The sequence below is a fragment of the Sarcophilus harrisii genome, chromosome 2, assembly GCF_902635505.1.
Source record: "Sarcophilus harrisii chromosome 2, mSarHar1.11, whole genome shotgun sequence".
NCBI lineage: Eukaryota > Metazoa > Chordata > Mammalia > Dasyuromorphia > Dasyuridae > Sarcophilus > Sarcophilus harrisii.
This window is the reverse complement of record NC_045427.1, coordinates 180021958-180094046: the sequence shown is the minus strand read 5'-3', so window position 1 is coordinate 180094046 and position 72089 is coordinate 180021958. Positions and strand designations below refer to the sequence as shown.

Genomic DNA, 72089 nt, shown 5'->3' with positions numbered 1-72089 from the left:
TTCCTATTTAAACAAAATATTCTTCAAAATAAAGTATTAAGTTCTATTGTTTTTCAAATTCAGAAGAACTGCAAGTTCTATCATTGCCTTTTAAAGCTCTGGGTCAAAGCACTAACAAATGAACAAAAGAACTAACAAATAGCTCTAGCCAAGATCTAAATCTATGTTTATATCTCTCACCCACAAGTATAGTTTCATTATAGACCTCACCATTGTTATAATGATACTATTTCCATTATCTGAATTCTGAAATTTCTCTTTGAACATAAACTTCTATCCTTCCTTTCTCTCTATCACTCTCTTTTCTCTGACTCTGTTTATGTCTTTCTTTCCCTCTCCCTTTTCCTCCTTGCATAAGCAGTATGCTTGAAGGACAGAAAGTCTATTTCAAAATCAGGTAGATATGATATCAGCCCTTATCTATGACTCATACTGGCCAGATAATTTAGCCTCCGCTGCCCTATACAATTCTATATAAATATAAGTTTCAAAGAAGGTACTAATCTGCATTGGAAGAAGGAGTTTTCTCATCTGGGAATTTCCTAGGCTAATGAATCATAGGTCCAATCCCTATCTATATATGTATTTATAAGACATATATAGATATATGAATATATTTTTACATAAACTTCTCTCTCTCTCTACACACACACACACACACATGCACGCGCGCACACACACACACACACACACACATAAATAAAATAATCTTTAAAATAGTGCTTTTAATGTGTTAGGCACCATGCTAAGAACTTTACAATGATTATTAGTGCCTCAGAACAACTTTGTAAAATAGGTTCTATTATTTCTCCCATTTTACAGATGAAGTAACTGAAGCAAACAGACACTCTCCTAGGGTCACATAGCTAGTAAATGTCTGAGACTAGATTTGAATCCAGATCTTTCTAATTTCATGCCCAACACTCTATCTGCTATTGCCCTTGCAATGTCAATTATCAAATGAGATAATATTTGTAAAGCATTTAACAGAGTGCCTTGCATATAATAGATGCTTAATAAATGCTCTTTGCCCTTCCCAATTCTGCGAGTTAGAGAGAGAATAATTTGGAAAGTGAATGGGATTTGGAGTCAGAATATTTGGGTTCAAAACCATCTCTGATATGTTAGGGGAGTTACTGAACCTCTATCAGCTTCAATTTGATGATGTGTAAAATGAGGTGTTTACTAGGAGGACTTCTAAAGTCTTTTCCAGCCATAAATCTATTATCAGATTTTCCTATAAATATTCACAAATGTGTTTATTTGAGGGAACTTTTAAAACTGATTCCTAAAGAAAATAAAGAACACCATAAACTGTCTTCGTTAAAAGAAACAACATCATTGGATATGCATTTTAAGAAATGCTTGTTTTATACCATCAATTAATAAAATAAATTCTTTTTAAAAGATATGACCAATGGTGAAGTTATTTTATATGATGATACTTATTTTGTTACAAAGCAGGATTTTACTGATTGGGAGAAGAATCATAGAGCAGGAGTGGGAGAGGGGTAGTAGAACAATAGTGATAAAATAAGAAAAAACTGAAAAATAAATTAAACAAAATGTAAATAAAACAGTTAAAACTTCAAAGAATGCAGAAAAAATGTTTAGAAGGAGACATAGATAAGCAGGCCAATGTTGAGTTTATAATATTAAAATTAATATCGACTCAAAATAGCAGTCTATGCTTAATAAAATACATATTTTCTTATATAATACTATTTTTCTTTTTTGTTTTTTAATGTTCATGTTTGCTGATGCTTGTCAAGCTTGTAATAAAAAAATGTAACTAATAAGTACATTATGCTTACTACGCCTTACAAAACTAATTTTTCCTACTGGTTTCTTCTCAAAATAGCTCTGCTCCATTCATTCATTCATTTATTCACTTATTTATTCCTATAGTATAAAAATAAATAGGTTAAAGAATGTTTACTTAAAGCAAACCAGGTTTAAGTCTTCCCAGATCAAGTACGACTGGATTGCTTCAACTTCTAAACAGGTTGATGAATTCTTCCCTTAGTTATGTAGGGAACTGAAGAAATCTGGGGACAATTCATCTTCCTCTTTAAAAAATAAACATACTGTGTTTAAATTATATCTATGTTCTACATAATATTGTTGAAGGGATCTCACCATTAATGATGCAGACAGTGATCCAGTGGGATTTACTGGCCTTGGATTTCAAGGGGTAAGTGGTTACTTATCTGCATTTTTCCTTTATATGCCCTTGTGCTACACCACATATTCTTTCTCATTCTTTCATATAACAAACTGCTTTCTTAAGTTAAAAATTTGATGCTTTGTTTTTACACTTGTGTTTAATTAGACAAATTTTATTTAATCAATTGTCTGTAACCTCTAGAGTTCAACAGTCAGTGTCTAAGTGTACCTGAAAAATACCCTTTCTTCTCAAATATTATGCTTCTCTTCCCTCCTCCATTATAACCATAAGAAATTATAGAATCATAACATTTTATAACTGGAATTTATAATGATAATCTAATGCAACCCACTCATTGGGTAAATGGTAAAACTGAGCCCTAAAGTAGAGAAAATAACTAGTGTAGAATCATCAGAACTCTCCATTTAGATCTATAGTTCTCAAAAATTTTGGCTTGTGGTCAAAAATTCCATTCTTTCCTATATGAAGTTGAGTTATGTTGAAAGTAAAAACTGGAAATCCTATATGAAAATGGGGAAACTGGTATGTGTTGGGGGGGAGACAGGAGGAAGGGGGAGGGAGAGTTTCTCTTTAATAAAGAACAGCCATTTGTGCCCTCAAGGTGTGACAATTTGAAGCTAGTGTGTTTGTGAAATAGGCATTAGGTAATATAATAGATAGAGCATTGAACTTGGAGTCAGGAAGATCTGAGTACTATTCTGGCCTCAGAAACTTACTATAAGACTCTAGACATGTCACTTGACCACTATTAGCATCACTTTCCTCATCTGTAAAAATGTGAATAAAATGGCACCTACCTCCTAAGGTTGTTTAGAGGATAAGTTAAATGATACATAATATTTACATATTATATATATATTGTTGTTAGCTATTATTTATTTGTGAATACTATTTGTGAATATTTACTATGTACATTGATTAAGTAAATTTTATATTAAAATTATTTATAATTTTCTTTAACTGTAATAACATGACATTAAAAATGTTGAGGCACACCCAGTAAACCTTATGTCTCATCAATGTCACAGCATAATTTTTGAGAACCACTAGCTTGAGTGGTATGACAGAACAGTAAATCAGACAACAAATATTTATTACTTTTACTAAATTCAAGGCACTGTGTTTACTGTACTTAATGAAAGAAGAAGTAAGAACAACCAAACTTTTCATTGTGAAGGCAATCATCTGAATAGTATCCTTAGTTCTGGCATTCAAAGCTCTTTATGTAATAATTTGTCTTCAGTTAACTTTAGGATTATATCATAATACTTCTCTTCAAACATTTTCCTTTCTAAATAAATTGGAGTATTTGACTATGTTTCACCTCTTCACCCTTCCAAGACCCCTATTTTTGTTCTATTCTTTCCCCTTTGTCTTTGTTCATTCCATCCCTTCTGCCTAATATGAATTCTCATCACTAAAAATATTTATCTATTGAGTTGTTTTATATCTTATTTTTCTATAATATTACAAATTAACATTATCTATGTTGCATTGTATTCTTGTTTATTTTGTTGAATATTTCCCAATTATGTTTTAATCTAGTTCCAGTCCCACTTGGGAGTTTTGAAGCCTCAAGTAGCCTGTGAACTATGAACTTGACCTTTCTGGTCTACAGGTTAGTAAATTGAATACAGAAGAATCAATATTCTAAAATTCCCCCTCCATTGTAAAAACTCTTCCTTGCATGTCTCTTTTATATTAGAACCACTCCCCATTCTTCTTCTCCCTTTTCTCTTCTCTCAGCATACCCCTTTTTCTTACCGCTTCATTTTCTTAAGATCATCTCAACATAATGAATTCATATCCATGCCCTCTGTTTATGTAGACTCCTTCTAACTGCCTTAATAATAGTAAAGTTCTTAGGAGTTATATGTATTATCTTCCCATATAAGAATGCAAATACTTTAACTTTATTTGAGTCCATTTGATTTTTCCTTCATATTTACTTTTTTATGCTTCTTTTGAATCTTATGTTCTGTTTTCCCCTCACCTATTATATATATGTCTGTGTGTATATATTGTGTGTGTGTATGTATATATATATATATATATATACATATATATACTTTTCAGTATTTTTGTGACTTTTTTTACCTAATTATTAATTCTCTTTTCATAATTTTCTTGCATCATTTGCATTTCCCCCCCAGTTTTTCCTCTACCATAAACTCTTATGTCTTTAACTCTTTCAGAAATTCTGGTTGTGCTTGTGTTCAATTAGCATTTTTCTTTGAAATTTTGCTTGTGGCTGTTTTCATATTTTGCTGTCTTCGAATTTTTGTTTTGGTCTTTCTACCACCACAATTGCATTTTATGGTTAACTTCTCTTGTTTTTATTGTTTATTCATTTTTCCTAGCTTTTTTCTTGATTTTGGCCTTTATGTTAAAGTTGGGCTCTGCTTATCTGGAACTGGGGAGATACTATCCTAAGTTTCAAGTTTGTGTGTGTGTGTGTGTGTGTGTGTGTGTGTGTGCAGTTGTTTTCAGAGTTATTTCTGGGGGTCTACAGTTTTTGGTACTTCCAAAGTGGTATGATTTAAGGACAAGTGTGGTCACTGCTGTCCTTGTCTGTGCTCTTGTCTTTACCCAGAAAAGGCCCTTGATCCCCCTGGCTCTGGTACTGTGACCAAGTCTCCCATTCCCCTGTATGCCTTGCAATTGCAACCACAATCCATGATTGCTTGTGACTGACCACAAGTCCTCCTCTTTGACCTGAAATTGCAATCTGGAACTTCATAAGGGTTATAGAGTTATTGATTAGTAACCAAAGTTTCCTCTAATTTCATTCTGAACAGTAATTCGATCCTTCTTCCTTAGTATTTTTGGATTGAGAGCTCCTGAAACTGTTGCTTCCACTGTCACAGAGGCTTCCAAGACCCACTGTTTTTTCTGATCCAACATTGAAGTTATAAACCCTAATTTTCAATATGGGCTCTCAAATAGGATTGCGCTGTTATCCCTGGGGTAACTTGTTCTGTTGATCAAGAGATCATCTCTTTTTGTTGGCTCTGCCGCTCCAAAGTTTCATTTAAGGTATTATTTTAAAATTGTTTAAAAGGGAATGCTAGAAGAATTTGGCTAGGTTATTGCCTTTACTCCATCATCTTGGTTCTGTTTTATTAAGTGCACTTTTTCCAAATATTTAATTTGATCTCTATAGCCACCTTGTGAGGTAGTTGCTTAGTTTCCTTCAGATTAGGTGTCACCTCTTTCAAGAAGCCTATCCAGATTGCCCCTAATTTCTGATAACTCTCAGATAGCTACAAAGTTACTTTGTAACCACTTTGTTTCTATTTTGTATTTACTTACTTTGTATTTTCTTTCCCAATAGAAAAAAAGATCCTGGAGAATAAAAATTGTTTCTTTTTCATTTTTGTTTCCTCAGACCTTAACAAAGTACCTGGCACATAATAGGTATTAAAGGTTTGTCAACTTAATCAAGATAAAAGTTATGTTAAGTAAAAAGTGAAGTCAGAAGAAAAGCACACACCCCACTAGAATGAAAAGATTTTTGAACATATCAAAAAACTAAATGGATCTGGATGAACTTTTTTTTGAGACTTTTATTGTAGTTATTCATTTGCAACAATCATGTCCCACTTTTGTGACCCCATTTCGAATTTTCTTGACAAAGATACTGGAGTAGTTGTCATTTACTTCTCCAGCTCATTTTAGAGATGAAAAAACTCATCTGAACAGGGCAAAAAGGGCAAAATGAAGCAAAAACAGTGAAGTGACTTGTCTTGGATCATATAGGTAGTAAATATCAGAGGCTAGATTTGACTAGAAGATGAGTTTTCCCAGCTCTAGTCTGGTGCTCTATCCACTGTATCACCTATTCACCTGGGCTGGAAGTGCAGAGGCCTATCCCGAGCTGACAGAATAGTATTTGGCATGGAAATTTTAACGTTTTTTTTTTTTTTCTGACCTGAATTGATTGATCTTTTCTTAGACTATCTGATAATCTACAGATCCCATGGACTCACTACATTCCTGCCAATCAATCACAAAGTGGACTCAAAATTCCTGAGTTCAAACAGTCCACTAGCCTCAGACTCCAAGGTAGCAGGCATTATTGGAGTGTACCACCATATCTAGTCCCTGCACTATTTTTTTAAAGTTTATAGGTATGCTAATCAAATCAAGAGTCAAAAGGCATTTATTTAGCACCTACTATGTACCAAGAATGATAAATCCTGGGTATACAAAGTTAAAAACAACAAAGTCCTTGCCATAAAGGAGTTTGCTGCTATAAAGGGAAACAATATGTATATAAGTCAAAACAAAATATTAGGATCATTTTAGATGAACAGTTGAGTGGATAAGGAAAGATGTTTTGTAGAAGGTGGTTTTTCAGATGAGTTTTGAAGATGGCTAGGGATTCTAAGATTTGGAAATGGGAAGGGAATTCATTCCAGGCATAGGAGATAGTCTATGCAAAGGCATATAGATAGGAAATAGAATATTGTATCTAAAGGAGAGCAACTAAACCAATTTTGTTGGCCTGTAATGTACACAGAGGGGAAGTAAAGCAAATTGTGGATCTATTCAGAGAAACTTTAAATCAAACCAGTGGTCAATTCAGATATGTAGAAATCTAGAAATATCAGGAATTCTTATCATGGCTCTGGAAAAAAACAAAGAATGATGAATAGTTTCAATGAAAGTCATGGTTGGCATGACTTAGACATGTCTCTTAGACATATTCTCCTGACATGAATATAGATGCGATGTGAGACCAAGCAGGATTATGGAGTAGAACATAAAGTAGGTCTTTAGTCCATATTCCTTTGACATTAAATTGATTGAAAGAATTCCATGAAGACAACATTCAAACCACATGTGCTTAATTTCTTAAATCTTCAAAGAATTGCTACTCTGAAAACATGTCTCTAGTTTATGCTAAGCACACTTTACTTCATCCTGTAAGGACAGCTAATTATATCCAATAATTATATGTAGACAGAGTGGTTTTTATTCATTTTCCCCCAAACTACAAGGGCAATGAGTGCTTTCCTCATTTATGATTAATCATAAATTAAATCACTTTCATTTCAACTTCTTAGTGTGTGAAATGTGGCAATATGAATGCATACAGTGTTATATAAGTTATTTTCTCAGACAACACGTGCAATGACAGTGCCTCGATATTTGAGAAGGGAAAACCAATGGCAGAAATGTATCATAGGACTAGAAACATAAAGTTTATTATACTATAGTAGAAAGAATTACATCTGGGAATCAGAAGATATGGGTTTTAATTAGCAGAGTGCTAGAGCCAACTCATACTGGCTCCTGAGAGCTGGGTTTTTCAATTTTCAGTGTGAACAATTTCAGCATGTCAATTTTCAAAATTGATAAATTTTACAATTTGAGGTTTGATTTATTTTTTTCTTTTTTGTTTGAATTCTGGTTTTAGGAAAGTGATAAAGAAAATGTTAAAAATATAGATTAAATTTTTCAGAAAACTGTTAAAATCCTTTTTTATTCTAAGTTCTGGCACTAGGTCATAGTGTCATATTAATAGTTAACAATGGATAACATTTATATAGCACATTAAGACTTGCAAAGCATTTTCAATATAGTATTTCATATGATGTCTACCATAACCTTAGTTGACTACCATTATTATTATCCCTATATTGCAGATAAAGAAATTGAGTCAGAAAAATTTAAGTTTCTCAGCTAAGATTCCACAGCTAGCACATGTCTGATGCAAGATTCAAATTTAGACCTTCCAGATTCCAAGTTCAATATTCCATTTTGCTACATATATTGTTGTTGATTATTTTTCAGTTGTGTCACATTCTATGACCCTATTTGGAATTTTCTTGGAAAAATAGTGGAATGATTTACTATTTCCTTCTCTAGCTCATTTTATTGGTGAGAAAATTGATACAAATAGGATTCAATGACTTTCCCAGAGTCACAGAGTCCATTTGATTCTGGATTTAAAGCTGAGTCTTTCTGTCTTTAAGACCAGTGTTTTATTCACTGTGCCCATTACCTAGCTGCCTTAATTTATACCTATTTAATTTTAGGTATGAAGTTTCAATTCTTCAGATGCCTTAGTTGTAAAGTTAAAGCTTTTAAGGAGATAATCCTTAAGAGCTTTGCCACCTCTAAAATTCTATGATTTTATGATCTACTCTCTCAATAAAAATGAAGAATTCTCATCAGATATTTTGTGTTTTGACAAAATGTTAATTTTCTTTCAGCCCAAGGGTAAGAAAATATAACCTTTTAAAAAACAATTTAATTTCTTTTTTTAAATTGTTGTATTAAGCATATGGTGCTTGAATTTAAAAAGTAATTATTAAAACGTAATCATTTTTTTTTAAATAGCTTTTTATTTACAAGTTATAGGCATGGATAATTTTACAGCATTGACAATTGCCAAACTTTTTCTTTCAATTTTCCTCTTCCTTCCTCCCAACCTCTCCCCTAAATGGCAGGATGACCAGTAGATGTTAAATATATTAAAGTATAAATTAAATACACAATAAGTATACATGACCAAACCATTATTTTGCTGTACAAAAAGAAACGGACTCTGAAATATTGTACAATTAGCCTGTGAAGGAAATCCAAAATGCAGGCAGGTAAAAATATAGGGATTGGGAATTCAATGTAATGGTTCTTAGTTATCTCCCAGAGTTCTTTTGCTGGGTGTAGCTGGTTTAGTTCATTACAGCTCCATTGGAACTAATTTAGTTCATCTCATTGCTGAAGATGGCCAGGTCCATCAGAATTGATCATCATATGGTATTGTTGTTGAAGTATATAATGATCTCCTGGCCCTGCTCGTTTCACTCAGCATCAGTTCGTGTAAGTCTCTCCAGGCCTTTCTGAAATCATCCTGTTGGTCATTTCTTACCGAACAATAATATTCCATAATATTTATATACCACAATTTATTCAGCCATTCTCCAAATGATGGGCATCTACTCAGTTTCCAGTTTCTGGCCACTACAAAGAGACCTGCCACAAACATTCATGCACATACAGGTCCCTTTCCCTTCTTTATGATCTCTTTGGGATATAAGTCCAGTAGTAACACTGCTGGATCAAAGGGTATGCACAGTTTGATAACTTTCTGAGCATAGTTCCAAATTGCTCTCCAAAATGGTTGGATGTATTCACAATTCCACCAACAATGTATTAGTGTCCCCGTTTTCCCACATTCCCTCCAATATTCCACATTATTTTTCCCTGTCATTCTAGCCAGTCTAACAAGTGTGTAGTGGTATCTCAGAGTTGTCTTAATTTGCATTTCTCTGATTAATAATGACTTGGAGCATCTTTTCATATGGCTAGAAATAGTTTCAATTCCTTCGTCTGAGAATTGTCTGTTCATATCCTTTGACCATTTATCAATTGGTTGGAGAATGGCTTGATTGCTTATAGAGTCAATTCTCTATATATTTTGGAAATGAGTCCTTTATCAGAACCTTTGACTGTAAAAATATTTTCCCAGTTTATTGCTTCCCTAAAAGTAATCATTTAAACTCAGTTCAAATAACTTTTTTTTTTTTTTACCAATTTCTTATTCTGAATTTTTTTTTTATGCCCAGAATGCCTTCTCATACATAGCTTTGAATTTCTGCCTCTAGGAATTCTTTTTTTTCCTTCAAAGCACAGCTCAGTTGTGACATTCTATGTGAGATCATTTTTGATGCCTTTTATTTCAAAAAATTAATGCTTTTATTTTGTGTATATATACACACACATTTGCATATACATATATTTGACATATAATTATACATGTTATATGGAGACAAGATATATACATGAAGACATTTTATATACCTATGTTTATATATATAGGGGTATGTGTACATACATACATACATATACACACACATACATACATATATATGTAAACAAGATATTCAGAGATAGAAATAGAGATATGGATATCTTATTTCTCCTGATAAAATGTAAGTTCCTTAAGGATGGGGACTATTTCTTTTTTGACTTTGTATCCCAGGTACAGTGGTTTGGAATCTAATAGATGCTTAACAAATGCTTTTGATGTGACTTTAAATCTGCTATTTTCTAGCAAGAGAATCTAGGAAATTAAGCATCTCCTCTGGTCTATCTTGATTTTCTATTTGTAGATTGAAGATAATTGTGTTTTAAAATATTAATATTTCTTTAGAGTTTTATTTCTCAACTTTCATTAAAAAGGATCACAAGCCCCAGGATTTTATCCTCTGAGCCACTTAGCTGCCCTGATGAATATAGCTATTTGTGTATTGTCTCCCATGTTGGAATGTGAGCTTCTGGAGAACAGAATTTATATGTTGCTTTTATTTGTATCCTCAACACTTAGGAAATGCCTAGAATATTTGTTGACTAATTGGTCTAGAATTGGCAGTTGATTTTAATTGAGTTGAAAAGTCATTTAGATACCCCTTAACTTTAGTTTTCAAAGTAGTAATCTTACACATTTCAGATTACAGGAATATGTAGTTTATAGCCCATATTCTAAAATTAGGAGAGATCTCTTGAGGTTTGAAAGAGTTTACATTTAAGATAAAAAAGAACAATGCTTTATACAACAGGTAATAAACATATGGAATTTGTGAATTTAGAGAAGTTTGAGGCTAAAATACAGGTACAGAGAAGATTTAAGAAAGTCTTGTATGATAATTGCACTACCCCAATGTTATTTATAATTTTTATAAATATTAACTCATTTTATATTCACTACAATCACGTGAGGTAGGCCCAATAATTTGTCCTTGGTGACAACTAGAAAGCTCAGAAATGAATCTAGATTTCATTTTGTTTTCCTGCTATTTCAAGCAATGAAGCTGTGGTGTAGATTGGTGCATTGAGTAAACTTGTCCAGGTGAATTTATCTGGGCCTTCTGAGAAAGATGTGTATAAAAAGAAGTTCTGAGGACTTTAGCAAAGCATTCGTGAGACTCCAGAGAACATTTTTGTTAACTGTTTTTAACCTTTGTGCAAGTGGCAATTTTTTTTTTAATTCAATGCTATAACTGCTATTTAATCATGTGGAAAATTATTTCTTCCAAGGGCATTGGTATATGACTTAAATAAAGGAATTGTTTATTTGAACCTTCATTTCTGAGTGAACTGGTTAAAAAATGGTAGAGTTGGGTTCTTTGATTTTAAATCTGGCCTCTTTTCATTTTAAATTATATATCTAAAGAGTAATGACTCAAAACAATACAAAACCAAGAATTATAAAATATTGCATTTTTCCAGGTATCTCATTCCAAACTTTTGAAAACCAGGCTTGGAAGTGAAGCCTGATGCTAAATAAAGCCTTATAAGCATTAGTAACATAAAAATTGAAGTAAAATGAGAAAAATACAGTTGAATTTCATGTAAAATATGCTTTATGGGTGGGACATGAAAGGATTCATTTGTATACTTTCTTAAAAAGCTGAAGCCAAGCCTGGTGTTGCATTTTCTTCAGGGGTCATTGCCTGTGGCACTACATAAGGATGCAGATCTGGCCTTGGTATGCTTGGCACTGCCAGTATTGTGGTTGGCTACTACTTGCATTTTTATATTAATGTTTACATTATTCTATAATTATATTTTTATTATTATAGCAATGAAAAAATAAAAGCTCTCTTTAAAAAGAGCTCTTGCTGGGCTACTTTAGCAATTGGACAATAGGTAGAAACCTGGATATAGGAATCCAATTTACTCTAGGCTTGGATCTTTGGTTAAGTTTAATAAGAGTCAACTAAATGTTTCATACAAACCTTATTTTATTAAGATAATGGATGAAATAATACTGCTGAGAAAGCTACTCAGATTTTGGCACAGTCAAAATAATAATAATAAAAGAATAATTGAATTATGTATTAACTTTTCACTTATGGTTTATATCCTTGTCTTTCTCCTGGAGCAGAACCATAACAAATCCCTAGCATGCTTTCTCAGCTCATGGCTCCCATTTATGCCTCAAACCAGAGCATTCACTAGCAACTCTCATGCCTGGGGCAGGCTTCACTAAATGTAACTAGAACAAGACATATAAAATGTTCAATTCGTATGAAAAACACCCTGAAATCAACGTTTTTCAGACTAATATGGAGCAAAGACATAGAAAAGAGAGATGGAATTTGATGTATAAGGAATATCAAGAAGACCAATATGAATGTGCCTGGAGGGGGATAATATGCAATGTAACTGCAAAGACAGGTTGGGGCTATAATGTGAAGGGTTTTAAATGCCAAATAGAGGCATGGATATTTGATTTGGTAATAGAGAAATGTTGATTCAAACACACGTTGCAGTTCATGAAATTTTACATAACTCAGTGAAAGGAAGGTCTCCCAGGGTAGAGATTATCTTCTAAGGAAATTTACAGAAAAATACTAAGAATTTTGTAGAATAAGTTGAGCAGAAATTCTGTATTTCACTAAAAATAATGAATGCACATATTCATGGAATTCAATTAAAAGTCAATGAGAGGATAATGAAATGATAGGTGGGGGCAACTGTAGAGTAATAGAAATGAACATTAGGTCATATTAAAGAAGATAGTTCATGAAACTTATATATATGTTTCTAGCCTCATGCCAAGCACAATTGAAAAACAAAAAATGAAAATACCTTCTATGTTATTTAGAGCTGGCTTGGGACCAGATTAAGGTAGTGAAAGATTGGCAAATAAATATGGATTTTCAGTGGAGAAATCCACTCCTACTTCTAAAGATAACTAAATGGAATTGGCATATCTCATTTGCACTGAACATAATTTTCTAAGCATTCAGAAATCATCATCTTGCTACATTCCCACAGTATAAACACAAATATCTCTCCGAGAAGAAATACCATCTCATGCAAACTTTAGTGGATTTGTGATACACCCTCACTCCAAAAGGCACCCTTTGGCCTGATTTATTTTCACAATTACATGTACGTTATCTATGAAAAGAAAGAACGTGGGAAAGGAATATGGTTTAAAATAAACCTCCGACTGTGGGAATGTAGTAGAGACAGGGTGCAGAAAGGAGGATGGGAAGAATGACTTTAATATCTTTAAAAATCTACTAGCGTACATCAAAATGTGCCATCATATTAGAGATTATTTCTATAGGCAATTAACTATTCAGATTTCAGAAATAAGAGAAACAGATGCCAATCTAAGAGTTAATGAATTTTAAAGCATGAAGAATTAATATCAAATCTATCATTCAGGTAAGGGTATTTTCTTTCCAAATACATCTTTTAGGATTGTTTTTCTTTTTTTTTCTTTCCCATTTTGGTTCAAAATTCTTCTGTTCACAGTTGATGCAATTTATCTATTTTTCCTAAAAATGAAATTGATGATATTTTGTCAGGTAGGGTCATTGGTTATAAATGTGAAAATCATTTCAGAATCAGCTGTTTGTGTATAGCCATGCAGACTATTAGCCAATAAGGCCAAAAATCAGAATTAATAATGAAGTAGACTAAAAGCTAATAAAAAGACTATGGCTAGCATCATAACAACTGTAATCTGATTTAAGGAAAGAACAAAAATAAATATATTGACTCTTGGATATGTAGGGGAGCAGGGGAATCAGGAATGAATATGACTGCTGTGAAACAGTAATCAAAATTAGGAAACTGAAAAAGTACCATAAGTACCTCAGTTAGCAGCCATTGGCTCTTATTGCTACAAATGGATAAGTGGCAGACAAGGATCATGTTTGATTGGAACATTAGCTCATTTGTAAGAATGAAAAATACTAATGGAAGAATTTGAACAATATTTTCTTGAAAGGCCTACATATAGGCCAGCATATATCTCCAGGTATGATAAATCACCCCAATAGGAGTTGCAGATGAAACTGATAAGAAAGTGAGGTAAAAAAAAACATACAAAATATAACAGCTCTCCTGTTTTTCTATGTTGATTTATGCTTAATAGTCATCTTAATGGAATTATTTCAATATATATATATATATTTCTTCATATACAGTATGAAGAAATGGAAATGACATTTGATAAATGAAGTCAAAATGGATGTCTGAAATTAATCTAAATATATGAGAAAGAAAGGAATCTATTTTTAATATATCTCAAAGATATTATTTCAAAGGATGAAAAGATCACATATGGAAGTCCTCTCAAAGATATAGTCTGTAGAGCTGTAGGCACAATATATCAGGTTTAGTCTAAAATAAATTCAAATATAGTTACTATATAATGGAGGAGTTGATATGTTAATAAAATAAAAAATATAAACAATTGTGGCTTTCTAAGTCAACATGTGGCATGCAGAAATTCTGATGCAAAGTTATTAGTCCCCATTTCAATTTGAGTTTGTCATCACTGATATATGGTACTTTCAGGGGGAAAAAAGGCAACCAAGATATTGGCAACCATGATCAACAAACTTTTAAAAAAATTTGATCAGCAAACTTTTTTTCTTTTAAAAAAAAAGATTAGATTGTTTTTGCATGATTTTTATTCCCATTTATTTCAAGAAATTTCCAAATATGCTCATGCATATACTATTTTCCTAGTCAGGTATCATCCTTTTTAATAAAGAAGAAAAAAAGTTTCAGTAATTCTAAAGAATAACTCAAATAAGTCCCAAAGTATACATAATGTTTTATACCCAGAGTCCTCCTAACCTCTTCAAAGAAGGAAGGAAAGTGGATTTATTCATCTTTCCTGAAGACATTCTAAGACATTATAAATACTCAGGGATGTTTGCTTTGTTGTTCTTATGTTCTTTCTATTTGTAGTATCATAATTATAATATTTAGTGTTTTTATGATTCTGCCTTCACTTTGGATATTTTCACCTGCTTCTTTGAATTCTTCATATGAATTCTTCATATTTGTAATTTCTTTTAGTATAATAATTTTCCATTTATCTAATATAATATGATTTATTTAATTATAACCTAATTAACAGGCATCCATTTTATTTCCAATTCTTTTCTACTATAAACATTTTGATATATATATGCATGGATTGCTAGTAAATGATTAACAATTTGTCTCTGTCACACACATATACATTTTAAAACTTAATCTTCATTGCTACCACTTTCATAAGTCTAGGCAATCAACAAAACAATAAATCAAACTTTTATTTATAATGACTGCTTATTTTCTAGGTGTAAATGCAAATACCGTAAAAAAATTTAAATGGTTCTCAATTACAACAGGCTCTAGCATGTCCCTGTTTATAAGGTATTTTTATTTTGTCTTTGAAATCCTGGGGAAAGTACCTAGCAATGGGGCCTCTGCATCAAAGGATATGTGCAATTATGTTACTTTTTTAGCATAATTCTGAACTATTTTCTAGAATTATTGGACTAGTGATGATATTTGTACCAGTTTTCCTGCTGCTCAATCTAACACAGTGACAAAATAAAACATTTTTAGTTACCTGACAATAACAAAAGGTTTCCTTAATGATGACATGGAAAGGATAATTAGCAATGAAACAGAATTGTTTGTGATGTATTTAGCTTCCATATTCTATCATTTGCCAAGGTGACCTCCTGGTCAGAATGAGATGCCACATCTGAGGATTCAATGGTTCTTCCTGTGTTGCCTTTAGTGTTTAGACAAACAGGATTCTGGGTTTACAGTGTAAGTCTTACCCTACAACAATTAAATCTCAAGGACAATCTTACTATTTTAAAGAAAAAAGCCACCTGAGCCTGTGTGAAGTAAATGGTAACTTTTATCTCTAAATCTGTTATCCTATGATACTCAACAGCCATAGTTCTACTCTCCTGAGCAGTATAATGAAGAATCATTCAGTATGTTTTCAAGTCTTTTTTTGATAAGGTAGTCCATTAAGGGGCTACAAAATAGAAGATATGGCTACCATTAAGTTCATGTGATTAAGTAGATTCTGGTTTCTGTAAGGACTGAAAAGGTAAGGTCACTTGATTCTTAAATATTTCTTTACCTTAGTCCATGAGAGAACTGGAAAGTGAGTTAACTGGCAATTCCAATCAGTAAGACTATGTAGTGAAAGTAGCTCCTAATCTTAGCCAACAGCAGCTACCTCACCTCTCCATCCCTCTCCAGTATAATCTCTAGGAGAAGTAGGAGCATTAAGTAGCTTCTCGCCTTCAAGCAAACCAAAGAATGTTAAAATTGAAAAGCCTGAAATAACCCTCCTGTAAGCCTCTCAAACTCAACATATCAAAACACTATCATCTTCCACCTAAATCATCTCCTCTAAACTTCCCAGTTTCTATTGAGGATAGCATAATCCTCTGGGTCATCCAAATTCACAGTGTTTATGACTCTCATCCTTGTCTATCCTTTTCCCTTCCCTCACATGACTACTAAGTACTCTGCTTTACTCTCAACACTCTTTTGATGAACTGCTATAATGGCCTCCCATACTATTTGGTCTTCCTGCTTCTAATCTCTACCTGTAACTCTGTCCCCTACATATATAACTATTGCCTAAATAATCTTTTTAAGGCAAAGATCTTATTATATAATTCCCGTGCTTAATAGACTTGAGTATCTCTCTATGTCTATAGGATAAAACACAGACCCTTTAGTCTGATATTTAAAACCCTCCCCTCCATGGCCCCAAATTTCTAGCACATTCACAAACTATATGTTTTTGACAAACGTTCTTGAATTTGACATTGTCTCCCATTTCTATGCTTTCAAAATGTAAGTGTTTGTAAGACAACCTCTTGCTATGCAGACTAAGCATGGTAAAATTCCCTCAGACAGTTTATGTTTCTCAAAGACATGAAAAAGATGGGTAGTGGTTGACTGAGTAGCTACAATGGATTCATACAATGGAATGTCTAAGGCTTTTTTAGTATTTCAATAAGAGGGGTCACTTGAAAAGAGATACCACATTTTAGGGAAAAGATGTTTTAGACTCCAGATGTCTGTGAGAAAAGAGTTTGTCTACATGTGGACCTGAAGACGAGGATTCCCAAGGTGTACCTGCAGCTGGGTGATGCATTGGATAGAGTGCCTGAAGTCAGAAAGACTGATCTTTCTGAGTTCAAATCTGGCATCAGACACTTATTAAATATGTGATTTTGCTTATATAATTTAACCATTTGTCTTGTTTTCCTCATTTGTAAAAATGAGCTGGAGAAAGAAATGGAAAACCACCCCAGTAATTTTGCCAAAAAACTTGAAATGGGGTCACAAAAAGTCAGATGTAACTGGTAATGAGTGAATAATATCAAAGGTGTCTTAATGATGAACCCTGGGAGAAGACACCTAATTTCATCACCTGCTTGACAAGAGATTTCATGGTTCTTACCTGGATAGTGATCAGAAGTGAATGTTCTCTCTAGAGGAGTCAAGTGAATTATAATTAGGGACCATAAAATAGAAAAGAGCAGATAGGGCTGTGACAAGATAATAATCCTTTCCTCCATACCCTTTTGATAGTGAGATCAAGCACCACTTGCTCTGAAGTATTTGGGCATGTTTCTTTCTCAGGGATGACAGCAAGAGGCAAATTCCAAGAAAAGAACAATGGAAGCTGAGAACAAACAGCATGACTTGTTCAAGCCAGAGCATTTTATTGCTAAATCATTAACCTTTTTATTTCATTCAATCAATGTATTATTATTTACATGAAGATGAGTAATTTTCTGGCATCCTGGGAAGTTGGAATAGAGGAGAAGATCTTGAGATATGGAAGCAAATGTGAAACAAGAAAATTATTAATTTCAAGAGGATTTCATACCCTTAGACTGTTAAGAGCAGGTTCTAGAAGGGGAAAGGGTAGTCCTGTTTCAATAGCCTTAGAAGGAGACAATGGGGCATTTATTCAAACATCTAACATCTGCTAGTCTATACATCCTTAATAGTTCATTTTCCTTTAGGACCAATGTAAAATAGGTTATTCTGTGTCTAGGGCTAAAATCCTTCATATATTTATACTATCCTTTATGCCTGGAATACTCTACCTCTTTATCTCCATTTCTTAAAATTGTTGTTTTCCTTCAAGACAGCTCGATTGCCACCTCCCCATCTTGACTTTTCAGAATTTCTACATTTGATAGCACTCTCTCCTGTCTGTGGAAAGGGGAAAGGGAACAAGCATTTTTGAAACTTACCTACCTACTATGTTACAGGTATTATGCTAATTTTTACAAATTATATCATTTACTTTACTTACAGTGGTGTATATAAAAATGTAAACCTAAAACTATTCTGTATCCCCAAATATGACTTCTACTTAATATTTTTCCTTTCCATACCCCTTACCATTTTAATACCTTGTTGTCACATAAACACATAGACACACACACATACACACACACAAATACACAAACACACTAGCACATAAGTTCTTTGAGGGAAAGGACTGTTATGTTTTTGTCTTTTTTACTTATAGAATAAAGCAAGCATTTCTATAATACCATTTAGCATAATGTCTTATCTATAATACTTAATGAACATGCATTTAAATATATTGAGTTAAAGAATACCTCCCAGAAGGCTGACCACTAGTTGGGCAGTCAGACTATTTATTAAGAAATTACTGAATACCAATATGAAGCACAAGTTTAGAAACATCTCTACCCCAAATATTCACATGGACTATTTGTGCCCTATCTGTACAGCATTCCCACCTCATGTTATTCTGATCAGCCACAGTTGGTCACACTGTGACTTGACTTCAACATAGTTATGCCTTTTTGGTCCTCTTCAAGAACAAAGGACAACAACCAACCAACCAAACTGCATGCCAGGTACTAATGATGGGGATATAAGGAAAGGCAAAAGAAAGATCTTTCTCTTTGGGGAGTACACAAATTGATGGGGAGACAATAAGCAAAAATAAATTAATTATGTATAGGATCAGTAGGAAATAGTCAGCATCAGGAAAGAGCTAGAATTAAAATGGGTTGGGAAAGGATTTTTATAGAAAGTTTTTGGGCCTTAACAAACTTGGGAAAACTGCTTATTGAAGGGGATAGAAATCTATTTGAATGAAACAAACTGATTAGATTACAGATCTTTTGAAATATTCAATTCAATTCAATAATTATTAAAAATCAGTATGTAAAAAGTCCATTTCTAGTCCTTGTTGATATAAAAATTGTTCTTAAAAAGTTTTCATTCCATCAGAATAGACATAGCAGACAGAGAGGTATGTACTGTACAAGGTAAAGTGCTGGATCACTTGTCATTCTTCAGACTCTCTTGTTCATTTGTAATTATCCAAATAAATAATTGCATCAACCAAGAACAACTACCATTCAGGAAGAGAAAAGTGATCAATCAGTCAGTTTTTTGAAAGTTATAAGTGTATGTTAATTATAGGAGCTCAATTGCTTCCACTAAGAGAGGGAAATTTTACATGACTAAAGAAGAAAACAAATATTTCTACAAGCCTGAGTCCTTAAGCAGAAATATAAGCACTGCTCTGGAGAGGATTAAAAAGCTGTTCAGAAGTAGGTGAAAAGAATTCCTTCAAATAACCTGTTTAAATTTTCTGCATTTATTGCAAAGCTGTGAATCAGAATAACATATAATAAGCCACTTACTTATTGGAATGCCTGCCCTAGGTGCTTACACAAATAAAAGGTAAGAAAGGTAATCCACATGCCAGCTGCCTAGCTAATCCTCAATGCAATTCAACATTTATTAAGTAACTAAAATGTGTACATTTAAATTGAGATGCTTTAAATCAAATCTTTGAATAAAAATAAATAAAAATCTGGCTATAAAAATATATATATAGCTTTATTATATAAGTATTCCTTCCTTATTGTGCTCCCCATATAAGCATGTGATTTTTTTTTCAATGGTCAGCTGGTATTTTGTGTCTGACAGCTTTAACACTCTAGGTTGAAACACTGAGAGTAAGTAGAAATGGGTTATGCTTTTTGGAATGCACTAACTAGCACAGACTCCAAAGTCAGTAAGTCTTTGACAGCTCAGAATGGGTCCACATGGTGGTGACTCCAATGCCATGGAATGCCTTTTTCCAAGAAGCAATGAAATGGCTCCTTTTGTGGAAGAAAAACATGGTAAAAACTAAGTTGCCCTAGGAAGGCCTGGAATTTTTTTTTTTGGAGGGGGAGTAATAATGATAATAATAACAGCACATTGTAATATGAATTACTAAGTACTTTATGTGAATTATTTCAGTTTTGATGCTGAGTGAAATGAGCAGGACCAGGAGATCATTATATACTTCAACAACAATACTAGATGATGACCAGTTCTGATGGATCAGGCCATCCTCAGCAACAAGATCAACCAAATCATTTCTAATGGAGCAGTAATGAACTGAACTAGCTATACCCAGAAAAAGAACTCTGGGAGATGACTAAAAACCATTACATTGAATTCCCAATCCCTATATTTATGCACACCTGCATTTTTGATTTCCTTCACAAGCTAATTGTACAATAATTCAGAGTCTGATTCTTTTTGCAGCAAAATAATGTTTTGGTCATGTATACTTATTGTGTATCTAAGTTATATTTTAATATATTTAACATCTACTGGTCATCCTGCCATTTAGGGGAGGGGGTGGGGGGGGTAGGAGGTGAAGGGTTGGAACAAGAGGTTTGGCAATTGTTGATGCTGTGGAGTTGCCCATGTATATATCCTGTAAATAAAAGGCTATTAAATGGAAAAAAAAGAATTATTTCAGTTTTATTCTTACAAAAATTCATTGAAGCAAATTATGCAACTATTACTGTCTTTTTTATATTGTGAACATAGTAATAATAGAAAGTACATTGTGTAGTGAAGAGAGATCTGAGTTCAGATCCTGACTCTAGTCACCTATTATCTATGTGACCATGGGCAAATTATCTAACCTGTCTGAGCCTTCATTTCTTTTTCTTAAAAGTGAGAATAATAATATCTAGAATAAAATTGCAGTAAAGATTAAATTAAATGAATTATATAAAGCATTATTCATTATGCAAGCTATCTTCTCTATTTCCCCCAAATTTTTACAGATGGGGAAACTGAAACTGTGAGAGGGACGTGCAAATGGTCCCACAATTGGCAAATATCCAAATCCAGATTAGAATCCCTGGTCCTTTGATTTGAATTCCACTGTTCAAATACACTATAATTTGAACCTCAGTGATTGTGTAAGTCTTAATGTCACTTTTTCTTCTTGTTGTTTTTATAAATATGCTTAATATATTGAAATAAGTATAGAAAGTAAACTAATACTTTTCCTTTTCAAAATGTTTTATGTATTCTTTTAGTTCTTATATCACAGTCCTTTTTTGCATAGACCACATCCCTGCACCAAAGGAATCATCCACTGTAACAAAGGAAAAGAATTAAGTAAAAATATCTTATATAGACTGTGTCTGACAGTATAAGCAAACTTCTTCCAAACTCCCTCAAGTTTCCAAGAAAAAAAAGTTCACATTTCTTCTCTTCCATTGAGTTCAGATCTATCATTGGCATTATATAGCATTTGGCTTTATTTTAAGTTTTCTTATATTATTTATATTAATTTAATTTATATTATTATAGTCATTGTGCATATTATTCTCCTGGTTTTACTTATTTTGTTCTATATCTATTCATATAAGTTTTCCTACATTTCTTTGAATTCCTCTTATTCATTTCTTACAGTATAATGAAAATCCATTATCTATATATCAAAATTTTTTAGACATTCTTCAGTCTATGAATACCTACTTTGTTTTCAGTTTTTTGTGGAGGCAAAATTAGAATACCATTGCTGTGAATATTTGGGGGCCTATTGGGCATTTCTTTTTTTTCTTAACACACATTGCTTTATGAATCATGTTAGGAGAGAAAAATCAGAAGAAAAGGGGAAAACCATGGGAGAGGGAAAAAATGAATATAGCATATGCTGATTTACATTCACTCTCCATAGTTCTTTTTCTGGATGCAGATGGCATTTTCTATCTAGTCTTTCTATCTAAAGGATTGTCTTGGGTCATTGAGCTACAGAGAAGAACCAAGGTTTTCATAGTTGATCATTGCACATTCTGGCTATTACTGTGAACAATGTAATCATGATTCTGCTTGTTTCACTCAGTATTAGTTCATGTAAATCTTCCCAGGCTTTTCTAAAATCAGCTAGTTCATCATTTTTTAATAAAACAATAATATTCCATTAGCTTCATATATCACAACTTATTCAGTCATTCCACAATTGATGGTCATTTGCTCATTTTCCAACTCTTTGCTATCATAAAAAGATCTGCTAAAAACATTTTTGCATATGTGGGTCCTTTTCCTCCCTCCTTTATGATTTTCTTAGGATACAGACCCAGTAGTAACACTGCTGGATCAAAGAATATGCACAGTTTTACAGTCCTTTGGGCAAAATTCCAAATTTATATTCAGACTAGTTGGATCATTTCACAACTCCATGAACAATGTATTAAGTATCCCAGTTTTCCCATATCCCCTCCAACATTTATCATTATATTTTCCTGTCATACTCACACTCCCATGTGTAGTGATATCTCAGGGTTTTTTAAATTTGTATTTCTCTAACACTAGCAATTTAAATAATTTTAATATGATTGTAGATGGCTTTAATTTTATTATAATTGTTCATATCCTTTGACTATCAATTGGGGAATGACTTGTATTTTATAAATTTGAAATAGTTCTTTATTTTAGAAATGAGACCTTAATCTGAAACACTGATTGTAGAGATGTTTTCCCAGCTTTGTACTTCCCTTTTAATCTTGTTTTTGTGGATTTTGTTTGTGCAAAATCTTTTTAATTTAATGTAATCAGTTTATCATTTTGCCTTTCATAATGTTCTCTACTTCTTCTTTGTTCATAAATTCCCCCTTTCTTCAAAGATCTGATAGGTAAATTATCCCTTGCTCTTCTAATCTGCTTATGATATCACCGTTTATGTGCAAATCATGTACCCATTTTGACCTTATTTTGGTATGGGGTGGGCATTTCTTTATATCTTTAGCATCTTTGGTATATATGTATATTAATAACTTCTGAGTTAAATGGTATGACATTTAATTGAAAATTATCTTCCAGAATGGTTGAAACAATTCTTAACTTCTTCAACAGCATATTGGTGTGCTTATCTTCCTGAAGTCTCTTCAACATTGATTCTTTCTGTCTTTTCTTATTTTTTTTTATAATTTGCCAATTGGTAAAATTTTGGTTGCTTTTATTTTCATTTCTTTGAACTATTTGGAGTGGTCTTTTATATTGTTATTGACAGTTTGAAGTTCTTGTAAGAATTGTTTGCTTATATAATTTAACTATCTACTGAGGAATGGCTCTTTGTCAAATATAATCATGCAAATTCCCTATATATCTTTGCTATTGGACATTTGTAAGACACATATTTTTCCAATTAATAGTTTATTTCCGTATTCTATTATCACTGAATTATTTGAGGAAAATCTTTTTTATTCCATATAAATAAAATTATCTTTTATGATCTTTCCAATCATTTATTTACCAAATAATTCTTTCTTTAGACATAATTATGGAAGATAGCTCTTTTCATCTTTCTCTCTTTTTTAATGATATGATCTTTTACATTTAGATTGTTTATATTACTTAGAACTTATGATGGTATATCATATAAGGTACTTTTCAAAACCTATTTTCTTCCAAAATGTTTTACAGTTTTTCTAACAGTTGATTGTCAAAAATGGAGGCTTCGCTTAATGATTCATTATGCTAATTGTTTTCCTATTCAAGAGATATGATTCTACCTCTTGAAATTACTATTACCACCTCCCCATTTTAAGACTAATATATTCTAACTTTGTAGTTATGTCTTCCCTCATACCACAGAGACTAGGATCATTCATAACATTGTCTAAAGTAGTCCTAGGAAGCATGATCCTTGGGTCTCCTAAAGTCCCCATTTACCTAAATTAAGCCTCCTATGAGGCTTCTATGTCTCCTATCACCACCACCATGAAAATGCTTGTCAATGGTATCACCTTGTTTCTTCTAGCTCAAAAAAAATTTTCCATTCCTAATGAACCCAGTTTACTTTTCTAATTCTTTCTTCTACAGATTTTTACACATACAGAAACTAACTATCTTTTTCTATTCAAATTAAGGTAAGGTGGGAGGAAATATATATATATATATATATATATATATATATATATATATATATATATATATATATATATCTTTCACTCACTTTACTTTCCCATTTACTGATGTCTCCCCTCTTCTTTCCACTCAAAAACCCACTGATTCACTTACAAGGAAATGTCTGTTTTGATCCAAGGAACAATTCCAAAGAAGAATGAGAGAATGAGAGATTAGAGTTGAAAAGAAGGAGGAAGATGGGCATGTTCCCCATAATAACAAAGGCCCATGTTTTCAATATAAACATTATCCTAGATTGCTAGATTACTGCAAACCTGGAATAACATTGCTACTAAAGAACTAAAGATGATCATCATACAGAAGGCCATGGAAAATTGCTTGCTGGGTAAACCCATGCGGAATTTTGAAGATCAGGAATTAAGGATATCATTAAGGAATTTTATGACAGGGAAAAGAGGATACTCTGGTTATGAGGCAAGAGTAAGGGATGCTAGTTAAATGGTAAGAGTGTGACACTATTACTTTTGCAAAACCAGGAGAAAGTGAGGAAAAACTGAGCTGCATTGTATAGATTCCTTGTGTCGAATTTTAAGATGGGTATAAAGAGAACTCTATAGAATAGATATGAATCTATGTCTCAAATTTGCATTTTTGGAGGCAACTCCCAGGTAAATTAAATCATAGATCCATTTGCTTATTTGTAAGATTTTATTTTGTTTGAAAAGTGTGTGTGTGTGTGTGTGTGCGTGTAGTCATTTCTAGTTCTTTTGTAGAAAATTATTCAAAAGTCTCTCTCTTGTTGAAGTTCTATATGTTTTCATTGATGATTGAACTCAATTTTGCCTTTTGGCTTATTATAATTTCCATTTTTTCAGATTTGCATAGATGCCAAAGAATCCTTTGGTTTGTTTGATTGGTTGGTTGAATTTATTTTATGATCAAAGTCTTTACCCTTACTTCTTGTAAAGTGAGTTGTTTTGCACTTGAATTTTAATGTTTAAACACTACATATCTTGGAATTTCAAGTTTTATTGTTATTTGTTTCTTTTTTTCCTCCAACAGGGATCTGAAAGTTCTATTAATCAGTATTTTGCCATTAAAAAAAACAATTTTATGCATTATGATTAACAATCACTTTATTATACTTCCTGGGACCTATACTCTTTAAAGTATCTATGTATGTTCCCTTTTCATTTGCTATGGCTTTCATGAAATGTATAGAAATAGAGTTGTTGGTTATTTATTTTTTCTTCTATTTCCTTTCACTTCACTTTTCAGTTCTAGAGCTGCCATATTTTTTCAGAGATTTACTTCTTTTGACAGACTTTCTCTCATATGGGGTAATGATCCTTCCTACCTTGTTCTTTTGTCTTTTTCTGTGTCAAGAGGTTTGCCTTTATGAATTAATTTATGCTATATTTTTAGAAGTTTCTTTGTACTTTTGAATCATTTTGCAATTTTTTGATGTTGTTCTGTAGTCTCCAGGAAATCTAGAGATTAGCCTCCAATTAATTTGGTGTTTATTTGTTCTCTTTTAACTTTAATACATGTTCTATGTGTTGTGGCCTTAATTAATTTTTTGAATTCTTGCTCATTTTTCCTTCTATTATTGTTAATAATAACTATTGGTTTGTCTTCTTGGGAATTTTCCTTTTATTTCCAATAGTTTTTCTAAAACTTTTCCCTTCTCTTTTTGGTTCCTCTGCTATATACATTTGGTCCACTTTTTCTTAGGCATAGAAATCCCTTTATTTCTCTGGTCAGTTCTTTAGAATCATGTCTTCACTCTCTCACTCTCCAAATGCACTTTCTTTCTAGCATGTACTTAGGAAAGAGCCATGTTTTCCACTTCTTATAAGCTGGTGAAGGGGGAAGAAAGACTGAACAAATCAATATTGTGAGGGGATGGTAAAAGCTGTCAAAGCCAGAGCATTAAACACAAGTCTGTTTGAGCTAGTTGTGACCAGTGCACAAGAACTCTGGGTTTGTTTAGCATTACCTAGTATATTTATAGTTTGCTTTTAAGCTATTTCTTCAGAAGACGTTATATTTTGTAAAGCTGTTTGTTTTGCTGGTTCAGATTTAATTCCTAGAGATTTGTTGTATTTCTTTTTGAGATTTTGATATTTGAGGTAAAAGAGTTTGCTGAAAACTACTCTATTCTCTTTCCCTTATAATGTCAGATAGTACAATTTAGAACCATTAGGCAAATAAGGGAAGAGAATAAGCATTTATAAAACACATATTATATATCTGGCATTGTGCTGTTCACTTTTGCAAATGTTATCTCATTTGACTCTTACAGAGTCATTCCTGTATCATAGTTTACAATGGTGGAAACAGTATTCAGCTACTAAGTGTCTGAGAAACAGATCTGAATTCAGCTCTTCCTAACTCCAGGATCACTGCTCCATCTCCTGTGGCATCAACGACCTCTTATGTACTTCAGAAATCACCATTCTGATATTTTCAACTGAACTTGAATCTTTCCCTCTTCAAATTTTGCTAGAAAATTTTGGATATCTCTTTCACACACAACTACCTTGCATTATTCTTATTTATATATATGATAAAAATTGTGCTATATTTTTCCAACTCTAGTGCTGATGAAAGTAAACTTCTTCAAGGAAAGAATTTTTATTTTTATTTTTCCCATTTCTTTGCAAACAATGGACAATAGTCAGTGTTGTAGAACATATCATATTTAGTCCAAACCTCTTATTTTTCTAGACTGTTTTTTCTTAGAGTACAGGAATCATATCATATCTAAACTTTTTAAGTCCCTCAGCATTTTGCTTAATGCTCTGGACACATGAGATTTTAATGAAATAGTTTTTTTTTTTTTACATATACATTCATATATATGTGAAATTTTTAAAACCTATTTCATGTATATATAAAAAGAAAAACCAAGAGAAGTAATTTGCTTAAGATCATAGAAACAGAGCTAACAATTTATATCCAGTTCTTCTGATTCCAAATCTAGTGCTATTTCTACTGCATCAAAGTGAAATGTGGATTCAATTTCTACTGATAAATTAAGATATTACCAAAATACATTGCAAGTCAATCAATAAATATTTATTAAGTACTTAATGTGTTCATATGCAATTCTACATTGTACTACCCATCTCTTTTTTTGAGGAAAAGATGATTATAAACCTTTATGTTATACAAATAGCTGTCACTATTATTAAATCAAAAGTTACCTCATCTTCTGTTTCATAATTAGTACCTATTTGTGACTGTTCTTATACTTTCTATTCCATCTAAGGTTGCCCTTAATATTTGGAATATGAAGAATATGAAACAACTTCATGATTAGTGTATCTGCATGGCTGTAAGTACAGATTGTTTGGGGGTAATCACAGTCTAGAGAGGAATGTTAGACAACCAGAGATGTTCACTGACTATTCCCTATGTATTTCCATATAAGGCAAAGAAAGCAGATTTGTTTGGCTGAGCCTCAAAGCAAAACTAGTGGAAGAAGAGGTAGGGTAACTGGAAGAAAAACTAGCTGCCCTCCAAGTCCCTTGCAACTCTATATATTATGATTTTTTTTTGAAATACTAATAATTAGGTGTGTCCCAAAAAAGACTGCCTTTAGAGAGAAAATCCCTGTTTCTGGAGGGTATTCAAATGAAGACAGGATATCCTACCTCATATCAAGTAAACAGTTCAGATTATGAAACTCATGAGGGGTAAGACATCTTAGAGACCTAATTATGTGTGTGTGTGTGTTATGAATAAATGAATGAGTAAAGAAATAAAGGGGGAAAGAAGCATTTGTTAGTACTTATAATACACCAGACACTGAACTAGTGTCAAGGTAGATAATAAAATGGACAGATTGGATAACTATATAGAAGGTGAAGTATGGTATACAGCCAGCTAGATATAGCAGACTATATGGATATACTGCTGGATTTATATTTACTCTCTCACCAATCAAGACATCTTAGCCTCAAGGTAGTAGTTTCAAGGTTAAGGGAATTATAGGGTGGTGCTCTTTCTATGGAGAAAGGCAAGATAGCAAACAGTAAGACTGGGGACAAGATGGCTAGGGTAGATAGCTGATTGAAATTACTATTTGTTTGGAAGAAATGCTAAATAAAATACTGAAGTGAAAAAGAATTGTGTGAAATTTGAAAAGACTAAAATCTGAATGCTTAAAACTCAGGCACTTTTCTTTTGCCTCCCAAGTTAGAAAATCTTAGAAGTCAGATAGACATTTTCTGCAAGCAAATTGTGTTCAAGAAAGGACTGTTTGTGATTTTCAATAAAACTTTGCCTCTGTTGATCATTAATTGCCACCATGAGCTTAGCTAAGTAAGCATGACAGCAGTACTGAAACTACTAGAGAGCAGAAAGCATTCAGTTTTAAGGCAGCATTTACTGAGACAACATCCAGAGCTCCAGGAAGACCACATTATCCTCTGGGCCTTAATATGCATATTTAATCGTTTGCAGTATTTCAAAGACCCTTGGAGCTCCACTCTCTTGTAAACAGAAGATTTCAAATGCATGCCTGGATAACCGTTCTTGTTTCAGAGTTTCTCAAAATAACAAGAACTGGATACAAAACAGCAGAGTGCTTGCTCTGACCCTGGCATTCGATGGCATTCCCATCACTGCTTATGATCTGACACAAATATGTTGAGTTTGGCAAGTGTTTTATACTGCCATTTATGGCCTGCCATGATTCTGGCCTACTCATTTTTAGTAGTACAAATTGAAAGGTCACAGTGTTCAAAATGAAATTCTAAGGGGAGGAAAATCCTATTTTTTAGGAATAAGTATTAGTAAGGATCAATAATTAAGATTATTTATCAATTAGTAGTAATCAATAAGCATTCAATCAATACAGAGGCAGGATGAAGTAGTGAATAGAGCATTGGACTTAGGAAGATCTGGTTAAAATTCGGCTATTCAGACTTGCTAGCTGCATGACCATGGACAAATCACTTAATGGGTTTGAGTTTTGAGAAGCTATCTAAGGTTTCCATGCTAAAGATGGATTCTGCCTTGATAGAAGCAATGAATTTAACTAGTAGCTAAACACAGTGACCTCAGTAAGCACAATTTGAGTAAGGCAGCTTATAACAGTTCATTTGGAATCAGATGACTTGTGTTCAAATCTAGTCATTTAACATCTGTGGCACTCTTGACAATACCTCTAAGACTCTCAGTTCCTTAGTCTCTTCAAATAAATAATGAAGGGGATAGTCTTGATCAGCTTTCAGGTCACCTCAAAATTTAAATTAGTGATCTAATAACATCTGTATCGTATGTTTCCATTCAGTTGAGAAAACTTCCTTTTTGGGGGGAGAAAAAGTATTTGCCTACCTAGAAAAATCACCCATCATTCTCAAAAAAGAAATTTTTATTTTATTTTTAAAAAGAAATCATGAAAGTAGTACAAAGATCATTGATCTGTGGGCTTGATTGAAACCCCAGCTTTGATCATTTAATACAAAGATTTCTTTATTTGGATATCTTCCTACATATAAAAGTCTCCCAAAATAGAACATGATTTTCTAGTATTACAGTTAATCTACAAGTTAGAAAGTCCTCAGATGATGATGATGATGATGATGGTAGCATTTATGTAGAACTTTAAGATTTGCAAAACTTTAGAAATGATATATCATTTGGTCCTCACAACCTCCCTCTGAGATAGGTGCTATTAAAAACTCTTTGACAAATGAGGAAACTTAAACTGAAAGAAAATAAATGATTCCTTCACCCATTCTCCAAAATCATTCTATATTTAATTTTGATCTTGTATATCATTTTTAGAGTTGTTGTTCAGTTATTTAAGTCATATTAGACTCTTTATGATCCCATTTGGAGTTTACTTGGCAAAGATACTAGAGTTTGCCATTTTCTTCTCCAGCTCATTTTTATAGATGAGGAAATTGAGGTAAAACAGTATTAGCTGACTTGCTCAAGATCACACTAGTAAGTATCTGAGGCTAGATTTAAACATAGGAAGACAGTCTTTCTGATTTCAGGCCTGATGCTCTATTCACTGTACCATCTAACTGTCCATTTCAGAGTTGTAATTATTATTAACATATATATATATATATATATATATATATATATATGAGAGAGATAGTATTATAAACTTGATAACAATGTCAATAAAACAAATTCAGGAATAATATTATATATACTGCTCTAAACCCCAAATAGTTAAAATTTGCTAAAAAGAAATATGTACATATACATGTATACTATATTTTATTATAATTACTATGTATAATGTCATTAAATATAGTACATGAGAGACTGAACTTATATTTTACATGGATATGTGTTTATATAACACCTATTTTGTTATTAGCATAGGGAGTTCTTGTAGAAATTCCTTCTACTAATATGACAACAATTCATTTATAACAATAAAGGCAGGAAATAATATTGATATAATGAATAATGATATAATAACAAATAAAATACTACTACTAGTAAAAATACCAATAATAATAAAAAGATGATATAGCAACTCATCCATAGCAATAAAAACAGGAAATAGATAAATAATAATTTAAGTCATGAATAAATGAAAAAGAAAAAACTGGACATATTTGTATGAATCTGGATAATCTATTAAACACAACATTCCTAAATAAGTTGTTCTAATATCAACAGGAGGCTTTATACCAGGGAAGTTCTTACACCATTGAAATCAGAGGTCTAGACTAAGAAAATTAATTATAGTATTTATAAACAAAGGAAGAATATGTGATGTGATATTAATAACCACCTCTTTTTTCTCTGTTCCAATTCCGTTTCTATCTGTAGATTTAATTGAAGTGTTGGCTTCATTTTTATTCTTTTAAAATGCCATCAAAGTTCATGTGCCCATTTTGGTCAAAATTGAGCTTTTCACTCTAGTTCATTTGACTATCTCTTTTATTCTTCACATATATGAACAATAGACTTTTAAAAGTTCTGAACTAAGCCTCAGAGGAACCAGCTTATCCCATTTCCACCAATACTGGCCAGATACATAATCTATAACTGACCACGTTTCTCTGAATGTCAGTTTTCCCTCTATGAAATAAAAGTGTTTAAAATTATCTCCAGAGTCACTTTCAGCTCTAGAATTCAAATTTTCTGTGATTTCTAAAATATAAAAAAGATTTGAGCTCTGAATCTATTCTGGAAAACAATTTGGAAGTATGTGAACAAAGTTATTAAACATTCTTTTTGCTCATCAACATTGATCAAAGAAAAAGGACTCATATGTACAATATGTATAGATACTCTTTTTGTATGATCAAAGAACTAATTGTGCATATACTTATGGGGGAAAGGCTACACAGATAATGGCATATGAATGTAGGAGGATACTATTATACGATAAGTAATGATGAAAGGGATAGTTTCAGAGAAACTTGGGAACACTTGTGTGAACTGTTTCAGAGTGAAGCAAGCAGAATAAGGAGAACTATATAATAACCAAAGCAATAAATAATGAAATATTTATTTTAATAGGATGAAATATTCCATTAATTTCCCATAATATTCCCCCTGATACTTTTCTTTGGAACATCAAATAGTTAAGGAGAAACCCAGAGAATGGTGGTATACAAGCAACATCAGGAATCCAGAGACTCCTCTGAAAAAATTAATTTCAAAAGTGTTAAGAACTCAAATCAATGCAATGACTAGCCATGTTTTCACAGGAACTATAATAAACTTGCTATTCACTTCCTGATAAAAGGGGTGATGGAGTCAGAATACAGAATGAGACATTTTTTTAAATTTGACAACTCGAATATGCATATTTGTTATGAAAGTTTGGTTTTTATTTTTATTTCTTTTGTTTGTTTTCATTAATAGAAAGAAATGATTTTTTAAAAAATTAAAACATTTAATTTTAAAAAGAAGCTCAAGAAAATATTTTGTTCTTAGCTTTTATGCACATTATCTTATGAATTTCATTTTGCCTTAGTCCTCCTATACTGTCATTTTTTTCTTTCTATTCCTGATTTACAGATAAGAAGACATCTTTATTATTACACTTATATTTAAAACCAATAGTTATAGTAAAGAAAGATTTTGCATTTTCAAATTAGAGGATCACTCTTGGTTACTCTGGGAGACTGGTGCATTCTATTTTCATGTCCTGTAGATTCTACAAAATCTTGCATCTAATGATAGGAAATGTAGACTATTACAAAATTAATTCTTATTACATTATTCAAACCACCAAACCTTTTTGTTTCAATAATTCTGCAGTCCAGAGAACCTTCTTGCAATGGTTATCTAATAACACAAATACATAGAATTTTAAAACCCATTTCTCAGAAAAAATAATGTCAAATAATGAAGGTGATATAATCTATTATGTCAATCTTGATAAACTCTAATGTGACTCTTAAAAGGTATAAAATTTCTAAAACACTTATTTAAATCTAAAAACTATTCCACTGGTCATTGCTTTATGTGACCAAAGCCAAAGAAAAGCATCTTTTAAAATATTTTTGAGAAACTGTTTTCTTTTCTCTTAAAAAAATCTTTCCAAAACTTAGTTGGAACTTGTGCCCCAAATATAATTTGTTCACAAAATGATTGGCATATGATTACCTCAGTTACATTTGACATATATACCATATTTTGAAAATACAAAAATAAAATCTCTCTCTACTTAGACTACTTATAAATAAGCTTAAAAAACAAACTCTGTAATTGCTATTGAATGTTTGGCAGGCATCCACATTCTGAAAAAATAACAACAAAAATCCTCTCTTTAATTTTTCCCTGGTGCCCACTTCCAACAATTTATGCCTATGGTTTATAAAATGTTCTTGCTTAGAGCCTCTGGATTCCTGATGTTGCTTGTATACCACCATTCTCTGAGTTTCTTCTTAACTATTTGATGTTCCAAAGAAAAGTATCAGGGGGAATATTATGGGAAATTAATGGAATATTTCATCCTATTAAAATCAATATTTCATTATTTATTGTATCTTAACCATGAGGATTGGACTATACTAGAAAGTAAAGTGAATTTGACTTTGTAAATATGAAGCATTATGTGAAAGTGAACTATCATTATGAGCCTACTTTAATCCATGGACATGTGGAAGCCATTCACCATATAGGACCTCACACCTTTCACAAAGATATATGGATCCTTATTCATTCTCTGAGGTCATTTATTCACTCCAACTTGCCTTTACCCTGGCTCCCAATTTCCCAGAAGTTACATTCAAATTATTTCAGGGCTTAGAGGCACATCTGTTTATGAGAATATACTTCCCTAGTCACCACTATAGCTCTTGAGCTCCTATGAGTGTGTTCATTTATACAATCAGGAACTGATAATGATAATACTTTACTTTGCAATTGTTGAAAGAAAAACTCACATCAGAGATAATCACATATTATAGAAAGTGCAGAAATAATAAATACATTCTAATCCAAAAAAATCTAGGTCATGCTGGCTCACTAATGTGTTGGGAAAAGAAGGAAGGCACATATTTATAGGAAACTGAAAGTAAAGGACATGATAAGGGAAAATTCATGTGTTCAAAGTAATTCTTACTTCAAGGCTACATGTTTTGATGCCATTTTTCCCATTCAGGAATATCTTCATCATACACTGTTGCTTCTCTATTAACTGTTTATTTGCTGACCCTTGTCATTCTTCAGTTGGACACATCCTTTTCTATTCTTAAAACAATGACACATTTATAAATTCTTTCAACTTAGAATTGTCCTAAAAAGGATATTGGAAAAATGTCACACTATAAAATTGCCTAGTGATTTCTCTTTTTTCCCTTTTTTTCTTATTTGTTAGTTGTTTTTTTATGAGAACTACAAAACTTATCATCTTGGCTCTCTTTGGATAATACAGAGCACTTCATTCACCATGATGACATATTGTCAAGTCAGTTCATAACAAATATTACAACAGAATAGCTCAGGTTGATTTTTTGACCAAGGAAAAGAAACCTGGGAGGAAGTGAAATAGGGAAAGAGAAGGGTACAGGCATTTATTAAATAATAATATATTCTGGGTAATGTGCTTTACCTATAGGGTCTCATTTGATTCTTAGAACTCTATAAATGCTATATAATTTTAAAATATTATTATTATTATCATTTTAGGGTTGAAGAAATTTAGGGGAATAGAAAGTAAATGACTTGCTCAGGGTTAAACAGCTAGTAAGTGCCTAAGGTCAATAATTCAGATCTTGACTGCAGGCCCATCATTCTATCCAGTTTACCATTTCACTGCCTAGAGAACTCTCCATTCACCAAGAGTTGGCATCATTCAATTATATTTCTGCCCATATATACAATAGAGTAGCTAGAAAACCAATATTTTACTTTCTGCCTTTTTTGCTATCAAGGTGTATGTCTGTGTTTTGGCAAAAGATGAATGAGGAGGGAGGAAGATAGCAAAGAACAACAAACCCTTCAGAAAGGTTTCATCTCTTTTTAAGCCCTGTCACCAAAGAGCTATGAATTGAATTTCTTTTTCAAAGAGCTTTATTTTTTATTCAGTGAAACAGGAACTAGCAGCCAGAATTTTCTTGTTATGATTGTTGCTTTTTAACCCTCTGTTAAACTTTCCTCTCCCTCCAGGTTTTTCAGTCTCTTTATTAAACTCATACTTCCAATGGCTTAAATTAGAAATTCCTGATTTTCACTTTTCATTTATACAATAACAGCTCACTAAATTCCCCCTATAAAATTCTCATTAACCTCTAAACAGTTTTTTTTTTCATTTTTTTTAAAGTCTAAAATAGATACAAGCAAATAAAGGACTATAATGTCTTATAGCACCAACTAGTAAACTCTTCTCAAAATAGGTCTCTAGTATATTTTGTGTCCTTGAAATTGTTACTTTATACTCATATTACTATTTTAAATGAAGTTTTCTACTAGTTTAAAACAAATTATTGTCACATATACCTTAAAGATTACTTGTTTTTGCATTTATATTAATGCTATTTTCTGTCCCAAACTACTCAAGCTTCACCTAAAAACTGTTTACTCATACATTTTAGCACTTTTTATTAAATCAAAGTTGTTTTATTATTTCATGCATCAAAATGTTCTTCAACAAAAGAAGTACCATATTAATCCTTTAACATTTGATCTTTTTTCATATATAAAATTCATTTTATTTTCCCATTCATAATCCAAAACTATTTAGTCTCATTCTAGAACTTTTCTCAACACATGGAACATCCCACTATTCCAGTAACCTTCTCGATTTGGAATATTCCTTTCTAATATGTTTTATCAGGTTGGCCTTTCTTCCTTTCCTAATCCTTTTACTGGCTTTTCAACTTCTAAAACATGTCTTCTATTAGAATATAAGCTTTTGGAAGCCATAACAACAATTATCACACTTTCTGGCAACACTTAATAAATAATTGTTTCCTTTCTTCCTTCATTCCTTCCTACCTTGCATCTTCCCTTCCTTCTTTCTTATCCCAAATTGATTCATTAAAAGAATCATTTTTTTAAAAAATCAACTATATATTATAGTAGAATCATAGAATTAGTTTTAAAATATTTATAAGCTATTTAGTTCAATTCCTTAATTTTACAGATGAGAACATTGAGATTCATAGAACTTGTTCATAGTCATACAGCTAACAAATATCAGAGTTGAAACTTGAACCCAAGTCTTACTGACTCCCAACTCCAGTATTCTATATTCATTTGTTATTTAATGGAATTTTGTCTTTACCTTCAAGCAGAGGAAGGCCTCAACCAATAAAGAAACAACTGAAACATCAAATAACTTTCCAGCTGGTCCTAGCATTTTTGGAGATTGTCCAAAGTACTATTTCTGCTCATGTTATATATCCAGAAATTCAAACATTTGTCTTGTTTGATTTTTCTTCATTTGGGTACAACATAAATATAAAGTCATATTCTCGGTTATAAAAAAAATCAATAGGAAAAGTATGGAATGAGGGACAGATGGCTTGACATAAAAAGATTCCAAAGATTTTGGAGGATGAAAGACTCAATTTTGGTCAATAATATAGCAAAGAAAAATGACATTGTACTACACTAAAATGTCCAGAACAATGATGATATAGGACTGTATCCTCCTTTGGTCAGATCACATCTGCCATATTGTAGTGACTTTTAAGTTACCACTTGCTCACTCATTAGGAAAGTCACTCACAAAGTAATGTAATTCTTGAAAAGATGGAACACTACAAGGAGAGGACTGGAGACCATGGTGCATGATTGTAACAACTGGAGATGCTCAGCACGGGAAAACTATGTCTCAAAGGAGATTTCTGCTCTCCATTCATCTGGCAGGATAAGATACCAGTCATTAAGGTCCTTTCTCAAACTAAACTGCCAAGAATGTCAATTCCATGGATTCCAAATGTATGCTTACCAAAAATATTATTTTATGGAGAACTCACACAAGGCAGGTGCTCACAGTGTGGTAAGAAAAAGTGATACAAGGACACTCTCAAGATCTCTCTTAAGAATTTTAGAAATGATTATATAATACTGGAGACAATAGCATAGGACTACCCAACATGACATGCCCTCATCAGAAAAGGTATTCTATGAGCAAAGCAGAATCGAATTCGTTTAGAAGAAATGCAAGATGTGCAAAGTTAGAGAAACCAACCCACATATTCATAGGAACTATTTGTGTCCAACTTGTGACCGAGTGTTAAGGATCACATATAGGTGAAGGGGCAGGTCAATTCTCCGAGAGCCTCCACAGCTGTTAATCATAAACTTGAAGGAGTTGCAAAGCAGCCTTTACTGACACAGGTGTTCCTTGTAGATTGGGAATGAAAAAAAAAAATGGAGGCAAGAAGGGAAGAGGAGGGAAGTCAGACAACACAACTGCCTCTTAGTCTCCTTGTATCATCATCATCCTCTCACATGAAGAGAGAGATCCATTCTACAGATCTGAGTTAGACCTCCAGCAGCCACTGACAGGTGGCTCCTGTATCATAACAGCAGAGCTTTTATTGATCTGATTCGCCACAGTCAGACACATTGTAACTTGACTTTAACATAGTGATGTCATTTTGGTGGTTCTTTGAGAACAAACAACCACCACCATCTGGTAAACTGTCAATATTAGATTTATCTGTTTGTCCCAGAGGTCAGAAATAGGATCAAAAAGTAGTTATAACGGCATGGCAAATTTAGGTTCAGTGTAAGGAAAAAATATCCCAAGAATTGGTGCTATTCGAAGTACAGGGTGTCCCAAATGGCTCTTTAAACTGCCCTGAGACTTTTGGAACATCTTTTAAGTAAATGGTAGGTAACCATGTGTCAAGGATGTTATAAAGGAATATGATCAGATAGAGACTTGATAAGATGACTTCTGGGAGTTTGGTTTTTCAGCTCTAAGGTTCTGTGAAAATTAGCCTGGGCTCTGTGGAGAAAATCATTATTGTATAACTAAATTCAATTATTTGATTTGTGAGCAGACACAACTTATGTAGGTTGAGGGTTTTTTTTTTCCAGTCTTAATTAAAGAGGGTGATAATGCTGACTTTTCTATATAAGGAAATGTCTTCAAAAATTGCTTTCCATTATACAGTTATTTAATGTACATGAAGAATTTCATCATTACTTCTGGTTCACTTTCCTGGAGACTTACATATTGAAAATATAATATAGAAATAGGAGATAGTAAGTGTTTTAAAATGGCAAAATATTTGGTGATTTTCTTTAAAAACAGCTTTTATTACATAATTATGTTTACATTACCATAAATATCTGTATTTTCAAAATGTTTTTATGCCCAAATATTATTTTTCAGACACTCATAACCATATAATCAAATTCTATAAGTATTATTTAGGTTTCTTCTGTACAATAAAAAGTTCATGTCATCAAATTTAAGATTTATCAATCTAAAGTTAGGAAAAAACCTCAAAGATCCTGAATATCATGTTACAGAAGGGGAAACCGAGATGCAGGAAAAAAGAGTGACCTACCAAAAGTCCAAGACAGCTTTCACATAGCAGAGAAAGGATTCAAACCCAGATCTTTGATGACAAACTCAAAGTTCTTTCTTCTATATCAAACAAGATAATATTTGTAAAGCAGTTAGCATAGTGCCTGGAATATCATAGGTGCCTAATAAGCACTTATTCCTATACACACACACACTCCCAACTGATTTCTTTATTCATTTAAAAAGTCATCAATAGTTAATAACTCCAAAGTGGGGATTCTGAGACACGGGTTTCAGTGGTGGCTTTGCCCAGGACAAGCTCCTTGGGAGTCACTTTCATCTATAAAGTAAGGGGAGCAGATGTTTTTGAATATCCCTGCTAAGTGATAGTTCTAAAAGAAGTAGGAAGACCTTTCTCATTCTCTTTCCTAAATGGAATTTTTTAAATGCAAAAAGCATGGGTTTTGTTTTTAGTTAATGTCTACTTTCTATTTTACATTCTTTCTGCTCTTTTTTCCTTTTCTTTTCCTATGAGGTTTATGTCTAACAGCAGTGTCAAAGTATATAATATAGACACTCTACTTAAAGGATATACCAGAAAATAAAATTATTTACCTGTTACCTTGTTATAAAATAAATTTGATGTTAATTTTAAAAAATACTTTAAAAGCAAAATATATTTATGAGACAGTTTTTTTTTGCCTTTTTTGAGAGGCAATTGGGGTTAAGTGACTTGCCCAGAGTCACACAGTTAATAAGTGATAAATGTTAAGTGTCTGAGGCCATATTGAACTTGGATCCTCCTGATTACAGGATCCAGTGCTCAATCCACTGTGCCACCTGACTGGCCCCTATTTATGGAATTTTGAACTGTTTCTTCAGTGAATATTACTGGAACTTCACCTTTAAAATAAAAACTACCCTTTTGAATACAGCTTCTTCTTAAAGGACCCCATAACAAAGAGAGAAGTTCCAATACAATTGTTTTACTGTGCTTCTGTTTCCAAAAAATTAGAGATTTAAGAATATTCTTCCAAGTGCTTGTCTTTGTTCCATATTGGCCTCTATCACTACATATTAAAGTGACTTCAGAAGGCATTTAATTCATTTCAGCAAGTAATTATTAAGCATCTTATATGTGAAAGGTATTGGTTAACAAACTCAAAAGAGAAACAGTTATCCATTCTATTTGCGGGTACAATAGCATAAGTAAGTAAAAATAAGATGATTTGAAGAAGTCGAGAACACAAGAGTGGAATCAAAAAAAGAATTGACACTAACAATATTCCGCAAACTATTGACCTTATTCAGCCGTTTATGTGTACAACTTATATTTTTGTTCACATATGCATACCACTGCCTACTAGGCATTGTGCTAAGTGATTGTTGTTCATCCCTCATCTTGGCAGAGTACCAGTGACATCAGTGGATGATGTCTTGACTTGCCCATGGATTGAATTTGTCATCAGTCTCACTCTTTCTTCCAGATTCACCCAACTCCGGTGGCAAGACCAAAGGATGACTGGCAACAGCTCAGGATGCTTTAGATGAAATTATTGTCTTCAATGTCTAACCAAGCTTTAAATACTCCACATTATGATATATGCTAAGAATATAAAATAGGTATGGACCACCATCCATGACTAATTATATTGCCTCTTTATAAAATTTAACTTGGCATTTAAATCCTTTAAGAATCTTTCTGTAGCCTCTACTTCCAAGTTTATATATGTCATTTCCCGTCATCAACCTTACTTCCAATAAAATTTGCCTTAGTGCATCCCAAGAAAGAATGGCCATTTTCCTTTAGTCAAATGCTTAGTTTCTTTCAACCTCCTATAGCTTTTTCTTTTCAGCACAGCTATTTTTTCTTTTTTCCTCCTAAACTATTTTGCTGTTTACCTGAAAAGACTTGTATAAACTGATGCAAAGTGTTGTGTTCTGCTTTCTAGAGCCCCCAAGTTGGGGTGACAAAATGTACTGTTGTTTTCTAGAGTCCCCACACTGGGGTGATTAAGATATCTGCTTTCTAGTGGAGAAGTAATGAGGCAGGACTCCCAAGGATGGTGGAAAAATGGAGTCCGTTTATTTCAAGGACTTTCCCCTTTTAATAATGTAACAAAAACAATACTGCTCACGTAGGAACACATAAACAACTTGCTATTGTATGTAGTTTGCCACCTGGTATCACTCTTCTACCTGCTATCATTCTGCCTCAATCTCAACACAGGTTGTCACCACCCCCTGACTTCTCAGGAAGACTAAGAGCCCTTAGGAGAGATGGAGAGCCGAACCAGACATTGTTAGCAGGTTCCCTCTGGGCTGAAGGGTCTTATACCTTACCCAGAGTTCCCCCACTGACTGTGACCCTCAACACAAAGTGAAATGAACATAATGAGGAAAACAATTTATACAGTACCAATGATGTTGTAAAGATAAGTAACTTTTCAATACTTAGGAACTCTCATCAATATAGTGACCAGTCATATCCAAAGGGCTCATGATAAACATGAAGGAATTTTCATTCTGAATTACTAATGATGATATCATAGGTTCAGAACAGGAACAGAAGTACAGAAACACAGATTAATTTAGAATAGCAAATAAATATAATTTAAAAGGCACTGACAATATCTTAGAATTTTATCTGACAATTAACAGTGAGTTCATATTTTTAATGCATTTCTAGTAATGAATGATTGACCTAGGAAAATTTCATCCAGCATAATTCTAAGCTTTTAAGATCTTGGACTAGAAAGGTTTGTTTTTCCTCTATCTGTCAAAAATTTGGCTTGATCTTAGGGCTGTAAGAATGCAACACCCCCAAAAAGGAGGAGTGTGTCTAAGTGCTTTCTTTATATGATACTAACTTCCTAAAGACATTGCCTTGCAAAGTTTTGTAGGCAATTCTCACAGAAAACCCAGATTTAGAGAAAATAGTCATGACTTCTTTATTACTTAGTGAAAACTGGACTAGTGAAGTTTATAGTTAACTTTTTTTAAATTCCTTATTAAGAACTTTAAGGATAGCAAGTAGACATTAAAGAAAATTTACACAAATTTTGAAAATCCCTATAAAGTCTTATCAGTTTTTCCCTTCCTTTTTACCCCCCTTCCAATAAAAAAAGATCTACCATATAGATGTATACACTAAAGCTTTTAGGAGAGTTTACATTATATTAGGAAATGTGATCTTCTCTATAATCATCTCATTGTTTTACTTGCATGATAGATCATGAGGACATTCATAATCCAAATGAACTTTCAAAATAGTTTTAATGCTGAGTGTCCTTATTGCCTTTGGCAGGTAAGATATGAGAGCAATATACCAAGATTGTAATGCTATAAATGAAATGATAATCACCAGTTTCCAAAGGACTATACATTTTTAGCACTTTGAATTAAAGGCTATTCCATTCTTTAGAAGCTTTCATTTGAACAGTATTTGAGAAGTTATGGAAAATAAATATAGAAGAAAGAATTGGAAAAAAATTGGAGATTATCTTGTCCAAACATATCATTAGGTGTAGGAAGATACAGAAGCCTAGAGAGAAGACCTAGTGATCTATCAGTAGCAGAGCTAGTATTTGAACTCAAGTCCTCTGGATGCAGACATAACTATATTCAATCAGGTAGTAAGCCCTTTATCTCCATTTCAAGGATAAAGACAAAAGGACCACTCTATAGTGACTTGTTCAAACTCATACAATGGAATCCCTAGCACTTTTATTCTAATGTTTTTTTTACTGAAGTATAATAAATATTTGTATTTTGGTTGAAATTACATAAATGCACACACATAAGGAGGGAGGAGTGAATAAAGCTTGGGCCCAAGTCACTGAATTGATACCCTGTGGAATTTAGAGGGCATTGACATTTGTTTTAGTCCTTTGGTGAGCTGGAACATGTTCTTCTGTTCTCCTCTGCCTTTTCCTCCCAAAATTATTAAGTGCCTACTCCAAAGGAAGAACTATTCTAAATACTAGAGGTACAATTAAATAAAGACAATCCCTGCTCTCAAAGAATTAACAATCTTAAGGGGGAGATAACACACACAAAAGGGCTGGAAAAGGGGTAGGGGAAGCTAAAGGGTACCTTAAATGGGACAGGTTGTTCTGTGGAGTGGAAGACAGGGAGAAATGTAATGAGCTGAAAGAAGTCCAGTTTCTTCATTCTGTAAAGGAAGGTATAGGAAAAGTTTGATAGTACTCTCTGAAGGCCTCCAATCAGAGTGTAAAGGAGGCTGAAGAAGGTGGTGTTAATCAAGGCTTGAGTTAGCAGCACTGGTAGTGAATTAATAAGGAATCAGCTTGTCCTGGGGGGGCAGCATCTCCCTTAGTAGACTTGCATCAGTGTTCTAGGAAACTTGTCTGTGCTCAACACTCTAATTTTTAATTGGGAGGGCCCATTTTTGACACTAATCTGTGATATTATTGATGCTAATTGCACATGTTGTAAAAATTCCTAGTTATGACTCACTTCTACTTGGCCTTTTACTATTGCAGGGTGGGGAAGTATGTGCTTTTTTAAGTAGCTAGATAGTTTTACTTGCTGCCCCTTCCTACCCCAAGTTTAAACCTAGGCTTTTTAAAACTTTTTTTTATTATTATTTTCCTTCCTCCTCCCACCACTTTCATACATTTCAAAATATTTCTTTTGAAGTCTAAGGAGGTGTGAGTTAGTAGGGAATGAGAAATTTAAGGAAATTAGGAAAGCATTTCAAATGACATGTAGCAGAATGGTTCATTGGTAGAATATATCAGCTCATTAAAAATAATAATAAGAAAAAAATACAAACCCTTCAGCTCAGAGATTTTGAATTAACCCAAACAGATCCTCATGGAGCTTTTTTTTAATTGTCAAGAAATAATAACTTCAGCAGAATCAGCTGAAGTGAATTTAATATTTAGATCTTGGCAAGGCTCAGACACACACAAGCAAAGAGCATCACTGCTTCTGTGACAACTATTTATCTGGGGAATGAGGGGGAAGTACTTTTTATTCATGGTGTTATAAGAGAACCAATTTGTCATTTGTAGAGTAGAAGCCATTGCAGTTTGAATAAGGAGGTCCCAAAGGGGAGGAAACATGGGAATTTTATGTAAACATCCCTGGGTTGAGTAAACAGAGGTGATGATGTTTTATGTCCTAAAAAGACCAGAGGAGAACTTAGGTCTTTGATGTTTTCTGAGGGAAAAGTCTCAAACATGTCAATGCTGCCAATCTGTAATCTAAATTCTCATCTAATTAAGTAGAACCATAATTCAGGAAGTGTTTTCAAGATCCTAATAATATATTTGATTATCAGATGCATATTTATAAATATCCAGGGTCAAAAGTACTTAAAATTACTGTCTAGAAACTTTGCTTGCCTTTCACATTATGTTCACTTGCATTTTTTTATCCTGACTTTGCTTTCATTTACTAGGAGACTATAAAGAAGAAAAGAAAAATGATTTCTTCATTGATTATAGAAGTTCTTTTTTAGTTATTTGAAAAGAATGGTTGACTTGACATTCACAGAGAATATAGTGCCAGGAGGAAGTAGAAATAATTTGTTTTTTGGCATGTACCCCCTTAAGGTAACTGGTTTGCCCTTTTGCCAATTGGCTTATGATTTGAGTTTGCACCTTCATTTGCAGGCATTGTACATTTTAATGAGTAATAACTTTCTCCATCTAAATTTTCCAGGGTATGGAGCCTTTTGTTTCCCTGAGTGTAGATATTTTATAGTTTTCTTTATTTGTCTCTGCTTCTCAGTCAGGGCTTTGATCGACTCACATCTGGAATACTTCAAGTTTAGTGGTCTTGGAGCTGGTGCCATTGGAGGGTCAATCCAAGAGTCTGCTGTCAACATAAAGTAATCCCATTACTTTGGTCCATTGAAAAGTATTCTTATATTTAAGGGTCCCTATTGCTTTCACCTTGTTCTTCCATAAATGTCTAAATATAAGGTCCTTGTGAATATAGATTGTTTCATTCTTTGTATTTGCATCTCTAGGACAATACAGTTTTTAATCTTAAGGTGCTTAATAAATACTTGCTGATTGAGTGATCCCGTGATTGCCTTTTATCTCTGTTTTCACAGAAAAGCTAAAAGTAAAAGGAGGAAACAAACATATTGAGTAAATTTATAATCTTGAAATCATTCTGCACTTAGCAAGTGACAAAATATTAGTACATCTCTGCATTCTATTCTGGACCCTTTTCTACTCTTTCTCTGCACTCTTTGTCTTGGTTATCTTATTAGCATATATACAGTATATTGGCTCAGTGGTTTCTGAACCAATCAAGAGTTTTATCAGTGTTGTGGGCTGCCATCAGGAAAATTCTCCCAAGCTTGGGTTGAAGTATCCAATTATACAATTTCATCTTTTGTCCACATTCTTAAATGAGATGGTGACACTACCTAATTTCTGCAGTGTATATGTGCTAATAGCTGTTGAAGATTGCAGCCCCAACTCGCTTGGTCTTTACAATATAGTCTTCCCTAACCCCTGTCTTATCCTTGTTCAGGCCACTGTGGTTTTCACAATACTGCAGCTTTGCAGTATCCCTAGAGTATTTCATTCAAAATGTTTCTGGCTCCCATCTGTTTCCATGGTCATAGGACTGCAGATTTTTAAACCTCCTGGCCCTTCTTCATCAGAACACAATGGTCTTCCAGATCTCTGGGAACAAAGCTCTATAGGCTTCAGATAGTTCTCTGGTAAAAGTTCTGGTAGGTTTCTGATATGTTTACCTAAAGGTTCACTGGATTCCTTAGCAAGACTTCTCTCAGTGCTGGAAGACTCTTGGATATTTTGTGGGGGAAATTTTGGTTTGGATGAAGAAGATCTCTTTTAATTTCTTCATTATTCTTAAATCTAGAGCCCTTTTGAGATCTTTGTTAGAGTATAGTATAAAGGAAATAAGATTCTGAAATGTTTACTATCTTGGTTATGATGATGCATCTAGTTAATGATAAGGCAGGCTTACATTCATAATGAAGTTTCCTTATGGAAACTTTGTATTTGCATCTCTAGGACAGTACAGTTTCTAATCTTAAGGTGTTTAATAAATGCTTGTTGATTGATCCCATGATTGCCTTTTATCTCTGTTTTTATAGAAAAGCTAAAAGTAAAAGGAAGAAACAAACATATTCAGTAAATTTCTTCAAATTTACTTCTTCAAAATATTTCACTTCATCATCTTAACTGGAAGTTCCCTATCATTTTAAAGATTAAAAATCAGAGACTAATTGGTGCACAGTGGTTTGTCTAAGATCACATAGGTTTTAAATGATAGAGCAGGGCTTCAGAGGCAGATTAGATGACTACCATGCAAAGCTTTTTTTACTATACTATGCTGGTCTCTACCATTTTCTTCAAAAATTTCTATAAATGTAATTATAAAGAGTAATGCAAGAGGAATATATTTTCTATTTACTTACCTAGAGTTTTAATAAGGTAATATTTTATTAACATTTTATAGTATACTGTAAAGTATGTCTTTTTTGCCTCTATATTTTTTTTCTTTGAAAGACATATTAGGCAATTAGCAAAAACCCATTACATTTTCTCTCCCTCCATTTAAATGACTATATTTTATAAAAATTCAATAGAGGTTACTCCAATAAGGAAATCTACATTAATCAATAAACCAATGTTCTCTACTAGGGCTTTTATGCAGCTTGACTATAAAAAAACATAGACATGGACTCATTACTTCCCTTTAAACATTTATTTATATTTCAATATTTCACGGTAGAATTTTTACCATTTTTCAGAACCAATTTATATATATTTTTAGTGGCTTCATGTTTTTTTCTTGAATCATTTTATATTACTCCATTTCTTACATACACCCTTCCAGTAGAGAGACCTATGGCTCTTTTCTAACTCTCCCCTCTAAAGCTTTGCTTCCCCTCTTACTTGTAAGATAATCTTTTTATCTCTACCTCTTAGCATCCTTAGCTTCCTTCAAAGCACAGCTCATGTGCCACTTCCACAAGTAGTTATTTCCTGATCTCCTCTCTGCATCATACCCTCAGTGATCAGTGTTCTCTCCCTCCTAAAATTACTTTGCATTAATTTGCATGGACATAGTATTTACTTTTTAGTATACAGATTGAATTCCCCAGTGCAATGTAACAGATAATTTCATATTTTGTCTTTATATCTCTAATAGCTATAGGACTTTAAACTTGGTAGGTGTTTAATACAGAATTTTGAGTTTAATAGAATTAGACTTCTTTTATGGTCTTCTAATCATACCTTGCTACTACATTTCATTCTGTATAAAGTATAAAGTGCCTTGGACTTTCCATAAGAAAACTTCGTTGTGAATATAAGCCTGCCTTATCATTAACTAGATGTATCATCATAACCAAGATAGTAAACATTTCAGAATCTTATTTCCTTTATCTATAAATGATGGCAAGAATCATACTTATATTATAGATCTTATATGATTATTTGGGGGTGGGGTGTATAATAGGATAAATATTGTGAGAAGGGAAAAATTTTTGTCAACCTGAAATTGCTATAGAAAAAATGAGAAATGATTATTCCTTTCAATAAGTTAATTCTGCTTCCCATCCTCTAAAGTCCTAGAAAGTCTAATAGTTAGTATAATTTGATGGAAGGAGAAATGTCATTGGTTTCCTCCCAGTTTTCTTTCTTCTTTCTCCAACATCTTTTCTACCCTGACTCCCAATGTTCAGATTTCCCTACTTAGGAATACATTTCCTCTCACACTTTTAATGTCTTCCCCCCACCAAGAAGTTGCCCATTATTTTTTTTTAATTTTTGTATTGTTTTGTTTTTGCTGAAGCAACTGGGGTTAAGTGACTTGCCCAGGGTCACACAGCTGGGAAGTGTTAAGTGTCTGAGGTCACATTTGAACTGATTTCAGGGCTGGTGCTCTATCCACTGCTCCACCTAACTACCCCAGCTGCCCATTATTCTTACCCTGTATGAAAATTATCATCCCTTTAGGGTAGCTAATCTCAGTTGTATGTTTGAAGGAAAATAATCTCATTAAACTTATTTAAACTAAAGACATAGATGACTGCTGATTCTGTCTATGTCATAAAGTACAGCTTGGTTTTGGAGAAGGTAGGGAGGAAAGATGACTAGAAACCTTCCTAAATGTAACTTCTATCTTTAGACAATCAACTGTGAGTCCTCTGATTGTACCTTTTTATCTGGAGGACTGCTTCAGATAACCCAGAGGCAATTATATGGAGTTTGCTTTATGACTGAGAAGATCTCTTCTATGAAACTTTCAGCAGCTATCACTAAAGTGGTCTCCAAAGCATGCTAATGACTCTTAAGAGTTCCCAGGAACTTCAGATTTAATCTTGTCCCTAAATTACTACAAAACATATCCTTAGCTTCCTTCTTTATATACACATATCAACAATGTCATAACAATTAATTTCTTTATATTTAAACTTAATGAATTAATTTATTCAGTAGATCACAAATATTTGTTAAGCACTGCTAATAATAACCCAAAGTTCAAACTATTATTCATACTAAGAGGGGATCAATGGCAAGAAGAAGCAGCTAGAGTAGAATGGGGACTGTGTAGGCAAAAATCAATGTAATAGTACAAAGACTCAAAAGGAACCTTGAAGGACAACATGGTCAAAAGCCCTTTGTTGCCTTGTAGCGCCACTTTGGAACAAATTAGAAATACCAATCCTCTCCTGCTAGCAGAGCTTCATTCCAAGCTGTATTGACTTGAAATAGTCAAACCTACTTATATGTGTATGAATGGATGGAAGACACAAATTTTTTAGTTTGGATCTGAAATGAAGAAGAACTCTTTTCCCTGACCACTGAGCAGAAAAATCCCATGATTCGGTGGATCTTTAAAGGAAATTACCTGCTTTTAGTTGTTGGTTAATTTACATTACTCTATTTTTGGAAGGATTGTGATCTTAAGGCCCATCAACTATAGTAGACATGGGCCTTTACTAAGGACTGTTAAAAAATGGTTTTATATAAAGATGATACTAAATAGATTTCTGGGATTCTTTATACAATATTTTGGAAAATACTGAGGACTTCATCTTATGCCAAAAGATTTGTAAGTGCAAGGTTTTTGGAGAAAAGGAAAATATTTTTTAGGGGTGGTAATACTTGAAACAACAATGCTTGAATCTTTCCAGGGATTTTCCAAAGAATTTTCCAGAATTATAAATATAAATAAATAAACTAAAAGTAACCCAATTGATTTGCTGAAGATGACATATATTTAACCAGGGGAAGAAGGCAAGCGGGGTTCAATAGGGTATCACAAAACTACCCTTTTTTTTTTTTTTTTTTTTTTTGCTGAGGCAATTGGGGTTAAGTGACTTGTCCAGGGTCACACAGCAAGGAAGTGTTAAGTGTCTGAGACCAAGTTTGAATTCAGGTCCTCCTGACTTCAGGGCTGGTGCTAAAACTACCCTTTTTGATTCCAATCAATAATGGAGCCAAAGTTAGTCTTTGAGTCCTTTGGGGATGGCAAAGATTTTGACTGCTTCAAGACATGTCTGAGTCAGGGCTGGCGGACTTTTGTGCTTTGAAGTGATTAAACTATCCTTCCAATAGCTGTTAAGCTGAAAAAAACTTGTGACTCAGAGTCATTAAAGAGAGTTATCCAAACTCAGCTGTTCTCTTCACTTCTCATCTGCATGTGAATTCTCTTCAAACCTCTTGCTGGAGGAGTGAGAATGAAACTGGTATCCTTTGAATTTGTGACTGCTTCCATATGGCAGATAGAGAAAGGTAACTCAGGTGAACTTGAGCCTGAGTCCCTATCTTTGGTTACCCAAGTAGGTAACCAAAACACAATCTTAAAATGGATGTATGTAGGTCTGGAGGTAATTGTGTGAGTATAAGGGGTCCTTAGTCCTCAGATAAGGTCCTACCTATAGGTAGTGATAATGGAGCTTACTGATTGCAGGATGTGTTACTATATTGATGAAGATGACCACTGACAACAAATGCAAACTCTGATCTGGCTGGATTATAGACAACAACTTTGAATAGACAATACCAAGTCAAGGTAATATGTAAAAATACCTATTTAGAAGGCCCACAAATTAGTTTATGTTTTGAGGATATTTAAATATCAACTACTTAAGGAGAATGCTCAGTCAAACTGAGACCTGTTAAGACCTTAATTTAAAAATACCAAGGTCTCCCATTTAACTCAGGGCCATCTTTAGTCATCCTGATCTATATCTGGCCACTGGATCCAGATGGCTCTTGAAAGGAAAGTGAGGTAAGTGACCTTGCACACTTCTCCCTCGCTAAAAACCAATTCACTTGTAGGTCCAAGGCATGACCTCCCTAACATCATGGTTCTTTTTAAGAATGAAGGACAAACAATTCCTTAGGAGAGTAGTTATAAATCAAATTACTGAATTCTGTTTTCAATCTTTCTGTCAACACAATGGAGAGGGGAGAAAAATGCAGAACTTTATTATATATTTAAAAGGAATAGTAAGTTATACATAATAGATTTACAATTTCACAAGCAATCATATTTTTATTATCCTATCTTATGAAAATGCTTTATAAATTCATTAATAAAATAATAAAAATACTTTCTAGTGTTTTCTATTTAGTATTTCTTTGGTATTTTAAAAAATAAATTCATGTCCTATGACTAAGTTACATTGTATATTGAGTAAATACCTTTTTACTCCCCACTTTGGGGATTCTAAATATGGGCTAAATGACTAGTCTTAAACAATTTCTTCCCTTAGTCACCAGAGTATGAGACAAAATAAGTCAATGAGAAAAGGGAGCTACTAGAGGCTAACCTCCCCTAGGACTCATCCACATCTGTGAGTTAAAAAGAAAGGCCCCAGAGTAGAGGAAAAAGAGGAGTGAATGCCTCCAATCCTTTGGACTCAGCAGTAGTTAGTCATACATTGGATATTCTAGATTTACTTAATCAGAAACTGAAAACCAAAGTCAAAAGGTTAAGGTCTTACAAAGACTCAAGCAGCAAAAGAATAAAATAAACAATCTAACATCAATCAAAAACTTGACTATAGAGACTTGAAAGGTCAAGAATACAAATACAAGAGAAAATTTTTGTGATTAAAAAATATGGAAAATTTCTTGTTGTCTACGTGGTCTCAAAAAATCTAACTTAAACAAAATACAAGTTTTATCAAAGAGGAAACAAAGTATTTAAATTTTTAATAGAATAAGTGAAAGACCAATTAGACCAAAGGAATGACTGAAACTCTAGTTTTTCTTCATAACTAGAATGTGTTAGGGTTAGAAAAGCTCCATAATTATGAAATTCATCATAGTGGCTCATAAATCACTAAAACAGTACTTTACAAGCTTCCTTATTCCAGCAAGAAAAAGTCTGATCCCAACATTTTTACTTCTTTTTAAATGAATAAATGGTCAAACAATATAAATAAGGTTTCTAAAAAAATCAGAACTATTGATACCTATTTGAAAAATGTATTCCAAATCAATAATAGGTAAAAGAAATTTGGATTAAATTTCTGAAGTTCCACTTCATACTCAAAAGATTGGCAAAACTGACAAAAAACAAAAATGATAGATAGTGAAAATATTAGAGGGGGGGAAATAAATAATTGGAGAAAAAAGGTACATTTATACAGTATTGAGGGAGCTATGAATTGGTCCAGCTATTTTGGAAAACAATGGCATATACATTTTGAGCCAGTGATACCACTAATAGATCCTTAGAGATAAAAGAAAGAGGAAAAGGACCCAAATGTAAAAAACTTCTTTTCAGTAAAGCAAAACAACAATGACAACAACACCACCACCAACCCAGGAAGTTGATGTGATAGTCATCAACTCAAATCAAGGAATATGTAAGCAAATTTTGGCATATGAATATGATCAACTACTATAATAGTGCTTATAAATTATGAAGCTCATAGTTGCAGAGAAATTTGGGAAGACCTGTATGGATTGATGCAGAATGAAGTGAGTAGAATAAAAAGAATGATTAACATAATAATATTATAAAGAAAACAATTTTGAAAATAATTCTGATCAACACAATGATCAATCACTATTCCAGAAGACCAGTGAAAATCTATGCTATCTACATACTGATGGAAAAGTGATGGAATCAAGATTCAGATTGAGACTTATTCCTTGGATTTGACTAAAAAGGGGATTTATTATACTTGACTCTGCATATCTGTTACATGGGTTTTCTTGTCCTCTTTTTCCTCAATGAGTAGAAGAAAGTAGGAGACAAAGAAATTAGATTTTTGTTAATTGAATCAACCTATTATCACCCACATTTTTCAATATATTACCTCCTCTCCAAGAACGTTAATCCTTCAAACATACCAAAAAAGTCTCATATCATATGAAATCTTTCATATGTATAGTTCCTTTCCTCTAAAGAGAAGCAGCTCTCTTATGTCTTCTTTGAGACTAAACTTAGTCATTATAATTTTGTAGTACTCATTATTATTTTATTATTGTTCTTTTCATCCACTTTACTGTAGTCATCTACTTTACTATATTTACATATGTATGTATTAGGAAAGGCCCAAAATTAGAAGAAAATGTATGTGTCTGTATGTGTATATATAGATATAGATAGGTATATATGTGTATATATAAAGATATATGTATGTATATGTATGTATTTGTATGTGTTTATATGTATATATCCATATATGTACGTATGTAGAGACACATATATCATGGTCCTACTTTTCATTATTCCATGTCTTCCCATTTTTTAAGAATTCTTACATTTTTTACAGTACTATTCCATTTACTTTAATGTAAAGCAACTTATTCAGTCATTTCCAAGATCTATAGGCATTCATTTTATTAGCATTTGAATGCTACTACAAAACGTCCTTCTATAAAAAATCTTGGAAAATGTGGAGCTTTTTTTTGCCATTAGCCTCCTTGAGGTATTTGATTTTTTATTCACTTTCCTTATATAGTTGTCAATTGCTTTCTAGAATGGTGGGATCAATAATTCACAATTCCATCAATAATGCGCTAATATATTTATCTTTCCTAAAACCCTTCAGCATCAATTATGTTGATATTTTGTCACCTTTTCCAATTTGCTGCGAGTTAAGTGAAACCTAGGAGTTGTTTTGATTTATATTTATATTACAATTGATTTGGAACACTCTTTCCTGTGGTTAATAGTTTGTGATTCAGCTTTTGAAAAGTATTTATTAATACCTTTTGATCTTTTGGGGGGGGAATGATGGCTTTTGACTTTAAGTTTCTCTTAGCGGCCTAATGCAATTTGGATGTCAGATTTTTATCAAAAATATTTTATGAAAAAATTATGAATTGACTTTCATAATCTTGGTTGCTTTGATTTTTTTCACACAAAACCTTTTACATTTCATGTAATCAAAAATATTTATGCTAGCCTTTTGATTACAGATACATCTTGTTAAGTTAGGAATTACCTTCTTAAACATAGCTGTAAAAGGGTCTTACACTATTCTCTCATAAGTTTTTTTTTTTAATTAGGGTATGAATAAATGACTGAAAGAAAAAGTATCTATCATTATGCATCAAGAACTTTTCTAAGACTAGGGATACAAATGCAAAAAAAAGAAAGAAAGAAAGAAAGAAAGAAAGAAAGAAAGAAAGAAAGAAAGAAAGAAAGAAAGAAAGAAAGAAAGAAAGAAAGAAAGACAACACTTGCCCTCAAGAACTTTAACTTTCAGTTGACAAAAATGGAGTTATAATAGTCTCAGAAGTCGAAAAGCTAATGAGAGAGGGTGATTACCCAAGACAACTCTAGAAAAAGGAATACTTTCTCCACTAAAAAGAGAAATAGAATAAATAAATACTCTTAGAGCATATGATAAATGTCACAATACTAAAATATACTTTTGTAATAAACATGTCACTTCACTGACTAATAAAGCTAATAACTGGTATATTGAATTTCTCTAATTAAATAAAAGTGGTTTACTTCTAGATGAATCCCCTGAAATAGCTATTATACAAGAATGGAATCAAAAAGTTCATGGGCAGGATCTGCAGGAACTAAGTCTATGATATGTCACAAAATAAGCATCAAATAAATGGCTGAGTCATGTTGTTTTGTTTGTGCAAATGGATTTATGCTGTTGACTGAGTATGAAGTCATTGTTGCCAGAAACAACAGAAGGATTATCATCAGAGGTTCTTGAAGTTAGTGTTTAATGCAAACTGTGCAAGGAGCTGGAAGAAACAATGCTATGTATCACTGTATATTGTAAAAAAAAAAAAGAAAAAAAAAACTAATGCTTATTAAATACATTGCAGATCATAATTTTATATATAGAATTCATTGTCTTCTCACAGAGTCACAAGTGACAAATAACTATACTACTAATATAGTTTTTAAAATAGTCTGTAGAAAAAGAATTAATGTTATATAATCAGATACCAGATTCTTAACTATAATAAACTGGATATAGCATTGATATAGAAAAACTTAACAATGATATTTTGTAACATTTTAGCATATCAAATTCTTTTAATCTCTAAACTATAAAGATTTAAAATGCTTTCAAAATATAGAGATCAGAGAAGATGAAAAGCATGTACAAACAGATGAAGTACTTATTCCTGTTATGTAGTCTGCTATTGAATTTGTAATGAGGATATTTGAAAACTAGGTGGCACATTGTATAGCATCTGGCCTCAAACATTTACTAGCTATGTGATCCTGGGCAAAACATTTAACCTCAGTTGCCTTGGTTTTCTCATCTATAAAAATGAGCTGGAGAAGAAAACAGCAAACCACTCAAGTGTCTTTGACAACAAAATCCAAGAAAGGATCACAGAGTCAGACTTGGCTGAAAAAACAAACTGAAACAAGAACAATGAGGCTGTTTGTAGTGAGCCTATATGTAGAGAGCCAGAACTCTGAAGAAGTATACTGGAAACAAGGTGTTAACTCAGAGGAATTGATGAAACAATGGTTATCTAGTTTACGGATATACTTAGTCCTTAGCATGGTGATATAATGGTTCTCTAAGTTCACACATAATCAGTATGCTGTAATGATGAAATTACAATAAAGTACATAAGAGCTAAAAGGATTGGAAGAGAGATGTTCCATCTCCCACCATCCTGGTGTCTCTCCTGCCTCCTGCATTCCTCCACTAAGACCAAGGCCCATCTGAAGGTCCCCCAGAAAGCTAGCCTGGCTCCAGGTGAAGGAGACAGACTGTGAAAGATTAATAAAGACTTTGGACTTTATTCCTGACTATTCGTGTGAGATTATTCTGCTGAAACCAAAGCCCATTCGGAAGACCTCCAGAGAGCTAGCCTGAACATTATACCTATAGAAAATGGGATATCCAAACACTTTTACTTAGCTATAAAAAGCAATTATTTCATTTATCTGTGGAAAAGTTCATAAAATGTTATATATAAAGGGATCCTAGCAAGATAAGGATTCCAGAACTATATTAATTTTAGTTAAAAAGGTGAAAATGAAATTATAATAAAATATCCTTGAGAATTCAACAAATAAACTCTATCAGAATTGGAGTATTATAATAGAAAAAATCTATTACCCATAATCACATGGACATAACATCAATGCTTAAAAACTACTTGATAGATGCTGTCATATTTAGTGCCATGCTACACTACCTAAGTCAAGAATATCTGAGTTTGAATCTTCACATGCTTTCTAGCTGTGTGACAATAAGCATGTCACTTAATCTTTTTGTTTCAATGTCTCACTTGTAAAATGAGAAGGATAAAAGCATTTATTTCATAGACTTGTTGTGATAATCAAATAAATAATATCCAGAAAGCATGTTGTAATCCTTACAATGCTCTATAAATGCTGATACTATTATTATTGTTATTATTATAAGCTAAATCAAATGAAAATCTTTCAAAACATCCAGAAGTCTAAATGAAAGAAATCACTGAAAAGAACTCTTTCCAAAATCTTAAAGAGGGATTCCAAGCCAGCCATTTCTTCATTTCCATCTAGCTTGCTCTTCTTGGACTGTACTGAATCATGATCCACACCTCTCACCCTTTAATATATTTACTTCCCCCCATTAGATTATAAGGTCCTTGAGGGCAGGGACTCTTTATTTCTTATTTGTATCCCCGGTCCTTGGCAAGTACTTGACATAAATTAGACTTTTAATAAATTTTTATTGACTGTCTCACTGATTAACTATCCATGAATAAATGAATGAATGAAATAAAGGTTGAAAATACATTTAAGTGTTAATTTTTGTTATGAACTGTGGTTATAAGAAGAAAATTGAGGTAGTCTCTGATGTCAAGACAGAAACATTATAGTAGATATTATTGTATATATGCATATATAAAGGAAGTAGTCACTGGGAAAGGATGTTTTGATCTAGAAAATCACCAGCATGGTGATTGAAACAATAGGATGCTTGGTTGGCATATATTTTCCACGGGCAATGGCAAGAATAATTTTATTGTAGTCAAAAAAGCATGTAGAGAAGGTGTTCACATAAGGAGTAATTTGTCCAGGATTACTCACCTAATAAGAGGCAATGCTCAAATATAAAGCTAGCTCTCTTTGACATTTTTTTTTATTAAACTCCACTGTCTCTCATCAGGTACTATCTTGAAGATATAAGGAATTTTTGTACATGTATTTCAGAATATCAGAAAATTTATGTCCTAGATTTTTTCCTTTGGGTACCAAAGGTCATAAAAGAAATACAAGAAAAATTACCTCCATGTCCCTGGTTGATTTTTTCTCAAACCATTTATGACCAAGCTAATTTTGACTTCACCAGCCCAAATATAATAAAGAAAATGCAAATAAATTTAAATTGGAGACCTAAGTAGAATCATGTATTACAGGACATGCTTTTGATCCTAAGATTGTATTTCTGATAATTTTTTTTTCTCTTTTACCCCTGCCCAATAGAATGTTTCTTATTTATCACTTTCCTACTTGCCCCCTTGCCCCACTAAGAGAGCCATGGACTCTTGGAAATGCTGTCATTTGATACCAACAGTTCTTAGATTAGGGTTTTCTAAAATAATGTTCAGTCATTGTGTGATATGCTCAGGAGAAGCCAGTTGCCAAGAGGGATGAAATTGGACCATCTTTTTTATGAAGCAATAAATGTGAGTGTCATCAGCAGAGTCAAAGAAGTATAAATCAGATGTTGTCAGCTCCATATTGTACTTTGCCGGCAGAAAAAATTAGGATGTAGTTGCCTGAGTGCCAAAATAAGCTCCATCTAAGTTGCTTTAATGGGGACAGTGCCAACTTTTCCCTGGTTACTTTTAATTCGATGAAATCATAGGATCATAAGATCATACATTTATAGTTGAAAGAGACCTTTAAGGTCAAATTCTAAGTCCCAGACATTACACTTTTTTTTGACTTATATCTGTAAGCTTTGTTATCTAGGAAGCAGAACATTAAAGTAGAAAAGAACTTTAATTTGGAGTCAGACGAGGCCTGTATTTGTAGCCTAGTTCTGACAGTTACTAATATATTCTCAAACTTGACCTCTCAATCTCTCTGTTTATGCTAGGAATGATAATACCTACCTCACAGAATTGTTTTAAGGTAATCTCTTAGTAAAAAAAAAAAAAAAACAAATATTTATTAACCAACCACATTGTGCTAAGTACTTTATAAATATTTCATCTTCATGACAATTCAGCAAGGTGGGTACCATATAGCTGAGGAAACTGAAGTACACATCAAGGAACGTGATTTGCTCAGGTTCACATAGCAAGTAAGTATAGGAGGACAGACTTGAACAAAGATTTTCTTAAATCCAAAAACAGAGAAAATACTGTTTTTAAAATGGGAGCTTTCTCAGAAAATACATTTATTAAAGAAGGGATGCCTTCTTTTTCCACTATTATTTAAAATGGATCTAGAAATGCCAGCAATGATAATCAGAAGCAAATAGCTAAAGATATAAAATAAGTAAAGAGTAGATTAAAAACTTCTTTAAGCTAAAGATCACACTGTCTACTTGAAAGGATATATAAATTTGAGTTGTTGCTATTATACAATTTAGTATTTTAACATTAATATCTAGATACTCAAAGTTGCAAACTTGGAGTCATCTTTAACTCTATAGAGGGCCTTTTCTAATTGCATTAGTTGTTAGCAGTCTGTTACTTTTCAAAATAACTTGGATTTATGTTGTCTATGCTGAAAGAGGACCAATGACATAACTATGTTGGGGTCAAGGTACAGTATGTACAGCTGTGGCTGATCAGACATAGAAGACTTCAGAAATCTATTTCACAGATAGGCACAAATAGTCCATATGATTTTGCAAAATGTAAGTTTCTTGAGGGCACCATAATGCTTTTGTTTTGTCCTGCATTCCTTTAGTATGCCCAGGACCTATCTAGTACCTGCTGCATAATAGAAGCTTAAATATTTCTTGAATTGTTTAATTGAATGGAAATGGATTAAATTGAACTGATAACTGAATAGATGGATAAGGGGAGGCAAGAGAAGGAAAAAGCCAAAAATTGCTCTGAGGTTATAAACCTGAAGAAATGGGCAAAAAGGAATGTCTCCAATAGAAATATGAGTTTATAGAAGGAACAGGCTTGAGAAGAAGATGAGCTCTGTTTTGGATATATTTAATTTGAGACTCTATACTGTATCTTAAAGGTCCCATCAAATTCTAAACTCAATGATCCTAAGTGTGAGAAATTCATTAATCTATATAAGATCAGTCATGCTCCCTGCTTCTCACTGCGATTAGCCATTGCCCTTTCCCTGAGGATTGCTCACTGAGTAAACAGCTTCTCATAGTCTTACCTGAAAGTTCAACTAACCATCTGTATAAACAAAGATGATTTTATACTTGCTCTGGCAATTTTTCAGGGCTGTAAGTTTCATGTTTGTAACTGAGCGATTTCCCAGGTATTCCCTGAAGAACAAAGAAAAGAAATTCTCTAACTAAAATATATTCCTTTCAAAAAGACCCTGTTTCAAAAGTACAATTCTTCCAATACTTATGTAGAGCAATTTAGCCCTTCCAAGCTCAGAGCTACATTCTGATTTGTGCTCAAGAGGGAATGGCCATTTGGAAGCTAGCAACAGCAATATATTCTCAAACAATCTTTTTCCAATTACTTATTTCATGTCCAACTATTTCACAAACTTCACCTTCATCTTTTTTGAGGGTTTTTTTTCCTCTTTGGTTTCCCATTTCTTAATACCTAAGAGCCAATTCTTCACTACCCTTGCAATATTCCTAAAACTCCAGTTTTCATTTCCTTATCCCTTTCTTTAATAACCCATGACCTCAAACTACAGCATTTAATTCAACAAACATATCTTGGCTACTACAATTTTCTAGGCACTGACACCCAAATAAGCAAAGAAGCCTCCAAACATCACTGGTACATTTTCCAGTGACTTATATGTGAAGTTACCTCTAATGACTCAGTTCAATTCATTTATTGGGCCCCCACTATATATCACTCACTTTTCTAGGTACTAGAGATATAAAGAAGAAACCAAAAAATAGTTCATGCATTTGAGAACTTTATATAAATGAATGAAAATGCATTTAAATTCTTATTTGTCAAACACTGAGTCACAATGAGATATCCTTTGTCATTAAAAAAATTTACATTCTAATAGGGGTAAACAATAAATACAGGGGTGTGTTGGCTAGAGATAGAGTTCTGCTCTGAGGAGTCAGGGATTAAGTGAGCAGAACCATGGAGAATTAAAATTAAGATTCCAGAAACATGGGATGAAAAGAGCCATAAGGGGAGGGCAAGGATGATGCTGTGTGGTACATAGAGAGCATGCTGGCTCTAAAAGACAGAAAAGCCAGATTAAAATCCTGTCTTTGAGACTATCTGAAGGACCTTGGACATGTAACTCAATTTCTCTGGGTTTCAGCTTATAATTTAAATGTAACATGAGGAGATGAGACTAGATTGTCTCTGAGGAACTTTATAACTCTAGCTTTATGATCCTATAATCTTAAGTGTGTGTGTATATGTAATACTATATATATACATATATATAGATGCATATATTATATATCATATGTCATATATTATAATACAATATAATAATATATTGTTATATATAATATTATATTAAATAATATTAAATATTATATATATAACCTCCCCTAGGATATAGTATCTAAGCTATATGTTACCATAAGACAGAAGGAGAGGGAGGAAATGTATTCTCAGTCTGTGCAAAAGGCCCAAAAGGAGAGAAATAATAAAAGATACGTTGAATACAGGGAATAACAAGTAGACAAACCTTGGCTAATTTGTCCCTTCTTTGAGAAAGGAAATACCTGGGTAGTTCAGTGGACAGGGCACTGGCCATAGAGTCTTGAGTTCAAACTTGGATTAGACGCATACTAGCTGTTTGATCCTGGACAAGTCACTTAACCTCTATCTGCCTCAGTTTCCTCAATTGTAAAATGGGGATAATAGCACCTACACAGTTGTTATTAAGATCAAATGAGATAATATTTAAAAAGGACTGCAAATTTAAAATCCCTAGCAAATGCTAGCCATTATTATTAGAATTCTTATAGGACACAGAGGATCATACAACTAGAATAAGAAGAAGCCTTAAAGATAGATTCTTTAGCCATCCACACAGTTCTTGGAGAAAGTATTTGCAAACTATTTGGCAATATTTAAAAGGCTACATACAAGCCTATTTCAATCCAATGAGAGTTTATTAAATTTAAATAACTGCTCTACTTGCTACAGATACAAAGATTAAAAAAGGCTATCTTTGACTTCAAGGATTTTGTATTCTTTTGTGGAGATAATATATTAGATAAGTGAAGATAATAATATACATAGTAAAATATATATAATACATATGTGCATATATAAAAATTTATTATTATTTTTACAGTGGAGGTGACTTGGGGCCAGAGGGAAGTAAAAACCCTAAGGTCAAATCATTAATAAAAAACAAAGGTAGGTCTTTTGACTCCAAATCACATGCCCTTTCTATCAGACCATACTACTTCTCTTAGTATCCTAGAGCTTAGAAAATAATTATTAATTCATGGTTTTATGGGGAATGTTTTATATCCTTAGCAAGATTGCAAAATTGGTGAAGGTCAAGGCTGTGTAATACACTACTTCCTTAATTTCTAATTCCCTGCTCCCAGAAAAGAGCTATTATAAATATTTTTGTACATATAGGTCCTTTTCCTTTTCTTTGTTTTTTTTTCAATCTCTTTTGGGATAAGCACCAAGTAGTAGTATTGCTAGATCAAAAGGAATGCATGGTTTTACAGACCTTTTCGACATAGTTCTAAATCACTTTATAGAATGGTAGAATCAGTTCACAGTTCCACCAACAGTGCATTAACGTCTCATCTTCCCCCCCACCCCCATCTCCTCCATCATTTGTCATTTTCCTTTTCTCTCCTCTTAGTCAATATAATTGGTATGAGGTAGTGCCTCAGAATTGTTTTACTTTATATTTCTCCAGTCAATAAGGAGTGAGAACATTCTTTCATACAGCCACAGAAAGCTTCGGTTTTTCCATTTGAAAATTACTCATATTTTGAGCATTCATCAGTTGGGAAATGGCTTTTTTTTTTTTTTTATTAAATTAGACTCACAATTGATTTCACAATTACTTTTGTTAATTCTATCCCTCTCCCATTTATTCTATACTTTCTCTCCTTTCACCCAGTCCTTCCTCAAAAGTGTTTTGCTTTTGTCTACTCCCTCCCCCAATCTGCCCTGCCTTCTATCACTACTCTCCTTCTCTTATTCCCTTCCCCTACTACTTTCCTCTAAAATAAGATAGATTTGTATATCCAGCTGAGTGGGTATGTTATTCCCTCTTTAAGCCAATGCAGATGAGGGTGAGATTCACTCATTCCCCTTATCTCCCCTCTTCCCCTCCATTGTAAAAGATTTTTCTTGTTTCTTTTATTTGACATAATTTACCCCATTATACTTCTCTCTTTCCCCTTTTCCCTGTACTTTCCTCTTCCACCCCTAATTCTGAAGAACACTAGCTGTGTCGATCTCAGACAAGTGAATTAACCTCTAAGTGATCCAAGGAAAAGTAAGAATGTAAGTTGTAGAATGGGTTCAGAATTGCGTTTGTACGGGGAGTTTCATCACTGAGCATTCTCTGTACCACTGAAATAATCGATCTGCTTCAGAGAGAAAGACAGATGAACAAGTCAGCCAGAGAGGGAGAGATGTAGAGAAACATAGGACGTGGGGAAGAGAGGAGGAAACAGAAATAGTAACGGACACAGAATGACATCGGTATAGAGTTCCTTTGACTTAATTGTATCTGGATATGGACAGTGCTTCCAATTCAGAATAGCTGCCACTAGGTGGCACTGCTGAGTCATTAGCATGGGTTTCTCCAGAAGTGACAAAGTGAGTCTTTGATCTTTAAAAAAATTTGCTTTCTGTTTTGATGTATGTGTGTGTGTGTGTGTGTGTGTGTGTGTGTGTGTGTGTATGCTTGCAAATATTTGCTTCTTCCCCCCTTCTTCTATGAATTAGGAAATCACAGTCACCAAATGCTAAAAGTGAAATGGATCTCAGATCCAGATTAAGAAGCTTTCTACTACATATTGCATATGAGCAATGTAGTAGAAGGATTCTCATTTAGGTCTTAGATAGAATATTTTCACTGAGGATAAACCCTCTATCTCCTGAAATAGCTCATTCTACATTTGGAATGATTCTAATGATCAGGAATGGTTTTTACATATATTAAGAACAAATCTCTGAATGTCTGTGTGTGTGTGTGTGTGTGTGTGTGTGTGTAAGAGAAAGAGAGAGAGAGAGAGAGAGAATCTGTCTCTATCTCTGTCTATCTCTCTGACTCTTCTCTGTCTCTCTGTGTCTCTGTCGGTCTCTCCCAGCTCCCAAACACTGCCCCAAGCTCTGACTTCTGAAATCAAGAAGTAAAAGTTTATTTTTCTTTCCCATGACACCCCTTTAAATGCTTGAAGGCAATTATCATGTCCTCCTTAAATTTCTTTACAACATCATCATTCCCACTCCTTTATATAGTCCCAGGCTATATATTACTTTTAGGCATATAAGGTCATTTTTTAATCTCTACCAGACTCTTCACTCTTACTGGAAGCAGATAAATTTGTTAAATCCTGATTTTTGCCTTAGAGGATATAGACTTTATAGAGATATAGATTTTTTAGGTGAATGAACCAATTAATCAACAAACATTACTATAAAGCCATATATTGTACTGTATTGAAATACGGTCTTGACACAAGTGAACTCTGTAAAAATAATCACTGAAAATGATGTAATAACCACTCAAACCATGTACCCTTTGAACTGCAAAGGAAGAGAGGTCAGGGTCTCCTAGGCTCCAAGGAGTCTAAAGGGAAGACCCATCCTCCCAGGGTGAGATAAGCAGCATTATTAAGGGCAAATCAGCTCCTATTGATCTTTTGGAGAGTCACATCCTCATTCAGGAAATTCTAAATTTCATTCAATTGAGAAATCCTGGTCTAATTATTAATTCAAACATCCCCAGATTTGCTCATAAAGTGGGTCTTTGCCACTCATTCTTTGCAAAATTTTCTTCATTAAGAAAATATGCCCACTAAGGGAAAGCCTCTTAGTGAAAAATAAAATCTCCTCTTTTTGCTACAGCCTTGGGGTTAGCAAATTATTTTTCTTCTGAACCTGCATGTCAAAGCAGAAGGAATCTCATTCACTCACACACATCATGAGTCTGAGGATAGGGGAAAAAAAAAACCCAAACAATCTCTGTCCTTCGGGAGTGTGTATTCTAATGGAGAATTCTGTAGCTTCTCGGAAATGGGGATAGGTAGGATTAACAAAAGTTTCCTATAGGAGATGATTTCTGAACTGAATCTTGAAGGAAGCCAGGCATTCTGAAAGGTAAAAATGAAAGGAAAGAGCATTCCAGACAGAAACAAAAGAGTGCAAAGATACAGAGATGTTCCTACTTTTCTCCTAGTGTAACTGCCCTCAACTAAAGTTGACTGTCATCAGAACCAATGCTGTTTTTTTCCACAGGACATGTTCATTAAATTCTTACTACTCACACACAAAAAAAATCTTAGTTCCCTCCCCACTCAGCTTCTAGAAACTCATTTCAGTAATCAAGGAACTTTCCCTCAAAGGATCTTTGTCTTATGATCTTACCTAACTGTATTTGCCACCAGGTAGAATTCCTGGAGAAGAAAATGGCAAAGCATGTCAATATCTTTGTCAATAGAACCCCTTGGATAATATTGGGGTGATATGGTCCATTGGTCACAAAGAGTTGGACATTACTGAATGACTGAACAACAACAAAACCAAAATTTCAAGTAATAGTGCTGCTTCATCTTTGCCTTTGCCCTTAAATGTGGGAGTCCTTGTACTATTCCATATCTATGTTATTTTCCTTGGCCCCATACACTCTATGAATTTAATTATTACCAAATCTGTACTTCTAGTTTCCATGAATAGTTGACTTCATTTCTACATTTACAGCTATTTGCTGTATATTTTTGATTGGAAATCTTTTTAGCACTACAAAATTTACCAAAACTAAAAGTAAGCACAATATCTTATTCTCGTATACCAACAAATTTTTCATTTCTCCCAACTTTTTTGTTTTGATCATCAGCACTACTATCCTCAAAGACATGTATGTTCAAAACTTTATATTATCTTTGAATCATATAGAGGCAGCATGATGATAGTGACAAGGGGGGCGCCCAAATTCTTTCTCTTTCTCTCTCTCTGACTTTGGGAATGAGCCATGAGGTAGAGCACTTGAGAAGCTCTTTCAAGGAGAAATTCTCCTTGAATCCTGCCTCTGTGAGACCCACCCCAAGGAATCAAGAAAAAGTGGTTTATCTTGGTGGGATGAGTTGAAGTATTCAATTCCAAGATTTTCTACCCCTATTGTTGGCTCAAAACCACTCCCAGTAAAGTGGTCTCATCTAGGCCTGGGGGCAATGACAGCACCGAGGGAATCTCATTCAATTGAAACTTCTGTCTCAGATTTCCTTATAAAAAACGGCAATTTTAAACTCACTTTTTGCTGAGGACCTAATATGCTATCCCTGGCATAGCAGCAAAACTCTGCCTGCTGAAATGATATTCTCTTTCAGTGTTACCTTCTCTTTATCATCACCAATTTCCCTAGCAAGACTTTATGCCTCTCTGTCGGGATCTCTGTACTAGAAACTTTACTTCTCTGCCAGGACTACTCTACTACTTTACTCCTCTGTTGAGACCTTGCCACTATGGAATTCAGCCTTTCTATTCCTGCAAAGCAAAGGCTGACTTACAAATGCCTATAATAAACTTTTTATCAGTCTAATTTTTCGGGTTTGTAAACTCCTTTATGAAGGACCTCTGCAGAGGTTCCTCTGGGAACCACTACCAGAAGGGGGTTCCCAAAACTCCCTACCCATGCATTCAATCCCAAGGGGATTTAGGGAAGCCAAACCTCTTCATTTGGTTCCCTGAATGCCAAACCTGCCACTAATCTTATCATTTAACTCCCTGACCCCCAGGAACCCTAATCTCATCATTTTGTTTCCCTGAATCTAATCTTGACGATAGGGAGGTAAAGCCCACTGAGTTTAGAATCTGAAAACATAGAACAAATCCTCCCCTAATTCCTGGGTTTCAGTTTCTTCCCTTAAATGAGAATTGTGGAGTAAATGGCCTTCAGGTTCTTTCTAGCTCTAGATTTATAATTCTTTCCTTTATTTTCTACATACAATCAGTTGCTAATTTCAGTCAATTGTGTCTCTATAGTTCTCACCTAGACTATTATAATAGCCTCTCAAGTGCTATCCTTGACTCCAATTTATCTCCTTCACAATGTATTCTGATGAAATTACATACTCTCATGTAAATATATTGTATGAAATCAGAGATACTTGAAACAAACACATACACACATTTTTAAAAAATCCATTTAACTCATTAGTCATGTGTAAGGCATACTTTTTTGTCATCAGAACTAAGAAATCATTTCTTCTAGCAATAGCTAAAATGCCTGAGTATAGTGACACAAGTGTAAGACTCTTTAATTCACTACATCTTTAAAACAGACTAAACACAATTCTGTTCCAAAGTCCAATAATAAAGATATGATCCTTTAGAATTGTTGAAAAATGTTTTTGTTCTGAAGGGGAAAAAAGAACTGGCTCCAAAGACATTTAGAAATCACCTACTTGGATACAAAGGAAGGTCAGCTTAGTACAGTGCAAAGCATATTTGATTTATAGTCAGAGAAACTGGATTCAAATCCTGCCCTCCTGCCTTACTACCTTTATGACAATGGGAAGTTACTTAATTTCTCTTGGGTCACATTTGAAGTTCCCTTTCAATTCTAAATCTGTGGTATTAAAATGAGTTTTGTTTTCACTTCACAAGGCATTTATTAAGTGGCTCATGTGCAAAGTATTGTGCTAACCCAATTATTAAGAAAAATAAAATTAACATGTACATTACAAAAGCAAGAATTTTCTACCTGATAAACATGGAATTATAAAGATTATTTGGTATATAAACTATTTTCAACAAATTTGTCAGTGGCTTAGGGGGGAGATAGTGTTTTTTGTTTGTTTATTTGTTTGGGTTTTTGGTTTTTTATGTTGAGTGAAAACCTTTCTCATCTGAAGATGAGGTTTTAGCTTTTCCCTTTCCTGGGGAAAGTGAAGTTATAAGGGATGCTCAAATTTTGTAGGCTGTAGTTTTTCAAGGTAGTCCCTAGATGTCAGTAAATGCCACAACTAACTAAGAAGTGAAACGATGCTTTCAGTAGTTTTGTTCTTCACATAAATGAATTTTATCTTTTTATGGGGGAAGGGGCAAAGAAGGACCTATAAAAGATTATTTTGAGAGTACAGGTTATAACTCGAATCAGAATTTACATTTTTATATCTTTTGAGATAAGAAGTTTATTGTTCTATTCATTTATAATAGAAAACAGAATTGTACAGCTAGGAATGCATTTTAATAAGTTGAATAGAACAAATATTAAAAATGGAAGGATGTCTGACATTTTAAGTTACACTTTTATGAATAGAATATTTAAAAAGGAAGGCCAAGTCTTCATAAAGAAATACTTTATTTTTATTTTAATAGTATTTTTTCCCAAATACATGCAAAGATAGTCTGCAGCATTCACCTTCACAAAATCTTATGTTCCAAATTTTTCTATCTCTTCTTTCCCCTTCCTCCTCCTGTAAACAACAAGCAATGTGATAAAGATTAAAACTTGTGTGATTTTTCTAAATATGTTTCCGTATTCATCACACTGCACACAAATAAACAAATCAGAACAAAAGGGGCGGAAACATGAGGAAATAAAAATAAACAAACAAATAATAATAACAACAAAGTGAAAATTCTATGCCCTGAGCCTCATTCAGTCTCCATAGTTCTATCTCTGGATGCAGATGATATTATCCATTACAAGTCTATTGGAATTGCCTTGAATCACCTCATTGTTGAAAACAGCCAACTCTATCACAGTTCATCATCACATAATCATGTTGTTACTGTGTATAATGTTCTCTTAGTTCTGCTCACATCATTTAGCATCAGTTCATGTAAGTCAGAAATACTTTAAAGATCCTGATCTTTCTACTTTTGTTGCAGTGACAATATTATTATAACTAGAAGGGCTCTCTTCAATTCAAACCCCTTTTCTTGGGAAACTGAGTGGTTTGCCCATCTCCAAAGCAAACAAGGAGTAACATTGAGGTTTGAACTGGGGTTTTTTGAGATGAAGTCTGATGTTCAACTTACACACTATCACTTCACTTCTCAGTCTATCTTGGAATAGAATGAAATAGAAAGGAAATCATACTAATGGGTTATCAAGATATAAAGAGAAATTGATTTCTCCTCTGTGGGGGTAGAGAGTGATGGGAGTTTGCTTTAATTGTGTTCAGTGGCACTCAAGGACAGAAATGCTGATTGCTTCATTCTGAGGGCTGTTGTAAAGGCAGTGCAGTTTTTTTTCAATTCAAGCTAGGGAAAAAAATACATATTTTTTTCCTTACAACTGACCAGCACCCTGAGGCACTCATCCCTTTTATCTATTAATTTCTTTGTTTTGGGGCAGGAATTTTGGGGTTCCCCAAATGTTTAGAAACTTCTGATCGAGAGATTCCCTCCCTCAATGGAGAGTGATTTTAATTCAGAGTTTTGGAGAGTTGCCTGGAGACACTGACAAGTTAAGTAATTTGCTCATGGTCACATAAACCAATATGTATCAGTTAGAGCTTGAAGCCAGTTTTTATTTATTTGTTTGACTTTAGTCAGTGCATTGAGACCTGGGCCAGCAAACAGGAAGACTCATTGTTTTGAGTATAAAACTGGCCTCATATACTTGCTAACTGTGTGAGCCTGAGAGAGACACAACCCTATTTACCTCAATTTTCTCTTCTGTAAAATGAATCGAAAAAGGAAATGGCAGAACATTCTAGTATTTTTGACAAGAAAAACCCAAATGGATTTCAACAGGAGTTGGACATGATTGAACAACAAACAGCTATTTACTTTATATGAGAGCTTCTTAAACTTTTTTCCACTCATAGCCCTTTTCACTAGGGGAATTTTTTATGAGATCCCAGATATGTAGGTATTTAAAATAGGTATATAAACCAAACATTTATTGATAATAAATCATAAAGATATTTAATACAATTCTTTGATATACATATAATTTTACAATTTATTAAAAATGAAAGCAAAGTTTTATACTAATGAAATGGGTGTTCTTGTTTATTTTTGCATAAAGAATTAAATCGTCGTGGAATAGTTGATAACTTTTACTGATGCCAAATTTTTCACAGTCTCTTCATTCAGTCACCCAACACCATATGGGATAGCAACCCACTATTTAAAAAGCTTTGCTTTATATAGTGCTGCTTCTCTTGAATTCTTATCTTAAAAGTCCAACTCAAATGTGCCCTTCTACAGGTAATTTTTACTACCCTCTCTCCCTGCCCCCAAAATACTTGCATCCAGAACTTTTTGATAAATTTTCTTCAAACTTTTCTAATGCACTGACACCCGGACTGTGTGTAGTCTATGTTTTTATTCTACTTCTTAGAGACTGAACTCCCTGAGAGCAGGAAATTATCTTTTGTATCTTCATCAACATTAAATGCTCTGCATTCATTGTTTGTTTAAAGAGCATTCTTACATTGATACTAGAGCATTTTTAGACCTTTCTCCTTACCTGGTCAAGTCAGGAACTAGCTGATCCAGAAGCAAGATACACTTAGAAGACATAGGGAGCAATATGTAAGATTGTTGTTGCTGCTGCATGTCTGTTTTGTTTTGTTTTGCAGGATGAGGGGAAAGGATATTGTAGTAGGATCTGAAAAACCAAGCTGTGTTGGTTGTGGGCTGCTAACTAATGTTCACATTCAAGAGATTTGCATGTAAATCTGACTTCAAGATCATGGTAGCTCTTTGCAAATTATTTCTTTGGAAATACTACTAATTGACCCCAGATCCATCTCTCTCATAGACCTGAGGTAGCTGTGAGGTATTTAAAAGCAAGTCCACTGACATTGAGACGAAATTTTATTTCTAGCTTAGTATTAGGATCAAGCCTGGAACCTGTGGTCAAAAATGCTGCCATATCGGGGGTCAGGAACCAATTACAGTTTATGGGTTATTCTCAGGATCCTCCCATCTCCCAATCTCTGCATTATTATCTTGGCTTTTGGACACTCAGATCTTTCTGGTCCACAATTCAAATAATAGACTGACACTTCCATTAAAATTCTAAGTCCTTGAAGATCAGTATCTTGGGCAGATTGCTTGGCAGTAAAGAAATCTGAGTAATGGGAAAATGGATGGTTAATAACTTTATTAGTCATCTTAATTTGTTCAAGCTCCCTAACTATTCCGAAGAGGACAGATTGACCCAAGAATCAGCTAAATTGAATATTCCTTGCTGAGAGTATCAGAAGTTTCTTGCCATATTCACACATTGGAAGTTCCCAGCAATACTGGCACAACTTTCCCTGCTGATACATTTCAACTCCCAGTTCCAAAAAACAATCTAACCCAGAAATGACCTGATAAAGACTACTATGGCATTATTCCACCACCCCAACCTATGATTTTTGTCTATAACCCCTATTGTCTATGCCCACTTTGATCTCAATTCTAACTGTGCTCCTATGTGTATAGGTCGGTTTACCTAGGAAGAATAAAGCCATGGATACATGCTTTGTCTTTCTCAGACCAAACTTGGGGGCAGGGCGGGGAGGGAAGGTTTACAGTAAATTCATTAGAAAACAGCTTTAGACAGCAGTCACCAAAACCATTTGGTATTGGCTAAGAAATAGATTAGGTGATCAGTGGAATAGGTTAGGTTCACAAGACAAAATAGTCAATAACTATAGAAATCTAGTGTTTGACAAACCCAAAGATCCCAGCTTTTGGGATAAGAATTCATTATTTGACAAAAACTGCTGGGAAAACTGGAAAATAGTATGGCAGAAACTAGGCATGGGCCCACACTTAATACCATATACCAAGATAAGATCAAAATGGGTCCATGATTTAGGCACAAAGAACGAGATCATAAATAAATTAGAGGAACATAGGATAGTTTGCCTCTCAGACTTGTGGAGGAGGAAGGAATTTGTGACCAAAGAAGAACCAGAGATCATTATTGATCACAAAATAGAAAATTTTGATTACATCAAATTAAAAAAGCTTTGTACAAACAAAACTAATGAAAAAATTAGAAGGGGAGCAATAAACTGGGAAAACATTTTTACAATTAAGGTTCTGATAAAGGCCTTATTTCCAAAATATAAAGAGAATTGACTCAAATTTAGAAGAATTCAAGTCATTCTCCAATTGATAAATGGTCAAAGGAGACAATTTTCAGATGATGAAATTGAAACTATTTCCACTCATATGAGTGGAATATTTCACTCAAATATTTCATATGAAAGACTGTTCCAAATCACTATTGATTAGAAAAATGCAAATTAAGACAGCTCTGAGATACTACTACACACCTGTCAGATTGGCTAAGATGACAGGAAAAAACAATGATGAATGTTGGAGGGGATGTGGGAAAACTGGGACACTGATGGTGGAGTTGTGAACGAATCCAACAATTCTAAAGAGCAATCTGGAATTAAGCCCAAAAAGTTATCAAACTGTGCATATCCTTTGATCCAGCAGTGTTACTACTGAGCTTATATCCCAAAGAGATACTAAAGAAGGGAAAGGGACCTGTATGTGCCAAAACGTTTGTGGCAGCCCTGTTTGTGGTGGCTAGAAACTGGAAAATGAATGGATGCCCATCAATTGGAGAATGGTTGAGTAAAGTGTATTATATGAATGTTATAGAATATTATTGTTCTATAAGAAATGACCAGCAGGATGATTTCAGAGAGGTCTGGAGAGACTTACATGAACTGATGCTAAGTGAAATGAGCAGAACCAGAAGATCATTATGTACTTCAACAATGATACTGTATGAGGATGTATTCTGATGGAAGTGGATTTCTTCAACAAAGAGAAGCTCTAACTCAGTTTCAATTGATCAATGATGGACAGAAGCAGCTACACCCAAAGAAAGAACCCTGGGAAATGAGTGTAAACTGTTTGCATTTTTGTTTATCTTCCCAGGTTATTTTTACCTTCTGAATCCAATTCTTCCTGTGCAACAAGAGAACTGTTCGGTTCTGCACACATATATTGTATCTAGGATATACTATAACATATTTAACATGTATAAGATTGCTTGCCATCTAGGGGAGAGGGTGGAGGAAGGAAGGGAAAAGTCGGAACTGAAATGAGTGCAAGGGATAATGTTGTAAAAAAAAATTACCCAGGCATAGGTTCTGTCAATAAAAAGTTACAATTAAAAAAACAAAAAAACAAACAAACAAAAAAACCAAATACAAATCACTTCTCACACAAATAAAGTCAGATCTAAACAACTAGAAAAATATCAATTGCTCATAGGTAGATTGAGCTAATATAATAAAAATGAAAATTGTACCAAAAAAAATAGCTATAGAACTGGAAGGTATATTATACACCTGTACCTCATCTCTTTATTTTACTAATTAGGAAAATAATTGCAAGGTAGGTATCATAAAACTGTAGCTCAATCTTTTTTGTTTTTTAATTTGCCAAATGTTAATTATGGCTGTGGTATTATTGTATCCCCAATCTCATAGCTCAATCTTAAAAGATATTTAGTCCAGCCTCTTCCTGTTACAGCTGAGGAAGCATATAATAAAAAGAAGTTTCCTAGTCAGAGGTGGGACAGATTTTGCGTCTGTCACTGCTTGTGAAGTCTTGGGCAAATCCCTCAAGTTCTAGCTTTCTCACATATAAATGAGAAAGATGGACTAGATAGGGGAGGTGGTATTTATTAAACATATTTTTTTTTGTTGTGCCTATAATGTGCTAAATGCTTTACAAATAGTTCTCAATAGAACTTCACAAAAAAACCCATACTATCATTCCAATTTTGCATTTGAGAAAACTGAGGGAAATAGTGGTTAAGTCACTTGCCCTGGGTCACACAGCTAGTAAATGTTAGATTAGATTTGAACTCAGTCTTCTAACTCTGTAGCCAACATTTTGCCACTGTGAAACTTGGCTGTCTAGTATGAAAAGTATCCATTCCGATCTTAAATATATAATTTTATAATCCTGAACTGAAGCCCAAATAGGGGGCCAAAGCCCCACAGAGAATACTTGAAATTTAAACTCATGTCTCTACCCTTTCACTATATAATAAGCCAAGATAGCTGTTGTGTCAGCATATTCAGGATTATTTGCCTAACCAGCAAAGGTGCTCATATCTTAATGGGGAAAGAATCTCATAATTTTGTAAGTAATATTTTTACAATATTTTAAATTTAGGCATGTGGAAATCCTGGGGAACATCTATTTCTGCCCAGTCCTCTCGAATCACAACATCTAG

At 33.4% G+C, this 72089-nt stretch overlaps 1 long non-coding RNA gene across 1 annotated transcript; it reads left to right on the top strand.

Annotated features, from left to right (window-relative positions):
- Window positions 1-21120: 21120 nt before the first annotated feature.
- On the top strand, window positions 21121-39923 carry LOC116421107. Its single transcript, XR_004231424.1, has 3 exons — window positions 21121-21255; window positions 27486-27551; window positions 39629-39923. It is a non-coding gene; the product is annotated as an uncharacterized LOC116421107 (long non-coding RNA).
- Window positions 39924-72089: the final 32166 nt, after the last annotated feature.